A 69,778-nucleotide genomic window follows, 5' to 3' on the forward strand; every position below is an offset into this window, starting at 1 on the left:
GTACAAGGCAACCTAAGCAGTTGCCTACAACTGGCGTCATCTTTTCTACCTTCCAGAAAGTTATTTGCCCTGCAGTTATGGCATTGCATTAAACAGTAGGAAATCCAGTTTCCTCCTCATGGCTCACATGGGAAAGCTCAGGAACAAGAACTTCACAGGGAACAACTGCATCATTGAAAAATGTGTTCAAACAGAATTTCAGGATTCAAACCAAGTAGTCCCCTACAGCCTGTGAATAATCTGTGATCTTAAGGTCTCAAAACTCTGGCCCAGAAGTCTTTGTAATAACACGACTACCCAGGTCCACAACTCTCTTGCTTGCTATCTGTTCTTTCTGGAATGGGACAGGTGCTCCTGCCTGGTTCCTCTGTCTACTGCAATCCACACTCTCATCTCTTTAGGTCTTTACCCCAATACCATCACCTCAGCAAGATCTCCCCTGCTTGTAGTTGTGTTCCCACACACACCAATATTACACACACACACACCTACACAGATGATGCACTTTATCCTCTTTTCCTTGCTGCATAGAGTGAGAAAGATTACACCGGACACAAAGCATAGGATGTTTAGTGATGGCAGCTCCTACTACACTCCAGGAACCACCGTGTTGCATGGCCAAAGTCAGATGTTTTTAAGCTCTCATTGACACGCAGCACCCTGAGGTTTTCCAATTAATTTAGGTGGTATGCATTGCGAATCATTGAACAACCCTAATTGATCTACACCTAGGCCAATCAGCTAAGAAGCCTGTTTCTAGAAACAGATAGTGATGGTTAACCATGCTTCAAATCTAGTACTATGCCAGGGTGCTGGCCCCCTCATGCCCTCCTATGACATATCACATCTGCTTGCTGCCATGGAGTGCCATATGGCTACATCCCGACATATCCTGTCTTTCATTCGTTTAGTGTTTCCATCACTCCAAGGTCTCAGAAGGGCAGTTACTTCCTGCCAATCAGGACTACACCACTAGTGACTACCAACCAATGTTTTTTTTTTTTTTTTTTGTCGATTTGAATAAATGAATACCTAAGCAGCAATAGTTAAGTAAATAAATAGGAAAATGAATAAGGGAATAAGTGAACCCATTTATTGGTTATTACTACGTGTGCCATTTCCACAAGATTATAAATCACATTTGTTTTTAGCCGTAATTTACTGGAATCGTTGATGATAATCTGACAGAGAGGTTTTGTTTTTTTATTTTCTAGTTTAAAGACCGTGGAATTTCGGCAGTTTTATAATTTGTCAAGTAAGAATATAATTTGTAGAGGTACAAAGTTACTTGTGCTAAAATATACCCTTTCTGTTAGTTGCAAAGAGTAACACCTGATAGCAGAGGATGGTTTCGATCCATCGACCTCTGGGTTATGGGCCCAGCACGCTTCCGCTGCGCCACTCTGCTAGATGGCCCCTGTTCTAAATGTTATAGTCAATTCTCGTCTCTGTCGGGCGGGATTTCAACAGCGATGGCCTACACTATTAACAAACCGATTCACGAGGTTTTTCTGAGAATGTTTTTCTGGAGCACAAATGCAAGATTCAATATGAAGTCTCTCATGTGTGAGTGCTTAACTGAGTCTAACATAAACATCTGTGAAGTTATGCAAAGTAATAGAAACTCCCCTGAGGAAGTAAACCTCTCTCCCTTCTCGCCACACCAGAAAACGCTAATTCACAAGCAATTTAGGCATCCCATGCTCCTAGTGAGAAAAACTTGCACTTCCATGTCTGTTTTTTTTTTTTTTTTAACCTAGCTTTAGGGAGGGCGGGGAAACCCCGGCCTTGAAATCCTAAGGTACTGGGACTTTGGGTATCAGTTTAGCAACTTAAGAAGAAACTTAATGACAATACAGTTGTTGACAATACACTGACTCCTTTGGTGATTTAGAGAAGCTGGGACTATCGTCAGCTTTTGGCACTGGAGACTTGGCCAGGTGTGGTGCAGGTGAGTTTGGGTCATCCACTTCAATTGGAGCAGATGCCTGGCAAGGCAGGTGAGTTCGGGTCATCCACTTCAATTGGAGCGGATGCCTGGCAAGGCCTGCTAAACTTCTTGATGGTTGGAAAGAAGGATATAAAGGTGGCAGGAAAGCCTACAGCCCAGAAATGAGCGTGGGGAGGCCAGGGAAAGTGAGCGTGGGGCGGATAAGAAAAAAGAACAGGATGACCCCGACGTGATTTGAACACGCAACCTTCTGATCTGGAGTCAGACGCGCTACCGTTGCGCCACGAGGTCCCCCACACCTAACTTCTCTATTCACCTCCTAACCTGGCCTTCCTGGTTTTTTTTTTTCCCCCTGCATCAAAACACTGTCCCTTCCATCATTTTCTCTGCCTCCAAACTGCTTCTTGTTCGTATCTTCCTGCTGCTGTTTCATTTGCCTTGCTTACCTGGTTTACTCCCTTTGTTGAAAAAAATACATATAAGCATTTTTGGGGAGCGGTGGTGCGATAAGAAATAGAGACCTTCTGTTTAAGCCGGTCGCTGGAACGTGGGGGGAAGTCGCGAAGAGTGGCCAAGAGCGATCCCTTTGCACCCAGGGAGACCGGTTTTGAGATGGTTTCCAAAGCCAACCTTCATCTTAACCGGGACTTTAGATCCACGAGGGCTGGGGAATTGTCGCGCTTCCGCCTAAGACTGCACCTGCCAGCACCCTGCGTCCTCTTAACTGTCGGGACACAGGTCAGTTTTGTTAGGAGTGGCAGAAGCTAGGCAGATGTGATGAGGGCCCGGCTCCCTGGAGGAGGCACTGAGGTGTGGGACTTTAGTGAAAATCCCTGGTCACAGCCTAGGCACTCAGCAGAGCCGACACATCTGCCCAGCCACGGCTGCGGGCACAAACAAGCGACCTCCAGGACTGGTGACTTAGCGCGTAACAATCGGGTCGAATCAGCTGACCAATCCAAACAGTCCCTCTCCAGCTCCCCTGGTTACGGCCCCGAGGGATTCTTCTGCAGTCGCCCCTGGAGCGCAGCGAACTTTGCCTTGCCGTCCCTCCTTGGTGTCGGTGCGCTTTAGTTTTGTGGGGCCGAGACGACGAGGCTTGCCTTTAGCACCTGCAGCTTCTCCCGTGGGCTCGTCCGAGATCGCTGGAAGGCTGAGTCCAGGCGGGAGGCTTCTCCTCCCGGGAGCTCGACCTTCTCGGCCGGAGTCCTCCGTGGAGTGACCTGTTGATGAGGCGGCTGCTGGTCGGGTTTAAAGAATTGTGTGATCGGCAGAGTTACAAGGGGAAGGGGGAGGATTGAAGAAGGAGGGAGGGAAGGAACAAAGGAGAAAGAGAGTGGTTGTAAGATTAGGGTAGTGAATACAGTTTTAAGTAATGATAAGGATTAATTAGGGATCTTAACTTAGTGAGCAGATGAGGAAAAAGCCATGAATCATAAAAAGCTGTTTGAGTATTAGACAACAGTAGAGCTGTAGTAATTGGGTATTGATAATCTAGCTGCTAATTTTGTTTCTTTTTTTTTAAGATTTATTTATTTTTATTGGAAAGGCAGACATACAGAGAGGAGGAGAGACAGAGAGGAAGATCTTCTGTCCGATGATTCACTCCCCAAGTGAGCGCAACGGCCGATGCTGTGCCGATCTGAAGCCAGGATGCAGGAACTTCCTCCAGGTCTCCCACATGGGACAATTTTGCCCTCCAGGATAAGCTGGGCCTCTGACTCCTCAGAACTGATGCCCCCTGAGGCAGGGCCCCAGACCTTTCCCCTTCTCTGGCCAAGTCGATCTAGGATCCATCACCCCTGGAGCCACTTCAGCCTCTTGTCTTCCTCTACCTTGTGTCTTCATCACTCCCCAACACAGCACCCTTCCCACTGACCCACAGCACCTCCAGGATTCTTTTCTTTTGCAAGACCCAAGACAGAATAAACAGGATATGGAGAGTTTTCCAGATGATCCTGAGCAATATAATGCGGTTTTCAGAAGTTTCACCCAGGTGTTGGGGTTACCCTGAACGGTGTAATATCACTTCTTAATTAGACTCCAATAGGCAAAAAAAAAAAAAAAAAGGAGCAGCAGCTGAGTCTGGGAACAGACTTGATGGGTGTGAGCCCTGGGAGAGAAACTTTTCCCACTGGTCCACCTATAGTTCCCAGACAAAACCCTCAGTATGATCTTAATTGTCTCCAGGGAATGTGACAGAGAAAGTGTGGGGCCGGGTTGGCAAGAGTACAACCATCTTGCTGAAAGAATTTTAGTGACTAAGCTTCATTCCTCTGAAATTGCTGCTGCCCTCCCCTTTGCTGCATACTAAAGATAAGCTTGTGTGTTTTCCCATCTCATCACATTGCCCTGCATGCTAAAAATAAGCATGTCGCTTCCTGACTTAAGTTTGTAATCCCCCGCCAAGGCAGTATGGCCAATGAGAACATGATAAGACATGCTCACTCAACACTGAAAACCTTAAACACTGATGGAAAATGCGAGTCAGGGTTTTCATCCGTTCCCGTTGTGACAGGGATGGTTGGTAAGACCTCGTTTGAGCCCGAGTTTGCTTCGGTGCCAGCCTCGGCGAGATCTCTGGCAGATTAGTGACTTGGGCATAATAAACACATTAGACAGCCCATGTCCTGGAGGACTTACAGGAACGAGGATTGAGCCATTAAATTGAAGTCATCCATGGACCTGAAGTAGTCTATCTCAGGACTTTCATAATAGGAATAAAAAACTAGCTGAAGTGTCCCTTGATCGCTGTTTCAGAATGCTTGCCATGTGAGGTTCTTGTATAGGATGGTTATTTTTTTAATCCTTAGGTGAAGTCCCTCTTACTAACTATGTCAATTTACCACTGTTTCCTACTTTCAAGCAATGGCCAGGTACATGAACTTCTGCAGTATATATTCTAGAAGTAACTAAACTACCTCTTAATAGGATGAGTTGTGTCCCTGCCCCTCCCCCCATGTTGAAATACAAAGTGACTTTACTTAAACCCAGCTTTGAGGGTTGGGATTAGGGAGTGGGGGCTACAGGGAAGAGGGGAGGCTTTGATATTCCAACGCAGGGTTTGTCGGGTCAAGCTTAACCAAGGCAGACACAGAAGCACTGATGCCCACCCAGTGGGCAGGCAGCAGACCGGGCTGAAATTCCCACTGCCTGGGCACAGCAGAGGCCTTTTCCTCACCAGCAATCTGAGAAGGAGGGGAGTTTGCTTGATTCCTTTGAGGAAGATTTGCCTACTCAGGACAGGGCTCCCGCATGAAACAATGCTCAACTTATCTAAAAGAAACGTGTAGTCCTGTGCTCCGGAATCGGTGGCACACCGAAACCCCCTTCTCCTCCCACTGAAGACTGAGTTCTTTGCTTTCCCATGGGTCCTCGAGGCCTAGACTCAGGACCCAACAAGTGCGGCGAGCGCCGCGGCCATCAGGGGGCGGAGGAGCCTTCAGATTACCGCAGAGAGAGGACAGGGTGAGAGTCACCCAGGAGTGAAGGAGGGCGCAGGCGGAGCTATGGGAGGACCTCCGAGAGGGACGGAGGGGAAAGGGGCGGAGTCGGAGAGAGGCGAGGAGAGATAACTAAAAGCCAGGCAGGGAAGAGCTAATTGCTGAAAGGAAATAGCAACAGGACAGAAAGCAGCTGGGGACACTTGCAAGCGCTTGACACTATACCATGTGTCACTTCGTGTTCATAGTAACAATCCAGTTAAATAGTGACTGCTGTCCTCATTGTATTTTTCTGGTGAAATATTGCATTTGTACATGACACTGCAGAGTAACATGGGGTGAGCGTTTGGACTCACAGGCTTTGACCTACAGTTGACAGATTAGATGTGGACAATAAGAGATGTTTGAATGATGGTGTCACCAAATGTTGCACTCCTTCGAGCTCAGGCACAAGGCAGAGGGGCAAGAGAGAAGCTAAGGAACATAGTATGTCAGCAGGTGACAAATTCAGAGAGAGAAAAAAAGAGGGTTGTGACAGAGAAGACAGCAACGTGTGTGTTGGGGGAGGTGTTCAGATATATCTAAGTTGGCAAAAACTGCATGTTGGCAAAAATGGACAGCATGACGCTGAGAAATACATGTATATTGTGGCATGTGTAGATCAAGCTAATTAACATATGCATTACCTCCAAAACTTGTTCGTCTGTGATGAGAAAACTGAAAATGTACTCTGTGAGGGATCTTCAAGGACATGATAATGTTAGTAACTGTAGTCACGGCTTGTTCGTGTCAAGGGAGGTTTTTGGGCAGCGTCTTCGTCTGTAATATCAGGGCAAGAATTCCCACCAAAACTTCTGAACAGAAAGTGAGTTTGTACATGAAGAGTAAAGCTTTAGCATACGTGTTAACCACAGAGAGACACTGAAAGGGGACTTCATCACTGTAATGAAAACATTGGGAGCGGGCCCGGCGCGGTGGCACAAGTGGTTAAAGGTCCTCGCCTTGCACGCCCGGGATCCCATATGGGTGCCGCTTCTAATCCCAGCAGCCCCGCTTCCCTTCCAGCTCCCTGCCTGTGGCCTGGGAAAGCAGTCGGGGACGGCCCAAAGCTTTGGGAACCTGCACCCACGGAAGATCTTCCTCTCTGTCTCTCCTCTCTGTATATCCGCCTTTCCAATGAAAAATAATAAAAATAAATCTTTAAAAAAAAAAAAGAGTTGCTTTGAAAAAAAAAAAAAGAAAGAAAACATTGGGAGCGTTATATTGGAGGGATTGGATTAACTTTTTTTTCTCAGCTCCACAGCAATAAGCAGAAGAGAAAGGGCCACAAAGGGACAGATTTTGCTCCACAGGAGAATTTTCTCACAATGGCCTTTTGTCTATCCTGTGAGATAATGACTCGTTATTTAGAGACTTTTCAATCAAGTGTAGGACTGGCCCCGGCCCTGGTGGCCTCATCAAAACGAAGTCGCTCATGCTCAAGTTCTGTGCCACTTCTGAGGAATCAGGAGAGTGGGCAATGCCAGCCAAACAGGAAACAACCAAATAGCAGAAGGAAGTTCTGTCTGCTTTCAGCTTTAGGGAGGAAGCAGCTTTGAAGCAAGCCATCTGCTTTTCCTTCTCGGTTCTGCTCTGTGACATGAACCCCGTCTTCCATTCAGCACGCTGGAACACTCATCCCCTTCTACAGAATGAGATGTTGCCTGACTCCAAAACTATAAGTAAAAGCCAATCACCATCCTTAAGCCTGATTGTCTATAGCTTCGTACTTTTACAGAATGCTAAGCAGATGCTTGATTGTGGCTGGGGAAGGGTGTTGTGGGGAAGAAGTTGTACACTTGGAGAGCACCTGTGTTCAACAAGCTTTACGATTCCTGCCAAACTGCACAGGTTATAATCCACCTGAAACTGAACAATAGATCGGGCAGAAAGGTACTAGATTCTTTTTTGAACTCTTCCAGCCATCACTTTGTAGATAAGCATGGAATTTACATCCCAGTGAAATACATTTGTTTTATGACGCTAACAAATATCAGGTGGCCTCACATCCTTTTGCCTTACTCTCACTAAGTGGAAATGATTTCCATAGTGGTTTTATGGTGTCAAGACTGTGACTAGGCCCGGCATGGTACCTAGCGACGGGAGTCCTCACCTTGAATGCACCAGGGTCCCATGGAGGTGCCAGTTCTGGTCCTGGTGGCCCTGCTTCCCATCCAGCTCCCTGCTTGTGGCCTGGGAAGGCAGTCAAGGACGCCCCAAGCCCTTGCAACCCTACACCTGTGTGGGAGACCCAGAAGAGCTGCTGGCTCCTGGCTTTGGATCGACAAGGCGCCAGCCATTGTGGCCACCTGAGGGGTGAGTCATTGGACGGAAGATTTTCCTCTCTGTCTCTGTTCCTATCTGTATATTTGACTTTGCAGTGAAAATAGAAAAAATTAAAAAAAAAGACTGAATAACGGTTCACTATTTTCTCCACTAGCATACAGATTCAGCACAGCATAGTAGTTGCAGATTACAGAAAGTTGCAGATAACAGAGATCTGGCTCTAAATCCCAGCCATCAAAACTAGCCTTTTGGCCTAATGGGATAAACTGCCATCCTGTCCTTGGGCCCTTGCATACACATGGGAGACCCAGAAGAGACTCCTGGCTCTCAGCTTTGAATCAGCTCAGCTCTGGTACTTATGGCTATTTGGAGAGTGAAGCAGCAAATGGAAGATTTTCTGTGACTTTGCCTTCCAAATAATTATGTTGATAATCTTTACATAGTTGATTCGGGCACAAAGAGTCAAGGGCTACAGGAAAATGGGTGAGATCTTTGTTTCGATGGTATTGCTTTTTTTTTTTTTTTTCTGTATTTGGGTAAGGGGAGAGAAAAGGGAAGAAGCCCCACCCAGCCTCCCACCCAGCCTCCCACCCTCCCAGGGTCCCTGACATGGGGCATGCTCCGAGGGCACTGCTCAAGTGGTTTTAAAAGTCCAACAGTTCTGAATTGCTGCCAATGTCACCATTCCAAGCATGATGAAATTTCTCCAGGATCTACTGGCTGATAGAGTCTACCTTAGCAAATAAATAAATCTTTAAAAAGGTCATCTCCTCGTGACCTGGCCAGGTTACCTGACTTCTCCATGCCTCAGTTTCCTTGTTTGCAGAGGGAGCTTTTCATGTCACCTGCCAGAGGTTCAGCAGGCCTGTCAGGTACATGCATCCAGTGAAGACAGATGCTCTTAGAAGTCCAGCTTTCTCTCCCACACTGTATGTGAGGCCAACGTGTGGGATTTCAGAAGTTTACATTCATGGTATCCAATTTAAAAATAATTTTCTGATTTTTGAATGAAATGATACATATACAAGTTACTAGAATAATGCCTGTCAAAGAGTAAGCCAATAATTAATAAAATCAGTTCTCTTTCTCTGTTAACTGACTGTGCACATGCTAATAACCTGACTTTGAACTTTTTAATTCAAATAAGTATAAAAATGTTATCTGTGGTAGAGGCCTGCCCAATGTCGGAAAAAAACTTATGGAGAGAGTGAAAGATAGTCATTTTCTCTCCTTGGTGGTTGCAACCGTTTCTTTCGCTTTTTTTTTTTAAAGATTTATTTCTTTTTATTAGAAAGTCAGACACATAGAGAGGAGAGAGAGAGAGAGAGATCTTCCATCCATTGATTCGCTCCCCAAGTGGTCACAACGGCCGGAGCTAAGGCAGTCCAAAGCCAGGAGCCAGACTTTCTGATCTCCCACGTGGGTACAGAGTCCCAAAGCTTTGAGCCGTCCTCCACTGCTTTCCCAAGCCACAAACAGGGAGCTGGATGGGAAGCAGGGCCACCAGGATTGCACCTATATAGTATCCCACCGCATGCAAGGTGAGGACTTAATCTGCTAGGCTACTGCACCAGGCCCCTGGTTGTAACCATTTCAACCCTTGTTCGTCTGCACAAAACAAGGTACCATTTAGTATATGTGTGTATGTGAAAGAAATAGTAGATGACTTAATGGAGACTGGTTAAACCTTAGCAGCAATTATGCATGCATGCAGTTTTATATCAATTTCTATAGCCATCATATAGCATTAATATACTCAAAAAATTAATATACTCAAAAAGACATAAGAAGGGCCTGGCGGTGTGGCCTAGCAGGTAAAGTCCTCGCCTAGAACCGGTGCCAGGATCCCATATGGGTGCCGGTTCTAATCCTAGCAGCTCTACTTCCCATTCAGCTCCCTGCTTGTGGCCTGGGAAAGCAGTCAAGGATGGCCCAAAGCCTTGGGACCCTGCACCCATGTGGGATACCCGAAAGAAGTTCCTGGATCCTGGATTGGCATAGCATCGGCCGTTGCGCTCACTTGTGGCGTGAATCATCGGATGGAAGCTCTTCCTCTCTGTCTCTCCTCCTCTCTGTATATCTGACTTTCCAATGAAAATAAATAGATCTTTAAAAAAAAAAAAAGACATAAGAAATGCCTGTGTTTGTTCAGAGCTCAGTCTTTTGGATGCATCTCAAACTGAGTCTTTTGCTGGTGTGATAATAACAGTAAAGACTTCTTTCGGTTAAAGGCCTTGATGTCTCTCAGTTCATGAATCCCATAACACGTTGAGACAACTAAGGAATTTATGTATGACAAGAACTGGATCATTCACAGAAACTACAACGCCATCCGTTTTACTGGGCATGCTAGAGGCGCCAAGTTTATGCAATAAAAAAGTATTTATCAAAAGAAAAAAGCATTTATCAGAAACTCATCCTAAAATGCTTGTGAGTGCAGCATGTGGGGAAAAAAGCCAGGATGGGGAGGTGAAAGTTTTCATCTGGCAATGTCAAAATGTGGAAGTTAACCGGTCCTGCCGGCAGGGGTCTCTCTACTCTTGGGTTGATTGAAAATTTCCATAATAAAACATTTAAAAGTAGGCTGAAAAGAATAAGAAAAGCTTCTTAGTACATCGATTAGATCATCAAGAAAGTAAGCTCCCCAAGTGGTCATTAATAATCCCTTAGGGGAGAAAAACACATATTTATTGATTCATTTCTCAAATCTTTACCAAGTACCCTGGATGTGGTGGTACATCCAAAGTGGTACATTCAAGGGAGAGGAGTTGTCCAGAAGTGCCAGTGTCAGTGTGCCGCTGACAGCCGCTTTCACCTGCTGTAGAGTTCCAGCACTATAAATTCTCATGCATCCGTGGATTGCGGCCTTTTAACCCCATTTGCGTTCGCTTCCAAGGCCAGTTTGTGAAATTTGAGAAGTTCGGTTACGTGATATCCTGTTTCCTCTGGGTCTTTGGTTTCAGTGGCCCTGGCTGACTTTTTAACCTTGTGCCTTATCAAACAAGTTGTGCAAGGCAAGACCCTTATTTATTTCATATTTGCATACCTGAAAGAAATGGAATACTTACTGCTTGACAGAGCACAGATGCCAAAATCATTGGTTAAAGGGAGAGAGAGAAAGCAAGAGACACAGAGAAAGAGAGAGAGAGAAAATGAAAGAGCACAGCAAATTATTATTGTTTGCCTTTGACTTAAAAGCTTGTTTGCTCTACTCTTTTCCACAGCATTTTTTCCCCCCAACTAACAGACTTTGAAATGCAGCATTCCCTAAGAGCAGGCACGTGAGCAGGTATTTTCAGGTGGGAGTATCTTGCCTCTAAGATCATCCTTTATCCAAATCGTGCCTTGGAGTTAATCATGACTCTTAAGACTTTCTCTTGGGTCGGGAGATCAAGAGTCTCCCTCCTCCTGGTCCTTCCTACCTTTACCCTGGTGAATGATGAAATGCTCAGAGCTGCACACTGGTGAGCCTCAGACCTCACCCAGCAAGTCTTTCCTCTACCATGACAGGAGATGCTGATACAACTGTTCATTCTGCACTGGCGGTGTGTGTAAGGAGCAGCACTCAGAGGGACATATCTGATACGGCCTCACACTGAGCAGCTGGTACACCACACTGGCAATTTCCCATTGCCAACACTCCAATCTGCATGGTGGGCAGAGTAGGGGCTGGCAATTGTGGACACCTATGATTCCATCAGGATAGTATACACTTAAAGTTGTAAAGGTACAATCTGGTCATGGCTAGGTGAATGGCTTGGCATTCTTGCTAGACCGGTGCAAATTTCATAAGCTGTGAGGAAGAGGAAATGGTGCCAGGTCCAGGGTGGGATATTCGAATAACTCCTTACAGACATGTTGGCTCATTCCTGGGGGCTGAGGAGCTGAGAAAGTAGATGTTCAGAGCCTAAAGCCACTGGGAGAGAGGGAGGGAGGAGGGTAAGGAGGAGGTCCTGAGATGCTCACTGAGGCACCTGGAAAGGAAGCAGCATAACCCCTGGGGTCATCCCAGATTGGGAGGGTTTTTATCTAAAGGGGAAATGCAGAAAGGTCTGGAAAGTCACCTGGCCTGGCTGTTTGATAAAGGGAAAGGGCAGGTCAAAAGCCTCCTACTGAGTGACATAAAGATGATGTCAAAGTCTTCTGGTCTTCCATCAACTGGTTCATTCCCCAAGTGGCCACAATGACTGGAACTGAGCAAATCCGAAGTTAGAAGCCAGGAACTTCTGAGTCTACCTTGCAGCTGCAGAGTCCCAAGGCTTTGGGGCATCCTCAACTGCTTTAAACCACAAGCAAGGAGGTGGAAAGGAAAGGCAGTAGCTGGGATATGAACTAGTAACCATATGGGAATCCCCTGGTGCATGCAAGGTGAAGACTTAGCCACTAGGCTATCCTGTTCATTTTTATAAGTCATTACTTTAAATTTAGAGTCTGGGCACACAAAGACTGGGCTTGCTGCTGGATGGTTTGTGGGGAAGGCAGGAGAGATAGGTCAGACACAAGCAGGTGTAGGCTGGTTTCAAGGACTGGGGGCACAGAGAGAGGAATACAGCGCTGGCTTCCTGTTGTGGGGCACTGACACTGTTAGTTATTTTAAAAGGTTAGAGTTCTAGTTCATAGGATATTATGATATTGTTATGTGCAGCTAAATCCTGCAACCTGGTTTTTTACCGTGAGCTGAAAACACCAGAAGCAATGAGGTATCTTAGGTGGTTTATTCCAGCTGGGCAGGAAGGGGGCGGGGGTCCGGAGAAGTGGTGGAGATCAGGGCAAAAGGGCAAGGGAGGCCTGAAGGAGAAAAGAGAAAGCTGTGCCTGGGGGCCTTTTTGTCTTAAGTGTGTGTGTGGGGGGCTGGCCAGGGGGTGGAGGGATTGAGGTCAAGGCCCCAGGGGATTGGTGCCTGCAGGTGAATGCTTAGGGATGATTGGTGAGTGAGCAGAGTTGGGGAAGGGGCTGGAAGATTGTGGGTGGGATTCTCAGGTAGAATGCCAAGTTATATCTGATTGGTGGATGGCTAGACTGGCGTGAACTTCGTGAGCTGTGAGGAAGAGGAAAGGGTGCCAGGTCCAGGGTGGAATATTTGTATAACTCCTTACAGAAAGGAGGAAGAGACAGAGAGGAAGATCTTTCATCTGATGATTCACTGCCCAAGTGACCACAACGGCCGGAGCTGAGCCCATCCAAAGCCAGGAGCCAGGAACCTCCTCCAGGTCTCCCACACAGGTGCAGGGTCCCAAGGGCTTGGGCCATCCTTGACTGCTTTCCCAGGCCACAAGCAGGGAGCTTGATGGGAATCAGAGCTGCTGGGATAAGAACCGGCGCCAATATGGGATTCTGGCGCGTTCAAGGAAAGGACTTCAGCGGCTAGGCCACCATGTCGGGCTCCTGCAGGGTGGTTAATCCCACTGTTAGGGTGGCAGCTATTCTAGCTTCAGAAGTTTCAGGACATGGCAGCTTTTATACCAAAACCTAAGCAGCAAATATAAGGTGAGAGGAAGAGACAGAGGAGCTGAGACCAGACACAATCTGGAAGAACAGTGGCAGTGATGAAAGGGCAAGTGCTGTCCTGGCAAGGACCACCAGTTTGGAGATCAGTGGTGATGCTGAAGGGGCAAGCTCACCCAGAGATGACACTGTCACTCTGACCTCTCTGGTCCATGGCAGCACATTCCTTCCTCTTGGCCGAGTGTCCCTTTTCCCTTTATAAGTCACTGCCTTTACAAGGTTGGCCCTTGTTTTCCACTGACAGAATAATCCTATGGGCACGAAGCCTCTCAGATGCAATGCAGAGGCAGGGCCGCCAATTCTAGTTTCCAAATACCTGAGAACAAGACTCTTGCCCCATAGGAAGCCTCTAGGACTGGCACACAGTAAAGAATGAACAGGAGAAAGATCAAATTTCAGAAAACCCATTATGAGCTTGGGCACATTAGTTACAGCATCGTCAACTTGAACATCAGCAAAAGGAAAAGGAGAAGAGGAGCAGCTAGAATAAACCAGGGAGACTGAGTTTTAAGAAAGCCTGGATTCCAGAAAGGCAGAATTAATAAAATGAAAGGAAGGCAGTGTTGTAGCTTCCCTCTTCTGGCCTAGGAATGTTGTGAATGTTCATATGGCTAAAAGAAATCAATGATGGCTTCCTGGAGCAGGCAATATTTGAAGACAAAAACGAAAGAGGGAGCTAAGCACCAGCCTGTCACAGTCCAGGCAGGAAATGGTGATTGGGGTAGGAAATTCATTAAAGAGTTTAGTGAAGGGACCATTACTGAAAATCAAGGGAGCATTTAAGGGACATGAGCAGGGACATTCTATGGTATTGTGATATGCCCTGAGGCTACAGCAAGAGCCACTACTGGGGACTGGGGAACAGGAGAAAAGCATTTCTGAAGTGAAGGAGTCTTGTATTCAGTACAAAGTCCCCCCAGGGGCTATGGCTGCCACAATAGGGAGGTGGTTCTTTCACCTGCTTAGGGAGGAGATTGGAGATGGGGGTCAGTCCCCATGTGCAGGGCAGACTGGAAAAGATCAGGGAAGAGGGAAGAAGGTTATTTATTTATCTATTTAGATTTACTTATTTTTATTGGAATGTCAGATTTGCAGAGAGAAGGAGAGACAAATAGATCTTTTATACGCTGGTTCACTCCCCAAGTGGCCGCAACAGCTGAAGCTGAGCCAATCCAAAGCCAAGAACCAGGAGCTTCTTCATGGTCTCCTACATAGATGCAGGGTCCCAAGGCCTTGGGCTGTCTTTCACTGCTTTTCCTAGACCACAAGCGGGGAGCTGGATTGGAAGTGGAGCAGCTAGGACAAGAAAAAGTGGAATGCTGTGCTTGGAGGCAGAAGATTAGCCAATTAACTTTGTGCTGGGCCCTGAGAGGGGGGTTTATAAATGAAGAACAATCAGACCAAATACTTCCCTTTAAGCTTTTTCAGTCCAGAAGGAAAGCTGGATGTGGAGTAAGGGTTAGTAGAGCCACAGGTAGTAATTACTGGGTGTTCTATTCTAGACACTGCGTTTCCCACACATACCAGCCCTGGTTCCACCTTTAAAGCCTTCCGTTGAAGCCATCACTGCTGTTTGGCTCATTTGGTTGGGTGGGTGAACATCATGCCCAGATTCACATAGCCTGTCAAGCTGCCTGAGCCTAATGTGATCCCCATGCTGTAATCTTCCGGCTCATACTCCCAATTACACTGCAGCCCACTGGCAAGGGCAGCTACACACTTTGTCTGGAGTGTTGTACTTAAATGCTGCTACCACTGGAAAGGGTTCAGATTTTGAAATGAAACTTGCATGCACTTGTCTCAGCAAAGTTTATTAGTTTGTTAATTAATTATGCCTTACTTGCTATGTGTCTCTCCTGAGACTTCTCCAAGTTGTATTTGCAAGTCTTTACCCTTTTCTCAACCTCCATTAAAAAAACTGTAGGTTTCTCTGACTTCATTCCTCCCGAGCTTACTTTCTACCCATGAGCCCATGCTGATATTGCCCGCACTTACTTGTAAATCATTGTAAGACCACAGAAATGGAAAGTGTTCAGCAGATGTATTTGACATTATTGGGTGTTTGTGTATGTATGTGTGTCTGCTTCAATATAAAATGTGTTTTTTTTTTTTCTAGCTTGCTCTCCATTTGCATGATCCCCATCCCCCAGTCATGTCATCTACTCTTTCTCACTCCCTCACCAGGTATTGCTCAGTCTGGTAAGCACTGCAGCCTCACACCAAGTGGCCTAAACATCAGTGTTGTGGGTGAGGCTATGTGTGGTCCGATCTCTAGGCAAAGTCTTTCCCCATGAAATTACCACTCTTGCATCAGAAGTGCAGGGAGAAGAGGGACAGAGTCCAGAGTCCATGCCGTCATGACCTACTTCAGCACTGGAGATGGGGAGAAGTGGTGTGAGACTTGGCCTCTCAGCTGGTCTGATTCCCTATCCACACAGGGTTCAGGACAGCCCTACAGGCAGCAGTGTCTGGCTCAAGCTCATGCTCTTGCTTCCAACTGTGCTCTGGCTGGAGATGCAGGAAGTAAGGTGAGTGCTGAGTGTATTCTTGGCCAAGCACAGCATTTGAATCACCAAGAAAACAAAGATTGGGTCCATCAGAGGAGCACAGATGAGCTGAGCTGCCCAGGCTGGGCTCAGGGAGCTGCCTGCTGGGCAGGCTCAGCTGTGGGGAATAAGGACTGTTTAGAGGGCTCCTTGGAACCCTGACTCTACCTGGCAGCTGTGTGTGTGGCACACAGCAAACACATAGGACTCGGCTCAGAAACTGCACTGGGATCCTTTTGCTGAGCAGACCCAGAATAAAGGGAGGGACAGGAGAAGAACCATAATCTCAGAAATCAGAATTGCCACAGTGCTTAGAGGAACTCTAGAGCTCAGTGGTGCAGTCTAAGCTGGAATCCCATTAAGGGACCAGCTCCAGGTCGCTCATCTGAGTGTCAGATCTGAAATAGGTACCAGGTCTATGACTTCTAAGGACTCTATTGAGACATTGATTTTTTTTTTCTACAGCAGTCCCTAATAAATAGGAAAAAAGAACTGAAGACACATTTTTTTTTTTCATGGTAGCAAAGTGGATTCTGGGGATACTGGGGAAAGCTTTCAGATTCAAACACTTGGGATCTTCTCAGGCTGCTGTGTCAACTCCTCCTCTGTCTTCGCATATGTAGAAGCTGCTGGCCATAGTTAGGTGTGGTTCCCTGAGAGGCAGTGGGAAATCGTTACTGCATATATTGACTTGTGCAACCACAACTACAGAAAGAAAAAATATTGGGTATAATGAATCTACAGTTAGTTCATTGATGGTTGTCAGAAGGCAATGAGCTCATGGGAGCTACCTTAAAGCTGCCTTGACCTTCCAAGGCAGCAAGTGCAGGTGGGAAAAAGTGTTGTCATCAAAATATGCATCATATACATACGCCCAGTTTCCTGCTTCATACTATAATTTAGCCCAAAAAAAAAAAAAAGTTTTCCAAATTATAGAACTTGTTGAACTCCAATCATCGATGTTCAGAGAGGAAATGACTCGCTGATGGCCACCCAGCCATTAAACTTTTGTCCTGTAACAGGCCAGAAAGTAACCCTTTGTGTTATAGGTTTTCTGATGTTCAATGTAATTCATATTTATTATGAAAACTAGAGAGAAACATGTTTTTAGGCATGGGGAGGGGATGCCAGCAGCAGAGCAGTCCCAGGACCACCACTGAGAGAATTTTCTTGCATTCCTCTGGTCTTCCTACCCTGTCAAGTGTTTCCTGGGTCAGGCTGTCCTCTACCACCTGCCTCCCACATTCACAGCAGCATCTTGCATCTGTCCACTGCCCTGCTGCACTCGTCTGCTTCCTCAACTAGCACTCCAAATGGACTAGCCTTCATCCACCCCACAAATAGTATTGGAGAGGCTCCTATCTTTAGGGTTGCCTGATTTCATAAATGAAAACACAACATATTTCATTTGACAAATTGACCCTTCTTTGCTTTTGGTACTAGGGACTTAGTAGAGGATGAAATACAAGTGTCTCTCCCTTCATAGAACTTACTTTTCAGAGCAAGGTGACAGATCACACACAAAGAAAACCAAACTGGTTATGATCTGATAGGTGCTGTGAGCAAAAAGCAAACAGGTATTCAGGTCGCTTGGGGGTTGCTCAGGGGAGGGGTGTCCAGTGTCCTCCCTTCACTCCTGCCTGGCTCCACCTCTTGCCCTTGCTAATAGAGAGTAACCCTTGAAACAACTGGCTCTCCTGGCTGAGCTGTAGAGAACAATCAGCTCCCCAACCTTCTCTCCCCAAGGTGAAGCAGCAAGTGCTTGGAGATACAGCATCTGCTGGCGCAGTTGTCTGCGATCATCCTCATGGACAAGGATGGGACCAGTCAGCGCCTCAGAGGGAGGCGATACCCCATCGTGGCCTCTGAATGCTCCCCATTTGCACAAGGATGGAACCTCTCCGAAGCCATTGCTAGACAGAAGAAGGCAGGTGAGGACGCTGTTTGAAAGACTAGAGAGTCTACCTATGTGTTCTGCTTGCTCCTCTTAGCCCTTTCACAAATGATCTCGATGATTCCTGAAAAGTCCCTTTTTCTGGACTGTTTAAAGTGTTAGTTCAAGTTTCTGGAGGAAGAGGATATTCATATGTCTAATATTTTATCTAATAGCTTACTACTTTGTATGAAGTCCTGCTACCCACTGTGTGCTTAAGAAAGACTAATATTGTTGAAAAATATGACTGGGATGGTCAAGTGTTATGACTCAGTGGGTGAAGCAGCAACTTGGAATGCCTGTGTGTCCTGGATCTGGAGTGTCTAGAATGGAGCCCTGTCTCCAGTTCTGAGCCAGCTTCCTGCTAATGCTAACCCTGGGAGGCAGCAGGTGATGGCTCAAGAAGCCAGTTCTCTGCCACCCACCTGGGAGACTCAGAATAAGTTTTTGGTTCCTGACCAAAGCCAAGCTAATGTAGGCATCTGGAGAGTCAACCAGCAGCTAGTACATCTATCACTTTCTGTTACTCCTCCAAATTAATTTTTAAAAATAAGCTTTAAAAAGCATACATGGGTGTCCTTTTAGTGGAATACTGGTAACTCTGAAGAGACGGATGACAATTTATAGAACAATGGTAATAACTTGCACAGCTCCTGCTGCTTGGTGCAAATGACTTTTCACTGACAGAGAATACACATTTCTCTAAGTCAAATTCTCATTTGAAAGAGTTAACATTTTTACCAGTCTCCTCATTCATTAGTCAACGAAACAAAATCTCTGATATAAATTCTTATATTGTTACTCTTTTTGTAAATTACCCTTTTGTTTAAGATTCTATTTTTATTAGAAAGTCATATATGTAATATATATGTATGTCAGAGAGGAGGAAAGACAGATAGGAAGATCTTCTGTTTGCTGACTCACTCCCCAAGTGGCCACAAAGGCCAGAGCTTAGCCAATTCGAAGTCAGGAGAGCTAAAAGCCTCTTCCGGGTCTCCCATGTGGGTGCAGGGTCCAAGGCTTTGGGCCATCCTCTGCTGTTTTCCAAGACCACAAGCAGGGAGCTGGATGGGAAACGGGGCTGCCAGGATTAGGTTTCCACTCCCAAGATGCCAGTGTCTGGAAAATTATGAAATCCTTATGACGTATATGGCAAAGGCTCCACACTGTCTGATCGAGGGAGGACTTTATTTATTTATTTATTTATTATTTATCTATTAATTTATTTATAATTTTCCCTGCCACGTCCCCAAATCCCCTTACCCCCACCAAATTCCCCTATCATTACTATAGAATAGCTCTCCATAAACAGTCACGTGTTCATCATTGTGGGCACGGACAATGGCAGAGTCCAGCCTCCCATCGTCAAGATACAGCTAATAGTTTCATTAGTACTCCATTTTTGATCTGGAAGTTCAGAAGCACACTGCACTGCATCCTCACATCTGGACATGATAGTCTCCATTACACAGTCACCTCACATTCCTCTTAAATGAAAAGCCACAATACAAAGTCAGAGGGAGGACTTTCAAGGAAGAACACACTCAGCAAATGAAGATGGCCTGCTGGGGATAATGACCAATCAAACAAAAAACCCAAAGTGCAGATTTCAGGACAAGGTGCCAGGGACTTGCTCATTGAAACCCATTCCATTCCTTTAGGAAGATGACAGGGACTGGCTGCTCCCTGTCTCTTTAATGCCCACAACAATAATAGCTGTCCAATATTTGGCAGAAATTTACTTGGGAAATTACATTGGCATTAGGCCATTACATTTCTATACACTTATAGCTGCTCTGGCTGTAGAGATCAACTTTAGTTTATTGGCTTGCCTTTTTCTGTGCAAATCATGCATCGCTGACTTTGCAAAATATCTCTACAAAGGATTACTGTCCACACAGCCCTTGCATTCTTACTGTTTCCAACTCAGTGCTATTTATTAGACTTACTGAATGGGCCAAATGCTAAGTAAAACTCAGAAGAAAACAAACACATAAAAGTTATTGTATGGGAGCAGCTCAGTAGCATAGTGGTTAAAGTCCTTGCCTTGCACGTGCTGAGATCCAATACGGTCACCAGTTCTAATCCCAGTGGCCCTGCTTCCCATCCAGCTCCCTGCTTGTGGCCTGGGAAAGCAGTTGAGAACAGGCCAAATCCTCAGGACCCTGCACCCATGTGGGAGACCCAGAAGAGTTCCTGGTTCCTGGCTTCAGATTGGTTCAGGTTCAGCCGTTGCGCTCACTTGGAGAATGAACCAACCCACGGAAGATCTTCCTCTCTGTCTCTCCTCTCTGTATATCCGCCTTTCCAATAAAAATAAATAAATCTTTAAAAAAAAAAGTTATTGTATGTTGCCATCCCACAGCAATGGACTTGGTACACGGAACCTATAATAACACGCATGGACTACTGACTGATGGTTGTCACCTGTGCCACTGCTGCCGCATACCCTGAGCCTAGCGGAGGGACTAGGGTTACAAAAAAGAGAACACACAGTGGGTCATTCTTGTAAAGAGACTGCCATTTATTCAAAGTTGGCCTGCCTCTTTTATAGTCTGCCTAATTCCTCCCAGTACTTTCCCAATGCTCAAGCAACTTCTAAGCTCCCCTGGCGGCATCTTAGAAAAAGGGGAAGCAAGAAAGAGGGAACTCACGGTCAAGCCAGGGGCTAAATGTATCAGGCCAAGATTGCCCATCCTGTAACACCTTGAGAAACAAGCTAAGCTGTGGAGTTAACCCTTGGGAGACTGGGGCCTACAGACGGTCAATAGCCCAAGTTTATTAGCGGCATCAGACTATACACTGAGGGTCATATGGGATAAAGAAGTAAGCTTATCAACAAAACCCATCAACTGTTTCTATACTTTTGTTTGGAACTCCTTTTGTTTTGTATATTCTACCAGCTGTTCTCATTCACATGCTGTCCACTCAACTGTTCTCATCCAAATGATATCCAATCAGTTATACAAAAGGTATCCAGTTGGTTGTTATACAAATATTATCCCATCAATTGTAATCCTGTGCTCGCTGACCTTCCATGGTCATAATGTCCTTCTACAATTGTAGATGATTAAGTTCTCATCTTGCATTTCTTGTTGATCTGGAAGAGCCAAAAATGAAGATAATGCTACTGCATTCTCCATTTTATAAAGCAGAAAATCGAGACAGACATTATATGGTTTAGCTGAAGCCGTATGTAAAATAAGCAGAGGAAAGGGGATGGTCCTTGGAATGCTTCTTTATTACTTTGTAAAGGCTGATGGAATTTTATTTTTCGAGGGAGAGGAACAGAAGCAACCAGATACATAGAGAGCTGCCATCTGCAAGCTCACTCATCAAACGCCAACAACAGGCTGAAGCCAGGACCCAGGAACTCAATCCAGATCTCATTCGTGGGTCTTCACCATGACCTCTCAGGGTTTTTGTGTTTGTTTGTTTGTTTGTTTGGCAGGAAACTGGAGTCAGGAGTGAAGTTTGGAACTGAACCTGGGCATTTCCAAGTGGGTGGTGGTGAAGAGGCCTCCATTCAGTACCAGAGACTCCTAATTCACACTGTAGTCCCCTTCCCACCCAGATGTCACTCAACAACAGAGCAACTTGAGGTTCTCAGGTTCAAGGGACACTCTGCAGGAACCTCTTCTTCAGACTTGAGAAAAGGGGAGCACTTTCCTTTGATACCCCAAGGTGACTTTATCCATCCCCCTTCTCTTTTTCATTTTGACTCTGGGTCCCAGAGGCTTTTTTTTTCCCCGTCTTAATGACTGACAAATTTGTTGCTTGCTTAATCATTCAGTATGGGGCCAAGCTTGGAATCACCGTCCTTGTGGAGCCCTCTGCCACAGGGCCAGACCAGTGACACATCTACTGTTCGACTCCAACACCCACAGCCCATGATGCTTTACTGCTTCTCTCCACAGGAGTGATGCTTAGCTGCTCTTACCCTGGTCCTCCCTTCCTAAACGACTGTCCAAGGACATCCATTCATACCTCATTCCTGGTGCTGTTGACACTTCTCTTGGCGGGTGCAGTTGGCGTCATCTGGAAACTTTACCGTGACAAAGAGCAGGAACGCTGGAACAAAGGTACACCCCTCAGAAAGCCAAGACAGTGAGGTCCAAAGACTATGGTGACAGGATTGCATGGAGGGAGAGAAGTGTGGAAACATCAGGAGGGTCTTCTTACTCAGGTTGTTAGTGTGGTCTTCTTCACTCAGACCCGTCAATCTGACCCCAAAACTTTAGCCCTGACCATAACCTTGAGATCCCAGCACTGAGATCTCTTACAGGACTCATGTGCGCAGACCTGGGAAGGGGAAGTCGCACAGAACCTTTCACTAGGTAGATTGGCTGGTCAGTTGTGGACTTCTGATAAGTTACTTATCCTTTTACAGAGAAACTCCAAGGAGAGCTCCGTAAGTTCTATGCTTCCCTCTCTACTGGGTAAGACCTGGTGACAAGCCAGCTAACTCACAAGGTTTCTTTGTTCTACTTCAGGCTGGAGAAAAGCTCAAAAACTGGATGGTAAGTAAGAACTGCTTTTAATCCAGGGCTTTACCTCCCTGATTTAGCAGATTCCATTATCTTGATTCGTGTCCTCGATGCTCTGCTCTTACACCACTTGAAGACTTACTCCAAATGTCCCCATTTCCTCAGGCCAACTTTTTCAGAGATTTTCCCCTTCAGTCTTTAGCTAACCCCTTGATTCTATAGCAGGCACCTGCTGATAGCTTCTACACAGGTAGACCAGAGAGTTGTGAGCACAGGAATCATATCTAGATCTTTGGGAGCGGAAAGCAGCATTTACTGAGGTTCTGTGCTGGCTCCTCTCCAACTAACACAAAGCAGGTCTCTTGCATGCCCCCCAGATGAAGAGACAGAGACCGTTAGAGATTAACCAACCAGCTTTGGGTTCCATGACTGATGAGTCATGGGTAACAGCTAGAGCCAGGGGAACACTGTGGGCCAGCAGGCAGTGTGTCACGGTATCCAAGACATATAAGCAGCTGCTCCAAATAAGATATAAAGAAAGTGCACTCCAGAGAGCCCCTGATGACCAGCAAGAGGTGATATGATAACCAAGAGATATAGATGTCCCCTAATGAGGCTAATGAGATAAAAAAAAAAAAAGGCCAGATTTCTGGGCAGTTGGTCACCCTTACTGCATGTAGGACCCTGCAGCAGGTCTTGATGAGATGCAAGAGAAGATGGCTCTAACTCCTGTGTCACCACAAGCATAAGGAGACCCTGGTTACACGAAGAGGGTGCTGAACCCAGCACCAGGTCCTGATTGATGGAAGCATCCCCTGACCTGGTGGGTGCTGGAGCTTGTCAGCTTCCAAGGCATAGAGGCATCTGGCTTTGGCACTGGGGACACAAGAGAGTCCATTTCCTCTGGCCCCGATGCTTGTCACCATCTTTGAAAGGGGCACAAGGAGGGGAAGCCAGGGAACTCCCAGAGGAAAGTGAAGAAGGAACAAAGGAGGGCAGAAAGAGGCAGCACCAGCCCAAAGGATTAGGGTTTTCAGAGCTGGGGAGCACTCATGCCTCTTCTTTCTGTTGCAGACTGGAGAAAGGCCCGGTCCTATGCTGGTGAGTGGCGTCCAGAGGTCTGAGGCCAGAAGCTCCTCGGGAAGGGGCCTTAGTGGTTTTCCTCTACCATGCCACTGCAGCTGGTGGCCTGGCTGTGTTCCTGGAGTTCCCACTGAGCACCTGGGCCTTTATGCTTCCAAGCAGTGCAGATTCTTGCTCCTGCCTAGGGCCCTTCCCACCCACTTACTCTCAGGTCTTTCTGCTCCTGCATGTTTTAAGCAGCAGGAGCACTATAGGTCCTAAGTCTTCAATTTACATAAGCCAGCCTTACAGAGGTCACGGGCATCTTGGTGGCAGACCTGGTACTTCAGCTGACCAGAGCATCTGTCCCCTCAGAGCACAGGTGCCACCTCAAGGGAAGATCGCCATGGGGAACCCTTGAAGGCATCGATGCATTAAGTCTTTTAGATTGCCTTCTCAAACAGCCAACATTGCAAGCAGCCTTCATCATGTACAAGGCACAGTCTGAGTGCTGTGCCTCTATTACCCCTTCAGGAACTCCAGCAACAGCTTCAGAACTAGGTACCACTATGATCTCCACTTAATCTGCAAAGATGGGCAAAAATCATGCTGTGAGAAAACAAAACAAAACAAAAAACACCTGGCGTCAAGTCGCATACCTAGGAAGAGATGATGCTGAGATATAAATTTAAGGAGTTTGTCCCAAACAGTCTATTTTTTAATCTGTTTGTTTTTAAAGATCTACTTATTTACTTGAAAAACAAAAGTCCAGTGCAGAAGGGTGCCCATGGATCTGCCTGGAAGAGGTTAGACTTTCCCTGGGGACCCAGAGAGGCTGAGAAATGTCACACAGCTGTGTTTCCAGCTTGAGAGGGAGCCAAGCTGGGGAGAACAGTTCAGTCTCTCTCACGTGAGTCCACTGAGCCTCTCAGCACCTGTATCAGGCTCAGAAATGATGTGGGCCTGCCTCCTTGAGTCTACTCTGGTAGGGGGGAGAGAAACAGCAAGCTGACAGTGCAGTGACACAGGAGTGCCTGATGGAGATGCTAAGGGAAGCCAGAAGACAGGTGGAGGAGAGATTCTGCAGTGGCTCATCTGCCAGCTCCGGGCATTGGACCTCCCAATCCCAGCACCCTGGAGTGTCTGCTTCTCATGAAAGTGCCAACTCTTTCCAGTGGCTGTCTGAGACTTGTCCTGGGGAAAGGCTGTCATTCCAGTTTTGTGAGCAAGGACAGAGCAGCTTCTTTCCCCCTTTTCCTGGTCCTTGTGGGTTCTGAGATGTCAGGCCTGACCTGGGATGAGCTCTTCTCTCTCCCTTCTTTCTCAGCTAAGGTGACTCTGGATCTGGACACAGCCTTTGCAGAACTCTTTCTGTCTGAAGATCGCCGAAGGGTGCAGCGCAGAAATTTGGGGCAGGAGCTCCCACAGAAGCCCGGGAGGTTTTTGTGTGAGCCCTGTGTGCTGGGCTACGAGGCCTTCTCTTCGGGGAGGCATTACTGGGAGGTAGAAGTGGGGGACAGGATTTTCTGGGAGCTTGGGGTGTGTGAAGATAATGTGGAAAGGATATGGGGCATCAGAGAGTCACCCCAACAAGGTGTCTGGGCCTTAGAATTCTGTGACACTAAGTATCATGCTCTCACCTCCCCACGGACACCCCTGCCCCTCAGTGAGCCCCTTAGTCGGTTGGGGATCTTCTTGAACTACGACGCAGGGGATGTCTCCTTCTACAACGCAACTGATGGGTCCCACCTCTACTCCTTCCCTCCAACCTCCTTCTCGAGGCCCCTCTTCCCTTTCTTCTGCCTGTGGTTTTATGATCCAACTCCTCTGACCATCTGCCACTGAGGCTGCAGGTACAGAAAGTTTCAGCTGCCCCTGCAGAAAGACCTGTTCCTGGGGTGGAACAATGACCTTGTGGACCAGAGCCCTTGGGCTTCCCTTCCTGGCTTCCATGAAGGTTGAGCCCTTGCGACTTTGCTTTCGGAGCTGCAGCCCTTTTTGTGCCAGTTCAAGAGGCTTGGTGAAGGCTAGGGTTCATGTGAGGAACTCCCTGGCCAACCAATAGAGCCGCAGAAGAACAGCACAACACCCCAGGCTCACATCAGGAAGGTCTGCTGGATGGAGCTGAAAAACTGAGAGGAACCTCAAAGGGAAACAAAGACAGAAATACTGATGGGAAGATTGGAGGGCTGGAGAAGGCTGTCTGACTTTTCATCTCTTCACATCATCAAGAAGAAAAGCAAAGCAATGCTCACCACAATTGTCTGCAATGTCTGTGTGATTGAACAGCAGCAGGAGGCTGCATCTGGGTGGGGCTTTGGCATTTCAGTCTGTTTTTACCCACCTGCACCCCAGGAGCTGTTTAAGTGCATGAAGAGTCCCTTCACCAGGGGAGCACACTCATCTGGGACTCAGCTGTCAAGCTATGTTCCATCATCTGATGCCAGATAATACCGTCTCTAAGAATCTATTACATGTGCTACCAAACAATTTCAATACAGTTTGCATTATTTTCATCCAATTTGTAGGTTTGTTTATTCTTCTTTTTTCAGTTCTTGCTGAAAATGTTTCACTTCAGCAGTTAAGGGAGTTCGGAGTAGCATTTAAGGTGCCACTTGGGGGCTTGGCAGGATAGCTCATTGGCTAAATCCTCACCTTCCAACTGCCAGGATTCCATATGGGTACCAATTCTTGTCCATTTCCCATTCTTCCATACCTGCAAGGTGAAAATATCTCTAATCCTGAGCATTAATGGAATCAGAATTACTTTACTACTTGATAATTACTACTTGAGAATTTACTACTGCTCCATTTTCCATCAAGCTCCTGTGATGACAGCATCTTTTAAATCTAACTAATGCTATCAAAATAATATTAATCTTTGAACTTTCCCAAAAATTTGTTTTACAATCCACTCTGAATATCCACTCTGAATCCACACTTCCTATACTAAAATATTTGTATGGCTATACCCAAAAAATAAACAAACATGACCTGACATATGTTAGTTAAAGGCTAAAATTACCCTAGAGGTCAAAATTATAAAGTATCCAAATAATATAGCATTAATTTAATACAATTATGACTGCAATAGTCACTTTGTCATTTATAATGATTGCTTGAGTATTGTGCATCAACAAGCAACGATCTGCAATAAATCTGAGAGACAGGTGCTGAATGAAAGCACAAAAATTAAGTTTCAGGAAAATGTCACCAACCAGCACAACAAAGAAGGAAGTAGAGATGGATGCTTAAAGACTGAGACAAAGGATTTGTCTCAGCAATTTCATCGTGCTTGGAATTGCGAGACTGGCAGCAGTTCAAAACTGTTGAATTATCAAAATCACTTGAGCAGGACCCTCAGAGCATGCCCCACATCAGGAACCTGGGATGGGTGAGAGGCTGGGTGGGGCTTCTTCCTTTATTTCCCCATTGGCCCCAGATGTAGAAAAAAAAAAGCAATAATGTGGAAACAATAGTCTTACCCACTTTCCTGTAGCCCGTGACCCTTTGTGCTCTATCAACTATGTAAAGATGTAAAGATTGTCAAAAAGAAAAAAGAAAAAAAAAAAAAAGACTGAGACAAAGGAATAGTTCAATGAAGCAGAGACCAGGAAATCCCAGTCTTTGCTATGCCAAGAGCCTCAAGTAGCCCAAGCATCGTCCATTTATTGATCAGCAGCAAATTTAGGTCACACAACTTAGGTCAATGGTTATTCACATTCTATATGAAGAAACTTGAAACACATAGGAAATTAGTTAAGAACAATCTGAAATGTACATGATGATTGGCAGTTTTGTTTTCTACACCATATATACATTCATCCAAGACAGCAGATACCAGACAGTTTAGCTCCCATGTCAAGACCCTCCTGATTCATTAACCTGTGACCTCCTATATCAAGAGTTCCCATACATACAAACCACAGATCTTTGTGTGTGTGTCCACAACATGATTGCGAGAGTCCAATGGAGCATGGTGTTCTTACATTCATTAATGGCTTCACTGGGCAACTCCTGATAAGCAGAGACAAGTACGGACAGTGATCACCTTCAAGAGAGATTCAGAACTGCCTCAGCCCAACAGTGGCTTGATTTAAAAAGACCCCTAGGGCTCAGCACAAAGGCTCCATGGCTAAGTCTTTGCCTTGCAAGCGCTGGGGTCCGATATGGACTCCAGTTTGTGTTCCTGCTTCTCATCCAGCTCCCTGCTTATAGCCTGGGAAAGCAGTAGAGGAGGGCCCAAAGTCTTGAGACCCTGCACCTGCATGGGAGACTCAGAAGAAACTCTTGCCGCCTAGCTTTGGATTGGCTCAGCTCTGGCCATTGCAGCCATTTAAGGAAATCAGCCGATGAAAGATCTTTCTTTTTTTTTTATTGTTGCTTACATTGTATTATGTAGTACAGCTCCATAGGCGCTGGGGATTCCCCCCACCCCTCCTGATCTTTCTATCTGTCTTTCCTTCTCTCTGTAATCTACTTTTCTGATAAAAAATAAATAAACTTTTGGAAACAGGGCCCTTGACCTTGATATGCCTGACAAGCCTACCGTGAAGCATGGTGTGCCTTCACCTAGGGATATTTCTTCTGGGAAACCTCCAAAAAGAAACAATGCAGTAGTTCAGTGCTTAACTCTGGGTCAGACTCCGGGCAGCTTTGGCCTAGGGGGAGCTTAATGCAAAAAACTTTGACACATGAGCGCTGGGCTGTCATAGAGCTGTTCATAGAAGCTGTTGCCACAGACCAGGGTCTCATCTACATCTTTGCCCTGCCAGCTCCCACCTGTGCATCACCTTTGGGAGCAGTTTTAATTACATAATTCAGACTACCTCTGGGAAAGGAATATGTTCATCACTAGTCATTGGTGGATGTTAAATCCATATTCCTTTTAACTGGTAAATGCTAAACAAAAACCAATATTCATTGTCATTTGTGTCACAGCTCACCATTTATCCCCATCATGGCATGTGTCAAGTTCTATTTGTTGAATGAATAATCCTCACATTGCTTCTCGGCCTTTTGACCAAGATCAAGTGTAGTATGGATAATCCTCACTCTTAATCTGTGCTTTTCCTGCACTTTAAATCAATCTACCACAGCAGAAGGGTCCACGTACCCACTCTACTCCCCATTTTCACAATTCATTACATTGTGACATTTACACAATATTCTTATGGGTTAATTTTCTATAATTCCATAATGAATGAACACAAATGAAGAGGCTTAAAACAACACAGGGCAGACACCATTGCACAGTGAGTTGAACTATTGCCCACAATGCCCACATCACATTTCAGAGTGTCAGTTTGAGTCCAGAACAACTACCTGTTAATGTGCCTGGAAGACAGTGTAAAACAATTCAAGTACTTGGGCCCCAGCGACCCATGAGGGAGACCTAGATGGATTTCCTCATCAGGGAGGTGACACATAGAAATATACTTTTGTTGCTTTAAAGGTTAGGGTTTATTGCAATTCAGAAAGAATCAGCTGTGGGGAGCCGGGCAGTTGGGTCAGATGGCATGGGTGTGTGATGAGCACTGCTCCTTGGTTAGCAAGGCTACGTGGAGTTTCTGGCTGCGAGGCAAGGCCCGGCAGAATGTCTCTGGATACCTCATTGCTGCCTCACCCCATTGTATGGACACTCGATCACCTCTCTGATGTTTCATAGAATTCTCCTGAGGGTACTGTTGTTGTTTTTCTGCTAATGTGAAGTGGTCCCTGTAACTGGTATGACACCTCAAATTGATCAATCATGTTATGATAAAAACATCTTTAGTGATGTAAGGCTGTGACACACAGTTAAAATATACTATAGTACAATTGAGCCCACAATATCTCCAAACATCCTGTTATGCGCCAACTTTTGTCCTGAAGTTTGCCCTAGTATGAGTAAGGTTTTCCTTAAGAAATGTCTTAATAATATCTTGGAATAGATGGCAATCATGGAGATACAAAGAGTTTGTTTACCATGCACCTCAAACTGTTACAACGCATGATATGACACATTTTAGTTTTTTACCACAGAAAGCAAAAGTATATGGGGCATCTTTTATAAGGCAATAGAAGTGAACCCCCTCAAAATGGCTTAAAATCTTTATCTTATATTGGCACCTATATTTAGGGAAAGAAAGCAAGTTTCTTGTAAAAGCCCTCTGTTTGTAGATCAGCTGAATTGCCTTGATCCCTTTCACTGCCCTTTAGCAAAGAACAAAAAACAATTGAATCAGCACTAGGTGAAGGTGACGGTAATTAATGCATGATTTGATTATAAGATTTAGCAAAGAATCTATGTTATATGCTTTTATCAAATCCTTTAATTTATGATCTTTTAATTCTGTACTCTTACTATTTTAAGCAATATTAATAAGTTTGTGCTTAGTAAAAATTGATTTTGAGTATAAATAAACTACTTGTCACTATGTAACTGCATGCGCTGCCAACCATGGAGTTCCTGCATCAGCCAGGTGACTGCAGGTTTCAATAAGAAATGATTGTTGAAAATATTTTCCATAGGATTGTTTTTTGTATTCTCTTAACCATGAAGTAAAAATGAAACAATTAGATATTGTGCAAAAGCTTGTGATGATTTGTGTATAAATAAAGAAGGCAACTTTTCTGAGTTGTCCATTATGAGCATCATGCCTTAGTGGTCCACATCTTATCTCTTTTTCCTATTGTCTCGCCGATCCATGCATCCTTTGCAAGCTCTCAGTCAGCCGCAGCTGGACTCCAGCAACCAGCAACATGTGTGGTCCTTGTTCTTCCAGGATTGGTACATTCACAGGGCCTGTGGAAAACTGTTGACATGTCCTCTTTCTGCATTTATCTTTCCCAAGACAGAACATGGTTGGGTCAGCTTATTACTATTTAAACCATCCTACTTCCACAGCACCTGGTTTTCTACCTCATCATTTCCTGCTCAGAAGACACGTGCTCCCCTCTGGATCAGGTCAGCTGTGGCAGGGCCCAAGCCTGGCTTCCCTGGATGCTTCCAGGTCTTGGAAGCCCTGAGACTTCTTTCTGTCGCCTTTGGGCCCTTCTTCTGTTCGTTCTCAAGAGCACCACTGGCCTGGGCAGAATGATCCAACACCTATTACACTTTCCTTATCATTAGTCGCTCAAAGTAACTATAAATCAGACTCATCATATAAAGGGTATGGTGGTTGGATGAAAAAAAAGAAAAAAAAAGTTATGAGCCTTTTTCCCAACAGGAAAACCAGTACTCTGGTTTTTATTCTTACATTTCTTTCTCTTTCTGCAAAGCAAAGAAGGAAACTTCCATGATAATTAATTCCAGGTGCTCCCTTTGACCCTCATCCTTATCTAAGAATGCCCAATCTAGGGTGGCTTTGATCCCACAGCCTCCTTTGTCTTGGGTTCTGACATGATGAGTTCAGGAGCCGAGTCATGTTGCTGGATGAATGGCCTGAGCCTGCTCACTTAGGTAGAGAACAACTGAGTGCGGAGCTTAGGGCTGGGCCCTCTGAGGACAGAAGCCACACAGTGCTGCTGTCACTGCTGAGGAAGACACTCCAGGCACCAGAAAGATCCTGTTGCTAGTTAGCAGAACAGGAAGGAACACAGAAGCAGCCCCAGCCTTGGGAGTCAGACGAATCTGAAAACAACTTCTGTAGGCTGGAGCATCCAGAGTTGGCCTTGGGGTAGGTAGACATGAAGGCTGGGCAGGATTTCCAAAGGAAGGAAGGAAGGCAATGGTGTGGGAAAGGGAGTGCTGGCTCTTGGGGTTGTGGAAGCAGCACAAAGCAGCTGCAGAGCCATTGGAAAGCTCTGAACAGATCCAGAAGATTATTAGAGGCCTCCTCCAAGAAGGCACCTTGGGAACTACTGAGAACTGTATTTCCGGAAAGTTGTTTGGGAAGAAATTTGTGCAATAATAGGGTTGAGGTCTGTGGGGAGCCTTTTGGGGGAAGAAGTGTGTTTGGGGAGGGGGAATTGAACATAACCAGACCATGTACTGAAATCCAGCTAGAAAGTATTCACTGCTGTGTGCCTGTGCCCACCACAACACCACCTCCCTGTGGAGCAGTGTCTCTGAGTCGGCCTCCTTGGTAGCTCTTCCCCTGGGATTTTTGAATGAATGATAAGGTCTTTCAGGTATTCATAATGGCTTTGCTAGCGCTGGCTCCCTTCCATAGCCACCAGACCCCACATCTTCAAATCTAGCAACTTGAGCAAAGAGATCTCTGAGTTAGGAAGGGGGTGCTGTGCCTAATCCCCACCTGATCTCCTACCTAAAAACACATCTCTTGGGAATCCCAAGGTTTTGAAAATTTAAAAAGAAAAAAATGAATGAAAAAAGAAGAGAAAAAATCTTGCTTCTGAGCAAAGAAAAAAGAACTTCAGCCGTTCAAGATTGCATTTCACTGCTTAATGGTTGTTATCCCTAGTATTCTACCTGGTAACTGATGACAGAGCAAGTTCAGGCACGGCATTGCTGGCAGATCACAGGCTAAACTGTGAGCCATTCCATGGTGATCTTGGGACTTCAGGAACTTTGAGGGATCCAGTCAGCAGTCCCGGCCTGCAGCTCTGGACTCCTCTTTTGGGACAGTTTGCTTTCTATCCGTGACTGCACCAGAAGACCTTCTAAGGATCTGCCTTTGTGGGTCAGAAGAGAAAAGAAGGTTCAGAGGTGTATTTTACAAGGTAGAAAGGGAGGTGATGCATTTTATTCCCAAAAGACAAGGACAGCAGGTGGGGGACTGAACCTGCCCCAAAGGAAAATTGGGCTCCCAGGGGGTGGAGTCCACCTGTGGGAAGTGTGCCCTTTCAGTCCCTTTACCTGGATTACCTAGCCTGACCCACAGGGAGGAAGGGGGTGGAAGGAAAAATATCAAGTGACCGTGAAGAAACCAGACTCTCAGTAGAAAACTGCCACCTCTCTGTGCTGTTGCCGTCTTCCACAGGAGGCTTAACACATCCACTCACGAAAACATATCTGCCCCGCGGAACCACGGAAGCTGCTGCCCAGATGGAAGCTGAGGCACTGATGAGACCAACGGGGTGACAGGAAAGTCTGACCTAGGTGACAACTGTGGCGCCATGTCTCTTCAATGGTTTCTTCTCTGTGCCTCTAAGCCTAGGGTCCCTCACTGCCCTGGGTGACTTGTCCTGAGCACTTATGGAGCCAGCCACTTCTCTGTCAGCCTCCCTTTTCTTCTCCATTCTCAGCCTGCTGGCCCTCGTGTCAGGTAAGGTCATGTTCCACTTGCTCCCATCAGCTCCTCAGAAAGTAGCTTTGACTCTTTGGTTGGGACCTCTGCATGCTAAACATGCTTGCTAGTTTTCATCCTCGCTCTGAGTGCACCCCTGGTTCGCACCCTTACACTGAATGTGGCTGCTGATTCATTCCAGCGCTGCTCAACAACAAAGCAGGGAGAGCAATGTGAGGGTCTGCTGCACACACAGTTGCAGATTTCTAAGGAGCAACTTTTTAAAAAGTAAAAAGAAACAGACAAAATGAAATTTAGTAATATTTATCCCAAATAACCAAATAATCTTTAAACACTTACTACTTGCAAGATGTTACTAATGAAATATTTAACATTTATTATTCTAAATGTTCCAGAGTTTGTATATGTTTTGCAGTTACTGCTCATTTCCAATGGAGCTAACTAGTAAATACCCTATTAGATAGCTCCCGTTTGAGTGGGGGTTACGTTCTGGTCTGGATATGGCTGCAATATCCCTTGGCACAAGTGGGAACTGGAGCTGGGAGTACCGAGCCAGACTAGACACCAGAACCATCTGGTGTTCTGGAGAACCTGGGAGATGTAGGATGGACTGAGGTGGGTCTCTGCCCCTACTGAGCCATGTGTGAGCAGTGTCTGGGTATGGACAAGCCTTGGCTGGGCTGAAACATCCAACACCAAGAACTGGAATGGAAGGAAGGCCAGCAATAAGGGCTGGTCCATGGGACCACCTGTATGTGCAAGATCTGGGATAGGGAGAGGTTCTGGAAGAGGAGCCTGGGAGGCTCCTCTGTCAGGACACAGTCCCTGCAGGTGAGTGCAAGAACCACGAGAGGGAGCAACCCAGACCAGATCAGAGGAAAATACCCACCTGCATACATATGGCATAGGTGGGGGCAGACCAGGCTGAACTCGTTCACATCACTCGCTTGTGAATCCGAGAACAAGAATAGAGTGTGGGTCAGGCCAGGTTTGGTCGCGACAAAAACCAGTGCACATTATGGAATGCCAAGGTGCAGTGAACCATACCAGATGTGGTTGCAGCACCCAAACAGTACACGTGAGAACCGGGGTTGGGGAAGAGGCAAAGCCAGCAGGGGGAATATGGGCTACCCTGCTGGACTTTCCACTGGAGAACCTGAGTTGGGATGGGGCAGACTGGACTAGGAAGGGCTACAACACCTGTGGGCCTCATGTGAGCTAGATCAGCGAAGGGCCCGGTTGGGCTGACTGTGCTAACTGGTGCAAGCAAAAATTAGAGTGGGTGAGGGTTGGTTGGGCTTTGCTGCAGCATCAGCTGGCAGAGGATGGAACTGGGAACTAAATCTGTCAAGTTAAACTCCAGAACCACCTAGACAGTGCATAATCTGGGAGTGGGAGTGGCCTAGGAGGGAAATAGTGGGCACCTCCCTCTTGGGTTACCACTCCCACTGGAGAGTATGACAATCAGGACAGGGGCTGGGGTGGCTAGACAGAAAGGCACCTGCCAGTATGTGAGAGGGATGGATAGTAGGGTTGGTTGGGCTGAACTAGGCTTCAATGCCCATTGACATGTGTGAGAGCTAAATGGGATATGGGACAGACTGAACAAGTCTGTGGTATATACTGGCATGCATGGGAACCACGGTACAAGCAGGCCATGGGGAGTCGCCACAACTAGGCTGTAGCTCCCACTGGTTTGTATGAAGGCCGAGTATGAAGTGGACAGGATCAGGCTGGACTACAACTGACCCATCGGTTCACGTGGAAGACAGGGCTGAAAACAGAACTGACCCAGCAATTGCAATGACCAGCATGTGCATAAGCTGATTTGGCTGATGCACTGTGTCAGACCCTGTACTAGCAGGCACACACAAGAATCAGGATCACCTCAGATGAAGTTTCTGTAGAGATCCCTCCAACTGAACTGATCTCATGCTCCGGCCAGCAGAGCCAGTAACGTGGACACAGAGAGAGTCTGGGGATGAAGCACCAACAGGAGACCAGTCTCTCCAAAGCTTCCCTTTATTACTCCTTTTATATCTTTCACCAAACCCTTTAGCCAAACAATAGGATGCCAATCAGTCCCATTAGTCCAGGTGCTTTTAGCTGCAAGCCCATTTCTTATAACTCCTCAGCTTAACAAGTGCTAATTAACTCTTTAGCCCACAACAATCTTGGAACTCCAACCATGAAGAGACTATGTCAGCCAGTGGATTCTGAATAGATTTCACCACGATTGGAACGGCGAGATTGTCAACAATTCAGAACTACTGAACTATCAAAACTGCTTGAGCAGGACCCTCGGAGTGTGCCTCACTTCGGGGACCTGGGATGGGAGGGAGTTGGGTGGGGCTTTTCCCTTTGTTTCTCCCCTGACCACAGATACAGGGGAAACAAAATGATGATATTAGTGTGAAAACAATGGTATTATCCACTTTCCTGTAGCCTTTGACCCTTTGTACCCAAATCAACTAAGTAACATTATTTAAAACAAAAACAAAAAACGATAATTCCAGTTTATCCCACATGCAACTGCTAATGTAGATTGGGAATAGTGAGGAAAGCCCTTCTGGATACAGAGTATAAAGAATGCTCAGGGTGATTCCCCAAAGTTTCCTTTCCAAAGCATTAGTGGCCTCAATAGATGGCATTCCCAACAGTGCTGCCCACCAGCCATAGCCCTCAGCCCCCAGAGTTCTCAGTCCTGTGGCCTTAGAATCTCATGTTCTCTGGAAAACTACTTGCTTTCCCACTCTAGCTATTTGACAGTTGGAGTCTCTGTCTGATCATGCCTTTTTACTTGACAGCCCAGTTTACTGTCGTGGGGCCAACGGATCCAATCCTGGCCATGGTAGGAGAAAATACCACGTTAAGCTGTCACCTGTCTCCTGAGAAAAGTGCGGAGCACATGGAAGTGCGGTGGATCCGGACTCAGTTCTCCCCTGCAGTGTTCGTATATAAGGGTGGACAACAGAGGCCAGAGGAGCAGATGGAAGAATACCAAGAAAGAACCAGCCTTGTGAACGACAACATTGGCAAAGGCCATGTGGCACTGGTCATCTACAACATCACTGCCCATGAGGATGGCACCTATCGCTGCTACTTCCAAGAAGGCAGGTCCTACGATGAGGCAAGCTTGCGCCTCATGGTGGCAGGTGTGTCTCCCTCTTCATTTTGTTTCGTTGCCTCTTCACAATGCAACTTTGGGGTACAGTTGTTCTCCTAACCCCAGGTCACCTCAGATCAGCAGATCTTTGCCTGGGATTCCCCTGAAACAAGGAGAGGGCTTCCTGTTATCCAGGGATTTACCCTGTTATGCGGTGTTAGCAGGAATGTTCCATTCCTGCAGATTGTTTTTAGGTCTCCTTGATCATTGCAACCAAGCACTTTGAAGGTAAGGGGAGCTGTCTCAAAACATGATTATACACAAAGGCAGAGTATATACTACCTCTAGTGATCCTCCCAAAAAAAGGCTTCAGCCTGGAGACATGGGACGAGGCTTCAGAATAGAAGTGATATTTTAAACTGATATTTCTACATATGTATTAATAATGGTTTTAAGGGACTGGTGGCTTGTCATAGTAGGTTAAGGTGCTACCTATGATACTAGCATCCCATATAAACACTGGTTGAAGACCCAGCTGCTCTGCTTTCAATGTAGCTCCCAGCTAATGTGCATGGGGAAACAGTGGCAGAACCTGGGCCCTGGGGTGCAGTTCTAAGATCCTGGATTCTGCCTAGCCTTCATCCTGGCCCAGCCCCAGCTGTTGTGTCACTGGGGGAGCGGGTAGGTAGATCAACAGATGGAAGATCTCTCTTTCTCTCTGAAATTCTGTAATCAAAGTCTTTAATACATAATCATAATAATCACTTGAAGGAATGCTCTCACTCCTAGGGGTAAGTGTACTATGTTTTTAGAGGAAGGATTTGAAGAATACAAGGACCTGCAAAAGTGCAATGGCACTTCAGTCCCTCAGCACAGTGGAAGTGAGTTTAGGGAGAATGTGAGTTCCCAAGGGGTTTCAGATTATGAAGGGTAAGACACTCCATCTTTTGCTCCTGACAGAATCTTATGGCTGATGAGATCAAATGCCAGGGGAAGAGGACTTCTTGCCTTTGTTTCCTGGGAACTCTGCATGTTGACCCTTTGTGGTGTGTGTGTGACAGGAGCCCTTTGTTCTCCGCTGTCAGTAGTACCCAGGCCTGGCCTGCCTTACTCTGAATTCCTTGTTGGAGAATTATTGGTTTGTTTGTTCGTTCTGTGGGTGGGTGACTGATTTTCGTCCTGAAGTCCATAGTCTCATGTTTGGCTTGACTGAGCCTGTGGAATGTGTGGCAGAACTTTTTTCCCTGCAAGTTTACAAAATTATTTTCATCCTAATTGTACTTTAAGATTTCTATAGAAATCTTAAAATGTAAAACTAGATCTCTCTCATTCTCTCTCTGGGCAAAACTCAAATTAACCAGAAAGTGTCAGACCTAAGTGAGTGTTTTAATTTGCAGTCATTAGCACAGTCTGTTGAGTACACTTGACAAAGCCTCAACTGCTCCAAAGAGGTTTGAATGATCACATGTGTCCAAAGAGTCTCCCAGGACCAGGCACATACAACTCCTTCATGTCTATACTTTTTTTATAAGGTTTATTTGTTTTAATTGGAAAGGCAGATTTACAGATGGAAGGACATGAACCAGAGTTCATTTGAAATGCTAGTGCCTATAGGTAGGGGATTAGCTAATTGAGCCATTGCACCAGCCCCCAGTAAACACCCTTTTAAGGATCAAATATAAGAAGAGTCTGGTTTCTTAGGATAATTGGTGATGTTCTTCAGAGACACATTGTTACTGAGCACACCCAGTTCTTTCTAGTACAATAATATTCTCAGAAGTTATAACTAACTGATCATCTGACTGAGCTTCTTCCTGAGAGATAAACATCTGTGGATTGGGGGATGTACTGGCTAGTCCTCTGCCTACTAGTGTTGGTTCATGCCTCAATGCTTCACTTCCGATCCAACTCTCTGGTTGTGACCTGAGAGAACAGCAGAGAATAGCTCAAACCCTTGGGCCCCTACACCCACGTGGGAGACCTGAAGAAAGCTTCTGACTCCCAGCTTTGGATCAGCTCAGCTCTGGCCATTGTGGGCATTTGGGGATTGAACCAGCAGATAGATCTCTCTTAGTCTCTCCCTCACTCTCAGTGAGATCTGCCTTTAAATTAAAAATAAATAAATAAATAATTTTTAAAAAATCTGTGGAACAGGATAATGGTTGACTTTGCCAGCTGACTTTTGTCCAATAAATTATTAGTTCTTTTCAGGTTATGGGGTGGATATTGTGATGTAAAGCCCTGAACGAGACAAAAATGATTGTGTCTTGAGATCAAAATATATCTTTCTATTCTAGCAATTGGCTGTCATGCATGCCACCATGCACTCTTTTTTGGAGGGGAGGAGGAGGTGAGGTTGCCCACATTTCAGGTGGAGCCATTGCTCACTATGACAACAAGGCCCCACCTTATTTGCTTCTTTTTTTTTTTTAACATCTATTTATTTTTATTGGAAAGTCAGATACAGAGAGGAGGAGGGACAGAGAGGAAGATCTTCCATCCTCTTTTTCACTCCCCAAGTGACCACAATGGCTGGAGCTGAGCCAATCTGAAGCCAGGAGCCAGGAACTTCTTCTAGGTCTTTCACATGGGTGCAGGGTCCCAGAGCTCTGAGCCGTCTTTGACTGCTTTCCCGGGCCACAAGCAGGGAGCTGGATGGGAAGTGGGATCACTGGGATTAGAGCTGGAGCCCACATGGGATCCCAGCGTGTGCAAAGCGAGGACGTTAGCCACGAAGATTATTTAGCTGGGTCCTGTCCATGTACTCTTGAACTTTAACATATTGGGGTCTGGGGCCCAGTGGCCTAGCGGCTAAAGTCTTCACCTTGAACGTGCCGGGATCTCATATGTGTGCTGGTTCTAATCCCAGCAGCTCCACTTCCCATCCAGCTCCCTGCTTGTGGCCTGGGAAAGGAGTCAAGGATGGCCCAAAGCCTTGGGACCCTGCACCTGTGTGGGATACCTGGAAGAAGTTCCTGGATCCTGGCTTCAGATCAGCATAGCTTTGGCTGTTGCACTCACTTGGGTAGTGAATCATCGGACGGAAGATCTTCCTCTCTGTCTCTCCTCCTCTCTGTATATCTGCCTTTCCAATTAAAAAAATAAATCTTAAAAAAAAAAAAAAAGAAATTGGGGTCTGCCTTGAAGTCATCCCCAAAATTGACAGTGAAATCTTAAGCTGTGTGTCTCTGGTTTAGACTGGAAACACCACACTGAAAATGAGCAAAACAATGTCCTTGGCAGAATAAATGGAAACGAAGAATTTGCAGTAGACACATGCAGAGGACCTCTTGGTAGAGCACACAGAAAGTGTGCAATGTGATGCTTTCTTCTTAGTTTACTTGGCGACTTGGTCTCTTGGTCTATATCAAGATCAAGTTTCTTTCTCCTTTCCTTTCATCCTTCCTATTTGGTGCTGGCCATCTCCTCTTCCCCTTTCCCTCATTCCTTGCATCCTTTGCAGAAGGGAGGCTGTGGGAAGATGTGGGACATGAGGTTTCATATGCCTGCATGTTGGCCACTTACTCTCTCTCCATTCCCTGGGATCTCTCCCCTCCCTTTACCCCCACCCCACCCCATCCCACACCCTCACAATAGCAGCTGGTCTAAGAATCTTTGGCTGAGACCCCACTGCCTTCGGTGTGAGCCCTGTTTTTTCTCCCCAGGCCTGGGCTCTCAGCCCAGCATCGAAATGAAGGGCCATGAGGATGGAGGCGTCTTGCTAGAGTGCACATCCGAAGGGTGGTTCCCAGAGCCCCATGCACTGTGGAGAGGCCCTTACGGTGAGGTCCTGCCCGCCCTGACTGACTCGTACACTGTAGAGGCAGACGGCCTCTTCACAGTGACCACTGCTGTGTTGGTCAAAGACAGCTCTGTGAGGAACATGACCTGCTCCATTAACAACACCCTGTTGGGCCAGGAGAAGGAAACTGTGATTTTCATTCCAGGTGAGTTCTTTGCCCCCTGAAACTAAGCACAGAGACAGCGTCGTAAGTGAACAGATCAGAGCCTAGGCTGGGCATGCTTTATGTGGATAGTGGGGTCATGTGGACAGGAGTGCAGGTGAAAGGGGTGACAGAGACAGGAGTCGGGGAGTTGGGAGGGACCTGGGCCCTGAGTAATCTGAGGGCCTTTCTCCTTGTCACAAGGAGAAAATCAAATTGTCTGGAAGCTCATGAATGGAAGCTACTTCTCTAAGAACAAATATGATCATTTATTTCCCTTGTGCTGCAACTGTTTTAACATTTTTATTTATTCATTTACTTTATTTGGAAGGCAGAGAGACAGAGATAGTGCAGACATGCAAAAAAAAATACATTCCCTCTACTGGTTTACTCCCCAAATGCCTGTAACAGTTTGAGCTAGGCCAGGCTGAAGCCAGGAATCTGGAACTCAAGCCAGGTCTCCCATGCAGTGGCATCAGTATAAGTCCTTGAGCCATCACTTGCTGCCAACCAAGGTGAACTCAGACAGGGAGCTGGAATTGGGAGTAGGGCTGAGACTCAAACCCAGGCACTCTGAAATGACTACAGTATCCCTAGCAACATCTTAATGACTGTGTTAAAGGCCAACCACTGAAGCCATTCTTAAGCAGTAAAGAACAAAATCTAGGGCATGGAGAATGGTGGGGGTGGGTGGCAATCTATGGCTGGTGATGCTGTCTGCCTGTGGGATTTCCTGAGACAGACCCAAGGAAATTCTCTATCTACAGACATCTGTAAATTTCTTCATCAACTAACCCAATAAGCAGCTCCTATGTTCAAGACACTATTTCAATAACAACAAATCACTGAACAAAATCTATTAAGACCCATGGCCTCATGGAATGCACATTCTAAGGGACAGAAAGCAAAGAAATCATCAAATCATATAAATAAATAATTGAATTGTTATGTAAGTTATATTGTTATATGAATGCTATTGGGAAGTTAAGCAAGGTTGAGATGGGACATGTCTGGTGTGCAGAGAATTGTGGTTATTAACAGGATAGCCAGGAAAAATTGCCCTGGAAAGATAGAAATTGAGCCATCCAGCCAGTCAGCCATGCAGATAACTGAGCAACCCAGGAATCAGGAACAGGGATATACCAAGGGCCTGAGATCAGGGTGTACTCAGCAGCTTTGAGGAACCCCAAGGGGTGCTGCTGGTGCTGGATTGCAGAGTGCCATGGGCAAAGACGAACTCACAGAAGCAATGGGATCACATTGCATGCAGTAACCCAAGCCCCAAATACACTTGGACTGTCAGTCTGAGTAAGCTAGGAAACAGTGGAAAGTCTGGGGAACATAATTCACGTGATCTTACCCAAGCACCCTGTAGGAAATAGGCTGCAGAGTGAGCAGGAAAGCATCACAACATGGAACCCAAGGGAAGTGGCTAAGACCAGTCAGGGTGGTTGATTAGCTCTTCCTGCCTTGATCATTGCCATGGTGATTCCTAGTGTCATTGCTTTTCTGTCTGCTGACCCATCCCTCCTCTCTAGCAGTCATAGAGAGGAGGAGAACTCTTTCCCACGTGGGACTTCGTGGGGAAGATAATAAGAGAACAAGAACTTGGGAAGATCTGCCAGTGGGCTTCTAACAGGTACTCTCAGCCTAGCCACCTGTGTCCCACCAAATGGACTTTTCTGACTCCCATTTCAGAGTCCTTTACGCCAGGCATATCTCCTTGGCTGGGGACCCTGGCTGTCATCCTTCCTGTCCTCACCCTGCTCGTGGCTGGGAGCATCTGTCTTGTCAGGAAGCTCCACAGGGAAAAGGAGATTCTCTCAGTGGAAAAGGAGATTGAACATGAAGAGAAAGAAATTGCAAGTAAGGGTCTGGGAAAATCGTGTGTGGAAAGAAATAACACGGCAGAGGAGTGGTGGAAAGCAGAGCAATTCACTGCCCTCCCAAGCACATGGGTCCAACAGGCAGAAGCCAGGACTGAGAAAGGGAAATACACAGACAGCAGCCAGGGATTGGAGCTCCCCTGTCTTAACCATTAGTCACTTAGACTTTGCTCTTCTATAAACAGTGAACTCATTCCCCCTGGCTAAACCCAGTACCTGACTATCAAACAAAACTAGGCCTACAGAAGTACTAAGCAGCCACTTGATGGTGTATCATTTCTGGTTTCTGACCCTTTCCATGGTGCTGGGAGGGAGATGTTATGTTCTGAGAAAAGGTCAGTCCTGCTTCCTTTGATACAAATCCAAAATCTCAGAGTTCTCCTGTGAGAGACATGATTTTATTTCTTTTCCAGGGCAGCTTCAAGAAGAATTGCGTAAGTCTAGCTTTTCCTGAACTACTCCATGCACAGTTTTTGTTCTACCGAATTGGTCATTGTCTCATGAGTTTCACCTGTCTGTCCCTTGCAGTATGGCGAAGAACCCTCCTAAATGCCGGTGAGTGATCTTGATGTGCCCATGACCCTGAACTTTCTCCCTGCCAGTCAGGTAATGGGTTGTTAGGAGAGATGGAAAAAGGGATCCAAGGCTTAGTGGGGTGAGGTGAGGAGAGCAAGGGTTAGGGCACTGACTCACAAATGTCAGCTCCTGGCTCTTCTTCCCAAGGAATTTTGGCAGCTGTGGACCAGTCCTACAACCAACACCAGGCTCCTTTCTTTCCTGGCATGATTTGACTCATGATAGCTAGAGGTACATCTTGCTTAGCAGACCTCCCAAAGACTTACATACATTTCAATTGGTGTTGTTCTTGGGTGCTGAATCAATCCACAAAAAGACAATTCAGTTTTATCTAATTGAAACCTGGGCAATAGCATAGGCTCTGCACATCTGAAGACTCAAATGAGGAAAGACATAACGCCAAGCCTGAGGCATAACTATATGGGCACTTAACAAAGTTTATACAATGAAAATATAAACTTATTTTTGTGCAAAAGTTTTTGAAATCCATGCATACAAGGTCTTCAAAAGTTTATGGAGATGCATATTATGAAAAAACTATGCATGGATTTCAAATTTTTTTTTTTGTTCCCAATTCAACTCAGCTTTTTATTCCATTTCCATGGACTTTTTGAAGTACCCTCACAGGTGGCCATAAACACCTTCCTTTCCCAAGACAGCATATATACTCTGCCTATCACCCAAGGGGAAGGAAGCCCAAGCCAAGGGGAACCCAGAATACCACAGTCTTCCCCTTAGGGATATTCTGCCTAAGAGTACAAATAATCCAGCATCCAACATGGCCACTTCTGATCCAGATCCTTGCTAATACATCTGGGAAAGCAGTGGAAAACCACCCAAGTGCTTGGGCCTTTGCACTTTTGTGGGAGACCTGGAAGAAGCTCCTGGCTCCAGCATGGCCCAACATGGGGCTTTACAGTCATCTGGGGAATCAAGCAACAGAAGGATGACCTCTCTCTCTCACCTCCCTCTCTTTGTAACTCTACTTTACAAATAAATAAAATGAATATATATTTTAAAGATTTTTTTTTTTATTATTGGAAAGGCAGATATACAGAGCAGAGTCTTCCATCCACTGGTTCACTCCCCAAGCAGCCACAAAGGCTGGAGCTGAGCCGACCTGAAGCCAGCAGCTTCTTCCGGGTCTCACACGTGGCTGCAGGGTCCCAAGGCTTTGAGTAGCCATCCTCCACTGCTTTCCCAGGACATAAGAACTGCTGGAATTAGAACCGCCACCCATATGGAATCCCGGCACATTCAAGGCAAGGAGTTAGCCACTAGGCTATCATGCCAGGCCTGAATCTTTAAAAAAAGAAAGAAAGAAAGAAAGAAAGAAAGAAGAAAGAAAGAAAGAAAGAAAGAAAGAAAGAAAGAAAGAAAGAAAGAAAGAAAGAAAGAAAGAAAGAAAGAAAGAAAGAAAGAAAGAAAGAAAGAAAGAAAGGGAGGAAGAAAGAAAGAAAGAAAGAAAGAAAGAAAGAAAGAAAGAAAGAAAGAAAGAAAGAAAGAAAGAAAGAAAGAAAGAGAGAAAAAAAATCCAGGCTTCCCCAGTTACTGTGCTCATGGTCCTTTCCTCCTTAGGTGAAATCTCAAAATTTCTACTCAATGAACTTTGCAGAGGATGATAACCTTTCACTATCAGAAATAGCCAGTTGAATAAAAAGAGGAAGTCATTTTAGCCTAAGGATCTGCAGATCTGGGATCTGAAGCATTTTTGTACTGTGAGAGGCTGGCTGTTGTGTAGATTGCAAGACCAAGTTGTGAAAGGAACTCTGGTTGGGAGTTGTTGGCTGCTAGGGAGATTTATCCTTATCTTTACCAACGGAATTGCATCCTTGTCAGATGCTTAAGTCAGTTGCCACCAGGTTGGGAAAGCACAGGGACCAATGAAGAGATGTGCACCATCCAAAATCCTGTAGTGGATTCCTCCTGACTTAGAGTGGGAGATAAAACCTCCTCACAGATCTAAGCCAAGTAGAACAGAATGGTCCTGCCTTTTTTAAAAAAAAAAATTTATTTATTGATAAGGTAGAGTGGCAGAGAGGGAGAGACAGAGATTTTGCACCTGTAGGTTCATTACCCAAATACAACTGGGGCTGGGAGAGGCTAAAGACAGGAGCATGAAGTTTTGTATGGACTTTCCACATGGGTAGCAGGAACCAAGCACTTGTATCATCATCCATTACCTTCCTAGGTACATTAGCAGGAAGCTGAATGGGAAATGGAGTAGCCAGGATGCCAACCAGCACTCTGACAAGGATGGGCCTATCCCAAGCAGTGGCCCAACCCCAAGAGAGTTTCTGGCTAGGATCTCAGAGATCATCTACCTTTGAAAGAAAAGGGGCAATTGGAAGAATGCTGGAAGAAACTGGGAACCATTCATTTGGACTCATTTGCAAAGCTTTCTGGCTTTTCTAGAACCCCATTTCTCTGTTACTGCTCCTGTCACTGGAGAGATGGAAGTGCAGTTCAGCTCAATGCTTGGCTCCTTATGAATTGCCTGGCATGAAGCTGCCTTTCTTAAAAAAAGGCCCCTGTTTGGTGCGATTCCTCAACAGTGATCTGGGACTTCTCAGGAGGTTCAGGGACTCCCTCCTCCCATCCCCAGAGGTTCTTGTTTGAGATCCAAGACCTAAGCCTGAGACTTTCTCTGCAGCTGATGTGGTTCTGGATGCAGACACTGCTCATCCCGAGCTCTTCCTGTCGGAGGACGCAAGAAGCGTGAGGCGTGGCCCCTGCCGGCAGAGCGTGCCCGACAACCCTGAGCGCTTCAGCTGCCGGCCGTGCGTCCTGGGCCAAGAACGCTTCGCCACGGGGCGGCACTACTGGGAGGTGGAGGTGGAAAACGTAATGGTGTGGGCAGTGGGGGTTTGCAGAGACAGCGTGGACAGGAAGGGTGAAGCTCTACTGCTGCCTCAGAATGGCTTCTGGACCCTGGAGATGTTTGGCAACCAGTACCGGGCCCTGTGTTCCCCTGAGAAGATCCTGCCACTCCGAGAGCGCCTCCGCCGGGTGGCCGTCTTCCTGGACTACGAGGCTGGGGATGTGTCTTTCTACAACATGAGGGACAGATCACACATCTATACATGCCCCCCGCCGGCCTTCTCAGGGCCCCTGAGGCCCTTCTTCAGGCTGGGCTCTGATGACAGCCCTCTCGTCATTTGCCCAGCCTTCACAGGGGCTCGGGGAATCACTGTGCCTGAGGGAGGCCTAATCCTGCACAGACCAGAATCCCACCAGCCCCCACAGGACCGATTTCCTCGTCTCAGAACCATCTCTAGAGAAGGCCTGCCATGAGTCCTGCACCCATGGCAGAGAGCAGACACGTTCCTTCTGGTCACAGGACATCTTTGGCCATCTTCTGTGTGTCCACATTCCACCCAACCCCACTGTTCCTCCTCACAAGGTTGTGGCTTTTACCAATTCTTTAGCTCATATCTGCAGACAGGATCCAGTCTTGGGAAAACACACTTCATAGCCATGAATTCAAAAGTGTTGAAAATGGGATGGTCAGAAAGTCTGCATTAATGTCAGAGTGGGCACCATTGAGCCACCCAGGACACCAGAAGCTGAAGACTTGAGGCCAAAACAATTGGAGGCACCAGGATTAAGAGTAAGAAACTACATGGCCTCCTGGAGAGGAAGACATGTAAATGGAGGTCAGAGATGAAAAGTGGAACCAGAGGCCTAAAGTTTAAAATGGGTAGGGAAGGCAGGGTCATGAATGTAGTCAAGATGCACTATAACAACTGTGGGTCCTTAGAGCTGATGGCCCATTTCCACCCAACCAAAATATCCCAAATGCATGTCCCAGGCCCAGATCTGGGGTGAAGAAAAAAAGACAGGCATGCAGCTGAATCTGTTTGTTCATGTCCCTGCAATGAACAGGAAGTCAATACTTAGTTCTATTTTTTTCTTTTTTTAATATGAAGGCAGATTTGCAGAAAGGAAAGACAGAAAGATTTTCCATCCACTGATTCATTGCTTGAAAGGCCACAATAGCCTGTGCTGAGTTGATCCAAAGTCAGAAGCCAGGAGTTTCTTTCAGGTCTCCCATGCAGGTGTAGAGTCCTAAAATGTGGGCCATCCTCTACTGCCTTCCTAGGCCACAAGCAAGGAACAGGATGGGAAGTTGAGCAGCCAAACCATAAACAAGAGCCCATATGGGATCCTGGCATTTGAAGGGGGAGAATTAACCAACTGAGCCATTGCACTGGCTCAAGGCCACTGTTCTTATAGCCTCCTTCTTGGCAAAGATAGAAACTAATTCAGAAGTTTGGAGCATTCAAGGAAGTTTTGGATGAGCTATGACTTGCTGCTCAGCCTGAACCCCACTAATCATCCTTCTTACAGGGTTGTGTTTTCCAATATCCCTCTTAAGTTCTTTCCTAGACTTCACAAGAGTAAGGCATCCTGACTGCTCTGACTCAGAGTTCATGTCTTCTTCGTTTGCTAAATTACTGGAGATTTCTATGCTCACCTACTTAAGACTCTTCCATTCTCCAGCTGTCAATATATAGCTTATTAAAACTAAAGAGCTATATATTATTGCTACTCTATATAAAAGCCTGTGGAATATTGCTAAAATAACTGTTGAATTGTTGTAAATCATAACTAGTTTAAAACCTTTGCCATCAGTAATATGGTTTTTATGTGTTGTAATAAAGTGTTGTTTATCTTCTAGGCTAAATAGCTTCTGAGTCTCAGGGTTTGCAACAATTGATAAAGTATTAGAAAACTGCTTTAGCATTTTCAAAATTCAAGTCAGTTTAAATAATTATGGGTTAAAATTCCACATGTTCCTTCAAAGAATTTTTCCTTAATTCAGAACTGTCAATGCTATATGAGATGTAATTTAAAGGAAACTTTGAACTTAGTTCGCATTTAACTGTCTTATGTGGTGGATTTATAACTTGATGTTACATACTCATCCTTTCAGTTGTTTTTGTGCCTTCTAACTGATTTGGGTTAACAACATTATGCAACTTAAAGAAGTTTCATGGGTGCCATTTCCTTTCTTGAGTTTAATTGCTTCAAAATTTTGAACCTTAAAGGAGTTCACTTAAACTGATGTAAATCCTATAGTCTTAACTAAAATACTCAGGTCTGACTTTTCCTTTTAAAAAAGCTTTAATCTGGGCCCAACGTGATAGTGTAGCGGTTAAAATCCTCTCCTTGAATGCGCCAGGATCCCATATGGTTGCCAGTTCTAATCCAGGTGGCTCCACTTCCCATCCAGCTCCCTGCTTGTAACCTGCGAAAGCAGTTGAGGATGGTCCAAAGCTCTGGGACCCTGCACCCATGTGGGAGACCTGTAGGAAACTCCAGGCTCCTGGCTTTGGATTGGATCAGCTCCAGCCACTGGGGCCGGAAGATCTTCCTCTCTGTCTCTCCTCCTCTCTATCTGCCTTTCCAGTGGAAATAAATATATATATATATTTTAAAAAACTTTAACCTGAAAGTTCTTTCACATCTAAGCTCTAGAGCTCATGTTTTTATTATAGAGATTTACAGCTGGATCCATGAAACACTAAATTGGGAGAGATTTTAACTTTCTTGTTGTGATCTAGTTCAGGGTCACAGGTTGGAAGCCATACCTTCTGTACCCACCTGGTCCTTTCTGCCCACCTGTGAGTCAGGTGACACTCATCTATCATCACCTGGAACTTGAGGGTGGGGTGGTAAAGCATTATGTGTACCACTCCCATCACAAGCCCCCATAAAGTTCCATGATAGGGAGGGGCTCTCTCTTGGTCATGTGCTTCCATTGTTCTTGCACTCTGACTCTTGGCCTCCCCAGTACCTGTTTGCTCTCTGGCTTCCTACAGACAGATTCTGAGAAGAGGTAGCCCCTGAACATGGTCCCTTGTACATCCATATTTCTTACCCCCTAGTTGCTGTTTAGGTGACTCAGTGAAGATGCAAATGCTAAGATGCTTTGTATTTTTTATTTGTGTACTTTTAAGAGTTCCAACAGAGGTAAGGCTGAACTATAATGGAATATAGACAGAGAAGCCAGGAAAAGGTGAACGTTTGTGGCTCTCTGTTCAGGTTGCTCACTGCATAGCTCTTTAGGATAATTTATTTTGCTGGGGAAGCTGGAACATAGGTCTTCAGTCTAATAAATGCGTTTCACGATAAAGACAATTTGTTCTTCTCAGGGTTTCAATTCAGACTGCATTGCCATGGTGACTTTTCATTTGCTAATTTCTAGTGGGCACTGCCATCACCACGCTTGGTTAATAAAGACTCCTTAATACATCCAAGACTTGACTAGCGTGATCTCTCTCACACCCTGCAACAGTCTTATGCTTTGTCATCTAGAATCCAACAAAGCGTTTAAGTTCAAGCTGCAGGCAGTATTTCAGGCACCCTGATGACTTCTACATTCTACTTGGGACCTCTATATCAACCCACTGAAGGATACCCTGCTGCTGTTGCCTCCTTATCCCTAAAGCAGTTAGGGTCCATTCTTCTGGAGGAGGAAATGTAAGGAGTCTGATGAGCTAGTAGGTAGCTAGGATCTGTGTCCCTAGTGAAATTTCTCTTTGAAGATATTAAAGAGTTGGGCCCAGCGCAATAGCGTAATGGTTAAAGTCCTCAGCTTGCACGCTCTAGGATCACATATGGGCGCCGGTTCTATGGGAAAGCAATGGAGGATGGCCCAAAGCCTTGGGATTCTGCACCCACATGGGAGACCCAGAAGAGCTCCTGGCTTCGAATCAGCTCAGCTCCAGCCATTGTGGTCACTTGGGGAGTGAACCATCGGACAGAAGATCTTCCTCTCTGTCTCTCCTTCTCTGTATATCTGCCTTTCCAATTAAAAAAATAAATCTTTAAAAAAAAAAAGAAAGAAAGAAAATATAAAGTGTTAAGCCCAGCGTGGCAACCTAGTCACTAAAGTCCTCACCTCGTACACACTGGGATCCCATATGGGCGCCAGTTCTAATCTCAGCCCTGCTTCCCATCCAACTCCCTGATTGTGGCTTTAGGATGACCGAAAGCCTTGGGACCCTGCACCCATGTGGGAGACCTAGAAGAAGCTCCTGGCTCCTGGATTTGGATTGGCATAGCTCTGGCCATTACAGTGACTTGGGGAGTGAATCAATGGACGGAAGCTCTTCCTCTCTGTCTTTATATATGTAAAGTATTGCTTTTCTGTTTTACCCTTCCACGGGCACATTCCTCCTAGCTCCTTGTTCTGCCATAAAGAATGAGAAGACAGGGATGCCAGTCATCCCCTCTAAGCAGCTTTTTAATCTGAATAAGGAGCTAGATGGGAATACTGCCCATTTGAATGAGTTTCCCTCTCCATCATTTCATTGATTCATTTGTCACCCCTCCCTGAGATGGTGCTTAAACATGTCAACCCTCATGTGTGTTAGGCTTTTCCTCTCTTGGACCACCCCCTGTCACTAGGGCAGGAGACCTCTGTTCCTCTCTGAAGTAAATCTTGCTTTGCACACTGAAATTGTTGGCATGAAAATTCTTCTTTCATGTGAGACATAAGTTGAGTTTGCTGTCATCTTTCCCATTGAATTCTCTACAACAGTAAGATTATTTACATTACAGGAATTGCCAAGATTTGAAAAAGAAAGCAGCCTTTTTTTTTCTGAATACAGATTTATATTTCTTTGTTCCTATAATTTAGTAAATCTATCTTGTTTTTTTTTTTTTATATTTCTGTCTGGCAACATTTACCTTCTTTAAGGCAAACCTCCATATTTACTGCTAAATGCCTTTAGTTGTAATGACTTAGTTTGTCTACTAAAATTGCTTCTGTTGTATTGATGGATTTGTGTGTGTTTTAGAAATAAGCTTGCATGAATATTTTTATTTGTTTGAGCTTTGCCTGATTGTTTTTGGTGCATGATTTTGAAGAATATAAGTTGTTCTGGAAAAAACAACACCATCATTAGCATAAAGAGTCAAGCCTGGAAAGAAACATGAGTTTGAAAGTAAATTCCAATTATTTGACCATTTCGCTATATTTCACAAGTGCTTTCTCTTAATAACTCTTTTTTCCTCTCCTCCCTTCTTCTCTCCTTCCCTCCCTTGTCCTCCGCCCTGTCAAAACCTCTCTGAAGAAGTCAGTTAGCATACAGTTGGAGCCCTTGGTTTTGCCACGGGAGGGCCAAGCACAGAAGTGTCAGGGAGAGGCAGGGCAGACTCACCCAACCTTAGGAACCCTCTGGAGGAACTCAGCTTCCTGAGTCGCTCCCCAACATTCCCCAGTTGAGGGAGGAGGTGTTTTCACTCCTGCACTCAAATGTCTTCCCTGCACACTGACAGTTACACACCTCAGACACCTCATTTGGGCAAGTTTTGCTTTTGGAAAAGAAGCAAGACAAACACAGAGAGGAAAAATGAACTTGATTCCTGGTAAGTTACGCCTTTTTTCAAGCAACAACTGTCAGGGGTTTCATGATAAGTGGGGGCTTAAACCACAGACATGAATGTATTAGGTGTTTTGTGGTCAATTCCAGTCAAGAATAGATCTAGAAATATAATACCAGACTTTTCATAATTGAAAGAGAAAATAAAGGCTACAGAGCTCCAAATATCCTTAAAGCTTTAAGAGAACTCAGGTTCTGACTAGGAAAGAAATATTCCTGAGGGTGGCCAAGCATTCAGAGCAATGCAGTGTGTTTTCTACTTAAACACTGCCGTACAACACCTACCATTAAACTAGGATATCCCGTGATTGTAATTGACAGAGAATAAAATTCCATAATTATGTCAGAGCACAGACATATGTATAAGCAATACAAACCATGATATGAAGATCCATGCCCCACTCCAGTGTAATTCTTGCTGCTTTCCAAATCACAGTTTCAGCTCACTCTGTTCCTCTCACTTCCTAATAAAAAGTACTAAAATGCTGATAAAAGAATTGTTCCCCTTTCCTGAAAGCATTGTTTCAGAGTAACTACTGGCTTCCTTGAATCTCCCCACAAGTCCCATACCAGAAGCCTAAATCCTGTAACTGATTCCCTCCACACCTGTCACCAAAAGGTCCCCTAGTATAGTCAGTTCCTCTTGTGGGTACAGGCCGCCCATTGTAACAAATACCAACAACTCCACCTGGATGGCCTGCACTGGGTTTGGGCTGGTGGCTACAGGCTGACCATGAATGATCAGAACCTCACACCCCTTCAAGTTTGGCCCTAGATTTAGCTTCCTGGATACAGCAAAAATCTTTTAGTAGCTAAAGCCAAAGGAAACTTTTCTTAGATTTCCAAGAAAATTTGAAACAAAGAGCATGTTCATAATACATTTGAGGCTTCAGTAATCAGTGAGTCACAGAGAAAAACAGGTTAGCATTGTGTTCTTCAGGCACAAGTCCATCTTCCTCCCCACATCTTCATCTCAGATGATAACTGATTTACTTTTGCTCATTTTCTAAAGAAACTCATAAAAGCACTTGAAACATTCTGAGTGTTAGCCCCCATGGGCTCACAATGAATCTTTTCAAAAACTCTCTGTTCCGCAGATGGAAAAAGCATACTGTGTGTGTCCAATAGCTTCCCTTCTCTGAGATTCTGAGCTGCCACCAGAGGACCCAAAAGCCTCAGGATATAGGAAAATGAAAAATGCCAACAGCACGTTAGTGATGAGGATGGAGAGAAGAGAGATGGTGGCAACTATCTCAATATTCTCCTCGGACACGCTAGGTCTCTTGGAAGTTGGCCACAGTATTAATTGACCCATTTCTCTTTTCCTAAGTCACCATGCCTGATACATAAGGAAGAGTCAGAGGAGAGGGGCGATGGGGCAGGGCAGACAAGGGACTGTAGGCTTTGCAGCCAGAAGTGGAGATCATAAAGCAGGCTGGAAGAAGACTTTCTGGAAATGTTTAACAATTTCTAGTGTAGTGTTCCTTTTCTTTGGAGAAGAGAGTCGTTCTCTGAATCTCTCATATCCATCAACTCCCAGGCTCTCCCTTCCCTCCAACCCCATCCTTTGCCCCTGCACACATTCCCTAGTGCATTGATGGCTTCCTAAAGCTCAGCCCAATATTGTTCACCCATAAAAACCCTTGAATTGTTGAGGAACTATCCAGCGTGATAGTCTAGCGGCTGAAGTCCTTGCTTTGAACGCGCTGGGATCCCATATGGGCACCGGTTCTAATCCCAGCCCTGCTTCCCATCCAGCTCCCTGATTGTGGCCTAGGATAGCAGTAGAGGACAGCCCAAAGCCTTGGGACCCTGTACCCACATGGGAGACCCAGAAGATGCTCCTGGTTCCTGGCTTCAGATTGGCTCAGCTCTGACCATTCCAGCCACTTGGGAAGTACACCATCAGATGGAAGATCTTTCTCTCTGTATATCTTACTATCCAATAAAAAATAAATAAATCTTGAAAAAAAAAAAACCAATTTCAGTTGTCTCACTCCTAGGCAACAGTTCTGAGTCAAAGGGTTTTCATTTTCACACAGTCACTTAGAGAGCCCCCGGCAAGACAGACTAGGCCCAGGTATAAACACTAGACCAGGTATAAACACAGCCTTTGCTGCTTTTTTCATGGCTCACTTCCTCACTTCGGCACATTGTCTGAGATCACTTCCCAGATAAATTACTCTTATTGAAATATTCTAATCTTGGGGGAAGTCAAACCAAACAATATTTGACAAGGGAAACTTGAAAGACAGTTGTGAGATGAAGAAAGCAAGTTGAAATCCGGCCAGTAGTAAGGGTATAAGCCGCTCCTAAACACGTCTCTGTACCCTGCATTTTCACACTGCCTGTGTTCCAGAGGGAGAATACAGCCTGCTCTGGGTGGATCACCCCACAAGGCAACAGAGAGAGAGAGAAAAGGGCCAAGAGGAAGAGCAATGTTAGGTAGCTCACAGCCTGCACCACTATGAATTTTGGGCACAGTGGTCCACACAGTGTTAACGTTCTCTTAATCCTATTTTCTCCCTTGCTCAATCCAGCCTCACTTTATTGGCTTGAGAAGGTTGCCTGTGCACCCCTCTTCCTTATTCCTAGAACTCTCAATTTTTTTACAAGCACTTCCAAGAATGTAGCTCAGAAAAGTCACTACTCAGCCAAGTCTCAGCCTCTTGCTCCCTGGGGCATGTTAAACTTGCTCCATCCCCTCTTCCACAGGGAACCTGAGCCCCTTCTCTTTAACATCTTCTCTGTTCCTCACAAATGCAGACTCTGTGGGGCGACATCTAGTTTCCCCACACCAGGGGAATTGTGTCAATATCACAATGACAGAATGTCATCAAATCCTATCTGATGATTACTGGCTTGTTAATTGTTTTGTCTCCAAGAAAGAGTAACTGACCCCAAGTTCACTAGCAAGCCACAGAAGAGCACACTATCTACGATGCCAATCCTTTTTCTTGGCCCAGCTTGGCCACAGACTGGATAAGCACAAGACTCTGAGTCAGGGCCACTTCTCAGAGGCATCTCAAAGCTTGTGCACACCTGACAACAACCTCCTCACTGGAAGTTTCCAAATAGGGGCAAAGTAAGGAGTTCTGTACTTACCCTGAGCACAAATATCCTGACCTTGCTTTTGGCCTACTGGAATAGAATGTGATTTTTGTCAGTAAGATCCAAGTGCTCTTTTGGGAGGACCAGGGAGATCTAATAATACCTTTGATTGGATCTGATTTCTTCGACTCTGGAAATTATACTTAGAAGCTGTGAGATAGGTGGAAAATTCACAATGAGAATAAAGAAAACTCTACTACAAGGACCACCAAAAGAAATGGGTCACTTAATTTTCATTCCCCCTAAAATAACACAAGAGGTTGTACATGAAAATAGTTATGATCATATGTGTTCCCTGTCTCTGTAAAGCTGCAGTAACTAAAGCTGTAACATATTACCATGAATGTAAAAGAGCTAAGTTACAGCTTTTATCATAACAGGGCATCACAAAGTCTTAGAAAATGGATATATTAAGAAGCAGTAACATATACACATTATTATATTGAGAAATATGTAGATTAACACTTTTTAAAAACCGCCCTAGCTGCTTATGGGAAACAATGAGGGACAATGCAAGTGAGGATGCAGCTCTGTCCTTTTTGTTTTTTTAAAAAATGGCAGAAGGAGGCCTGGCGGCATGGCCTAGTGGCTAAAGTCCTCGCCTTGAATGCACCCGGATCTCATATGTGTGCCGGTTCTAATCCTGGTAGCTCCACTTCTCATCCAGCTCCCTGCTTGTGGCCTGGGAAAGCAGTCGAGGACAGCCCAAAGCCTTGGGACCCTGCACCCGTGTGGGATACCCAGAAGAAGTTCCTGGATCCTGGCTTTGGATCTGCATAGCATCAGCCGTTGCGCTCACTTGGGGAGTGAATCATCGGACGGAAGATCTTCCTCTCTGTCTCTCCTCTTCTCTGTATATCTGACTTTCCAATAAATAAATAAATCTTTTTTTTAAAAAATGGCAGAAGGGCCCGGCGCGGTGGCGCAAGTGGTTAAAGGTCCTCGCCTTGCACGCCCGGGATCCCATATGGGCGCCGGTTCTAATCCCGGCAGCCCCACTTCCCTTCCAGCTCCCTGCCTGTGGCCTGGGAAAGCAGTCGAGGACGGCCCAAGGCTTTGGGAACCTGCACCCGCGTGGGAGACCCGGAAGAGGCTCCTGGCTTGGGATCGGCATAGTATCGGCCCGTTGCGCTCACTTGGGGAGTGAATCATCGGATGGAAGATCTTCCTCTCTGTCTCTCCTCTCTGTATATCCGCCTTTCCAATGAAAAAAAATAATAAAAATAAATCTTTAAAAAAAAAAAAAAATGGCAGAAGGCAGAATTTTTTGTAAAGCGGCATTCAAAAAGGACAGGAGCAAAACACTGACGGTCAAGTGTGATAACAATGAGAGTAATCACTGGATTTGTCACGAAGGCAACACTGAGAAGATACTTTGTGTGATGAAGCAGGACAGGACAGTAAAATCTTGACACTTTGTCACCAGCAGGTCACATTCCTCAAAAAAAACTGATGTGGTGTCTAAGAGAACCAAGGAGCCATCACAGACAGAGATGTCCTGGAAGCTCTGTTCTGATTGTGGCTTGTAAAATGTACACATCTTGCCTTTTGCTCTCTGAAACTGGTGACTTGGGTTTTGTTCAAAGGACCTACATGGAACCTGGCACAGTAACCTAATGGCTAAAGTCCTTGCCTTGTGTGTGCTGGGATCCTCTATGGACCTGGCACATATCCAAGCTGCCCTACTTTGTTCCAGCTCCCTGCTTGTGGCCTGGGAAAGCATTCCAAAATGGCCCAAAGTCCTGGAACCTTGCACCCACATGGGAGACACGGAAGAAGCTCCTGGCTCCTGGTTTTGGACCAGCTCAGTTACAGCTGTTGCAGTGAATAAGCATATGCAAGATCTTTCTCTCTGTAAATCTTACTTTTCAATAAAAATAAATAAACTTAAAAAGAAAGACCCAGATATAAACCAATCACAATTGTAGCTGTTCTACAATTGTTTTGGTTCTCAATGCTTTTGCTCTTCTTATCCCAGCCTTTTCTTTACAGTTGGCTCCCTTGGGTGCAAGTATAAGCCTTCTTTTACCCCTAGTCACCTCTGTGAATACAAAGCCTGCATCAGAAGTCTAACCAGAGAAGACCAATGAAAGAAGTAAAATGAGGAAGAGGAAACAGATTCTAAGAGGCATTTCACAAAGTTAAGCCTAACAGGAGCGGAGATCAGGGCAGAAAAGTCAAGAACCAATGGACATGATTTAAGATGAAAATTCTATTTCCATCTGCTTGCTGAAGTCAAGACGAGAGTATAAAACCCAAGAGTGCAGTTTAAGAAAGGAAGATAAATTGGGAAACAAAGGATGACAATAAATGCGCCTGCTTCCCAAGCCAGGCACAGCTTAGGTGTGTGCCAGAAGAGAAGTGCCAGGAAGCTATCTGTGCCCCAGGATGAACCTGTTTTCTGGAGAGTTCATTCCACTTAGAGGAGGCAAAGGCTGACCAGAGGCATGTCATATTCCACATGCAAGAAGTAAAATGTTCCAATTTACTTTAAATTTATCGGTAAGAACCTAAGATTTCAAAGCTGTTTCTCTCCCAAGCTGACTGTGCTGGGGAGCTCCCTCTCGCAGCTCCTATGGGTGTCAGGATCTCAGGAAGGTGTGGCAAACGAGCAAAGCGGAAGCACTGAGAGTGAGGCTGCATCTCATCGCTTCTGGAAGAGGTTGCAGGAGGAGCAGCTCTCCAGTGGGCTTTTGAGGGAAGCACAGATGTTTGTCATGCCTGGGACAGAGTGTTCTGCAAGAGGGGGAGACAAGCTGCGTGATGTGGAAGTTGTGGGTTGAGGCAGCCACACTTATGAATTCTTCCTGGAATGTGGTTAGGGAGGCAGAAATGGAGCAGGAGAGGTAGGAGGTGAAAAAGGAATCAGGATTCTACCAGAGCGTATTTCTCACTAAATTAAGCCAGGCTAATGCATTATCTTGACCAGATTCAGCTGCTTGAACTTGGTGCTGGGGTTATTAAGGAGACATGGTTGGATTTTGAATCAAATCAGCAACATTTGCAATGGAGAAAAATCATTCTTCTGGAAGTCTGAGATGATCAACTGGGGGAAATCATCTTTTGTCTTAACTGTAATTCCAATTACACAGCAAACAAAAGCCTAGGAAATACTTCTGTCACACAAATAGTACAGTGTGAACATCTCTGATGTTTAAAAATTTCATGTAGACAGGTAAGAAATAGCATCAGTGCCAGTCTTGGAAACAATGGGGAAAAATGGACACTTGATCTCAGAAGCTGTTTCTAGAAAACATTGAGAAGCTAATTAACAAATGAAAATAGGGCCCAGCACAATAGCATAGTGACTAAAGTCCTTGCCTTGCACATGTCGGGATCCTATTCTGGTCACCAGTTCTAACCCAGTGGCCCTGCTTTCCATCCAGCTCCCTGATTGTGCCTGGGAAAGCAGTCGAGGACAGCCCCAAGCCTTGGGACCCTGCACCCACGTGGGAGACCCGGAAGAGTTCCTGGCTTCTGGCTTCAGATTGGCTCAGCCCCAGCCATGGCGGTCACTTGGGGAGTGAATCATTGGATGGAAGATCTTCCTCTCGGACTCTCCTCTCTGTATATCTGACTTTGCAATAAAAATAAACCTTTTAAAAAAACTAAATGAAAATAACCATATAAAAGCATAATATTTGGTCAATTTCATCCATCCCAATGAAAAGATGATGAAACAACAAGCCTTAGCGCGGCCTTGGGCTGGTGAGAAGGACGGGTCACTCCAGGAAGGGACTCTGGCAGGAGCTCACACCCTTTGGCTCCCACGACTCTATTTCAGGAAGTATATCAGGCAGTTTATCAGGAAGTTTTTAAAATTGTGAAGAAAGTCTTGTATATAATGTACCTTATCTATTCCACAACAGATTTGGGTAACTATAGCTTATCATAATCTATTATATATTTTATGAACAAATAAGCGAGAGGGTCTGGAAGGGTCCAAACATAAAGGAATGATGAGATGTATATGTGACTGACTCTGATATGCGCAGATCATGCTGTGTCCTTGTGTTGACATGCCACACTATCTCCCATAAATATGTATGATTATTAACTGTTTATCAAAAATTATTTTAAAATTAAGAATTATATTATCTATGCTAGAAATAAAAAACAGTCTTGGCATTTATATGCCTATTAATAATACTTTTGAATAATCAAAAAACACGTTGATTGTTTTTGTTACATGACATACCATAAATTTGAAAGGAACTATATTGAACAGTGATCTATCATTAGTTGTTACATGAAAGGTGACTTCCACTTTATAAAAATATTAAAATAGGGTCCGGCGGTGTGGCCTAGCGGCTAAAGTCCTCGCCTTGAACGTGCCAGGATCCCATATGGTCACTGGTTCTGTTCCCAGCAGCCCTGCTTCCCATCCAGCTCCCTGCTTGTGGCCTGGGAAGGCAATAGAGCATGGCCCAAAGCTTTGGGACCCTGCACCCACGTGGGAGACCTGGAGGAAGAGGTTCCTGGTTCCCGGCTTCAGATCGGTGTGCAGCACCAGCCAATTGCAGTTACTTGGGGAGTGAATCATTGGATGGAAGATCTTCCTCTCTTTCTTTCCTCCTCTCTGTATATCTGACTTTGTAATAAAAATAAATAAGTATTAAATATATATTAAAATATTTTTTCATAACTTATTATCATCCCCCAAGTAAGAACTAGTAGGCCTCCCAAGCTGCCTTGAGGTTGATGGTTTTAGGACTACAATTGGACTTTATGTCCTGGCCCACTCACCAGCCAACCTTCACCACTGCTTCCAGCCGAGCTGCACCAGAGTCAGTAGCTTCAGGAGGCACCTGACAAAGGGGAAACTGCCTTGGCACCTGCCTTTTCATTTTTCAATTCACAAAAAACAAAAATAGCTTAACAACTGACCTTCTTTAGAGCCTCTGCTATCTTCCAAGCTCTTTCTCTGCTTAATCTCAATTCACCTTCCTGTTGTGTCCAGATTTTGAGATCCCCAGAAAATCATCAGGAGTCTGAAGTCAATGCAAACGCATAAAGGCAGTTTATTCAGACCAACCGAGGCTCCCAGCTATTGGGCTGGGGCGGCAGCAGCGGAAGCTACAGCAGAAGGGGCAAAAAAAAAAAAAAAAAAAAAAAAGGGAAAAGAGACCAAAGTTCGACAGCTCAGTTTTTATACATTTCAGGCCAATTCCATATAATTATACAGTCATGATTGGTCAGTTTATCTGATAACTTAAAAAGAGCGAGTTAGCAGACTTTTTTATTGATGGGTTTGAGGCAAGCAACTTTCAAAAAGTACAAACTGATGGGCTGCAAGGCAGGGCCTTTTCTAACAGCAGGGGCCTCCTTCCTGAGCAGTGCTCTGCCTATGTGACCAGTCAGGTATCCTGTAGGACTGTCAGACCTGGAGTTCACACAGACCCCAGCCAAGCAAGTAAGGCAGAAATTATAAAAGCAGGAAACACAGGTTCTTCACTCCCAACAACACTCTAAGGGGAGGGAAATATTTATATTAACCCCCCTTTTTAAAATATTTATTTATTTATTTTAATTGGAAAGTCAGATTTTACAGAAAGAAGGATCTTACATCTGCTGGTTCACTCCCCAAGTGGCCGCAATGGCCAGAGCTGAGCTGATCCAACAGTGGCCACAATGGCCAGGAGGAACCAGGATCTTCTTTTGGTTGTAGGGTCACAAGGCTTTGGATTGTCCCCGACTGTTTTCCCAGGTCATAAGCAGGGAACTAGAAGGGAAGTGGAGTAGCCAGGATACAAACTGATGTCCATATGGGATCTTGGCACATGCAAGGACTTTAGCCACTAGGTTACTGCACTGGATCCTTCCCCCACACTCACCCCCTTTTTTTTTTGAGAGAGAGAAAAACAACTGAGGAAAAGAGATAAATTAACTGGCTGGAGGCCTCACAACTCATTTGAGAATTTCAGTGATCCCCTCTTCCTTTTCTTCTATAACCCTCTTTCTCTCGATCCCTTTTAATTTAGCCCCACTTGTCAAAAGCGTCAGCTTTCATTTTCTTTGGAAAACTTCTTTCCAAGGTAAATCACCAGGCCACCTGGGGGCAGGTCTTCTGAGAACACTTCCCCTTCCTGCTGCTGGGTTTTAACTTTTGCCCACAGGGCCACACCACCTTTTCATCTGGTAGCAGCCACTCTTGGAGCCTTTTCCTCCAAGACCAGCCAGCTGGTGCGCGCCCTTGGGAGGGTGGGTAGCCAGCAGAGCAGGGTGGGCCCCTCCTTGCCTTCCTCCTGACCTCCAAGCTTTCTGATTACTCTTCAGCTACCCTTTCTTGCTTATCTTCTGCCATTTTTGTTTCTTTATTTTGTCTCATTTCCTTGTTTCCCATCTTTGTTTCCATGGCCTTCATCTTCTTTTATTGCTAAAAGCAAATGTTAAATTATTGTATTTAGAATAGGCGGTTATTTTTTCAGCATAGTGGTTCTAAGATTTATTCATTTTCACGCCACCCAGTAATGGTAAAACGCCTCTCTTCTCGGACTTCTTTTTGGGGGTTTCAGGGCCTAGCTTGTTGATTAACTTTAGGGAATGGGTTGGTGCTGATGTCATCATGGGCTGAAAAATCTCCACTGGGGAGCAGGCGGACGAGGATGTAAGACTGGAGGAATTGTGAGAAGGAGTGCGGAGAATAGGGGTCCCTGCAGAACCCACAGTGACCCCTACGCATGCCTCCCCTAGGCTGGAGCTCCTGAGGGACTGTGTGCTGCTGGCCCAGAGTGCAGGGAGATGGCCGTTTCCCCCAGCACCCTCCCCAGGTGTCTGCTCACCCTCATCCTCCTGCTGCTGCCCATCCTGGATGCAGGTGAGTCTCCTCTCAGGACTGCAGAGCTGGGCGTCTCCCTGCATGTAAGTGGTCCTCTTCTGTTCTCCCCATGCATGAGTATTCAGAATCTCTCATGTGGTCACTGGCATGAGAGTTAGTACAGGGACTTGGCAGCAAGCACAGGGGCTGTGTCATCCGCATGTCCTGCCTGAATCTACTCAGGGTTGCTTTTGTTTGTTTAATCATCTTTGGCAGCTCCCACGAAAGCCTTCAGCCCTCTGGAGCCCATCCTAGCCGTGGTGGGTGGCGACGCAGAGTTGCCCTGCCACCTGTCCGTGAACATGAGCGCCGAGCAGGTGGAGCTGCGGTGGTTCCGACATACCTTCTCGCCTGCCGTGCTGGTGTACCAGGCCGGACGTGACCTGGAGGACGAGCAGATGCCCGAGTACCGCGGGAGGGCCACGTTGGTGCCGGAGGAGCTCGCCGAGGGGATCGCGGCTTTGAGGATCCGAGGCGTCAGGGCCTCCGACGACGGCGAGTACCGGTGTGTCTTCAGAGAGGACTCCAGCTACCAGGAGGCCGCCGTGCGCCTGAGCGTGACCGGTGAGTGCACAGAGGGCTTCGACCTCCTCTGGAGCCTTCCATGTTCTGTTTCCCTTTGTTACAGTTACCTTGGAAACCATCAGATGGAGGGGTTGGCAGGCCTGGACTAGACCAGTGGACAGGAGGTTAAGGGCAGGGCATAGCCTATGCTATAGAGCTTTACTTCAATGATCTCCCACCATCTCCCGCAATCCCAGATGGAGCACTCCCCTGAGGAAATAGTTAAACAATTATAAGATGTGGCTGGGTAGCATTCTTCCAAAAGAATACAGCTTTAGTTTACTTAAAAAAAGTCCCTGAACGGAGTGTCTAAGTTATGTCTGTTTCACCATCACTGAGGCTGATGGCAAGCACCCCTCAATCTTTGAAGCTCCTGTAGGGATTATGTAGCTAATAGTCTGCACCCATCTAGAAAAAAAAAAAAATCCTTATTTGTTTCGCTTTTTTTTCCTTCAAGCCAAAATTCAGGTTGAAATGGTAAAGAAAGTGGTTAGCATTTAGCGAGGAAAATATGCCCCAGGACCTGCCTTTCTCACGTGAGAGTGGCTGGCTTTAAATCCTCTTTTTTTTTTTTTTTAAAAGATTTTATTTTTATTATTTTTTTTATTGGAAAGGCGGATGTACAGAGAGGAGAGACAGAGAGGAAGATCTTCCGTCCGATGATTCACTCCCCAAGTGAGCGCAACGGGTCGATACTATGCCGATCCGAAACCAGGAGCCTCTTCCGGGTCTCCCACGCGGGTGCAGGGTCCCAAAGCTTTGGGCCGTCCTCGACTGCCTTCCCGGGCCACAGGCAGGGAGCTGGAAGGGAAGCGGGGCTGCCGGGATTAGAAGTGGCGCCCATATGGGATCCCGGGCGTGCAAGGCGAGGACCTTTAACCACTTGCGCCACCGCGCCGGGCCCTTAAATCCTCTTTTAAGCAGCTTTTTCTACCTCAAAACTGGAGAAACATTTATCCAGCAAGGCTTGGGAACAATGAAGCAAAATTTTATAAGTGGAATATATGAGAAATTGCCTTGGTCAATTGTATACTTGTGTTACTTCTGTGACTTTGAATAAGCTAAAAATGCATAATATGTAAGTAGATTCCTTGTACGTATTCAGAGACAAAGTTTGAAAAAATAATTGCATATTTGGATCTCCACAACAGTGCCCCCTGTGGCAGGATCGTTTATAACTCATATTTTCATGAAAAATCTATCAAACACATAAAAACCTAGAGGTTTTTAAGACTTATTTATTTTTATTGGAAAGTCAGATACAGAGAGGAGGAGAGACAGAGAGGAAGATCTTCTGTCTGATGATTCACTCCCCAAGTGACCACAACGGCTGGAGATCTGCTGATCTGAAGCCTGGAGCCAGGAGCTTCTTCCAGATCTCCCAAGCAGATACATGGTCCCAAGGCTTTGGGTTGTCCTCTACTGCTTTCCCAGGCCACAATAGGGAGCTGAATGGGAAGCAGTGTTGCCAGAATTAGAACCAGCGCCTATATGGGATCCCAGCGCATTCAAGGCGAGGATTTTAGCCACTAGGCTATCATGCTGGGCCCAAAGCCTAGAGATTTGATGACATCAAGCTGCTGTTGCCTTTTATAAATGGCAGGTGCCTTTGAAATCTGATGAAAATGATAGCTCTTTTCATGTAGAGAGTATTATAGTCACCTGTACAAACTTGAAATATGAATGTAGACCAGTGTCTGCATACATGTGGTTTTCTAAGGTTGAACAGACAGAAAAAAACAGCAGTGCTGCTGCTCTGTGTTAGGGTTTACGGGACAAGGGAACATCGGTTGAAACCCTTAACAAAATCCTTGAGCCAGCATCACGTTCAAAGGGAAACTGAATTGTTGACTAGTCTCAGGGCACAGAACAAAACAGAATGAAGATGCCTATTGTTTCTTGCCTCTCAATGATACTCCTTCTCTGTCCATGTTCGAATACTCAGTTTTCGTTCTCCTTCTCCCCCCGCAGAGACTTTTCATAACCACAAAGCTCTCTCCCAGTTCTGAAGCCCTGGCCTCCTTCACTAACCTGCCTGTAAGCCATTGGTCTTCCTGTTCCTGCTGGCTAAGTAATCACCCCCATGTCTGCTCATTTCTGCCTTAATTTCAAAGGCTAGACTGCAGTAAGGAATGACTCTCTGCAAAGATAGCTGAAATTCCTTGCACTGATGCTCCATTACCTTAAGTGGTTTGTTATGGACATGAATCCCACCCATTCCCAATCGACTTGCACCATCTCTCTTCTTTCTCAAACCCTGTAGCTCTATGGGCGTACACTAGAGTATTAAGGACAGAATCTCTCCCATCAGCTCTAGGCTCTGATCCTCATATCCATATGGAAATTCAAGACAGTGGAGAGATCCGCCTGGAGTGTACCTCAGCGGGCTGGTACCCAGAGCCCCAGATGGAGTGGAGAACATCCCAGGGAGAGAAACTTGCATCTGCATCAGAGTCCATGAATGCTGATGAAGAAGGCCTGTTCACAGTGGCTGCCTCGATGGTCATCAGAGACATCTCCCTGAGGAACATATCCTGTTGCATCCGGAACTCCCTTCTGGACCAGGAGAAAGAAGCAGGGATTGCTGTACCAGGTCAGTGCACGCACTGCTGCTTCCCGTGCTACACTGCCTGGGACAACTGTCCAGAAAGAACCCCATCGCACAGCTGCCTACTTTTCCCTCCTCGGTCCTTTTCCTGCTGACTGGAGAGAATCTTACCAAATTCATTAGAAAAGTAAAGATTCTGAAGGCATAAATTCAACATATTTACCATCAAAACCTCAGGTTTTCCTTTTTAGGAGAGTCAGAGATACAGAAGTTTCTCTTCATTTTTTAAAATTTATTTTTATTAGAATAGCAGATTTGCAGAGAGGAGGTATAAATTGAAAGGTCTTCCATGGGCCTGGCACGGTGGCCTAGTGGCTAAAGTCCTCGCCTTGAACACACTGTTCAAGGGATCCCATATGGGAGCCAGTTCTAATCCCAGTGGCCCCGCTTCCTATCCAGCTCCTTGTGGCCTGGGAAAGCAGCCAAGGATGGCCCAAAGCCTTGGGACTCTGCACTTATGTAGGGGATCCTGGGAAGATTCTGGCTCCTGGCTTCGGACAGGCTCAGGTCTGGCCATTGCAGCTACTTGGGGAGTGAGTCATTGGACAGAAGATCTTCCTCTCTGTCTCTCTTCCTCTCTGTATATCTGACTTTGCAATAAAAATAAATGTTTTTTTTAAAAAAAAGTGAAAAATCTTCCATCTGTTGATTTACTCCCCAAATGGCCTCAATGGCTATAGCTGAGCCTTTCTGAACCCAGGAGCCAGGAGTTTCTACATGGTCTCCCACATTTGTGCAGGGTCCCAAAGCTTTGGGCCATCCTCCACTGCTTTCCCAACCATAAGCAGCAAGCTGGATGGGAAGTGGAGCAGCTGTGACATGAACTGGTTTCCATATGGGATCCCTGTGCATGAAAGGCAAGGATTTACTGAACTGTTATTGTACTGTGCCCCAGAAGTTTTACCCCTTGGAATATTTCTAGTCCAGAGCCTTTGCTCTTTAAATAAACAAAGTTCCTTTATTTAGTTTCACTATTTCCATTCCTCCCCCAGTCCCATCCTCACTCCATGCTGGAGCACTGTCTTGATTCCGAGCCCTCAAGGAAGCAAATCCTCACATTGTTCAGGCAGGAAGCTTTCCTTGTTCTTTGGTCAATGAATCCTATTTTGTCACACACAGAAGTCTCTTTTCCTCGTTACCTTTTGGCTCCCATTCTGCATTGGCAAAGACAAATTTCTATAGTGACATGAATTGGCCCATTATAGTCTTTATTTTACGCGTACAATCCCCAAGGGACTGCATCCCCCCCTCACCCCCGCTCACTCCTGTTCAGAGTTAAATGTTTCTGCACACAGTAACTTTGGAGTGACTGCTTTTGCCATGGGAGAGGTGGCACGGCTGGACTGGCTTTGAGTTTCTCAGTAAAGTTCCTCTCTGTGCATTTTGTTTTAGCTCGCTTCTTCCCAAGGCTGCCTCTCTGGGTGGTGGCTGTTGCTGTTGTTCTGATAATCCTAGGACTTCTCACTCTCATGTCCATGTTTTTCATCTGGAGATTATACAAAGAAAGAGCCCAAGAGAGAAAGAAGGCATTCGGCTCTAAAGGTAAGTCATGGACTCCACAAGGGCTACCTGCCAGGAGTGCTTGTGAGGGGAGCTGACGCCAAGTGCTGCAGAATGGCCTCTAACAGAAAGATATTTGACTATAGAACTCGGTAACTTGAGTAGGCTTCTGATGGCCCTGAAATCACAGACACCCAACGTGAAAGAACAAAAGTGTGGGTCACAGAGTCAAACAAGCTCTAATTGAGAAGTCAGATTTGGGGCCTGGTTTCCATCTCCTCCCAGGTGCTGTCCCCACCTCTAACTCCAATTCCCAGTCATGATCATGCTATCAAAGATCTGATCCAACTCCAGGGGGAACTTCCTGTATATTTCCTAGGAAACAGAACAAAACCCAATTCTTATTTTGGATTTCTTGATAACCGTGAATTATGCAATCATGAAGTAAACCATCTCTGCTTTGCATGTGTCTTCCACACCAGCTTTGTTCTTGCCCTCACATTCACAAGAAAAAGCCACTGAATGATTTTTTGTTTGTTTTCCAGAGAAACTCCTGGAGGAACTCAGTAAGTTCTGTCTTCTTGTTGCTATTTCTGTCACAAGGTTTTCTGTCTTACTGCATAACCTGTCAGTGACAATCTCTCTTTCATTGCAGAATGGAAAAAGGCCACACTGCATGCAGGTCAGTGGCTGTGAATTCTCAAGGGCTCTGGGTTTCTGTGTCCAACTGTATGCCATATGGATATGAGAACACTAGCAGATATGAAAACACTTCAGTGAGCAGACAGTGGAGGGGGCACCAAGGGCCTTGGCACTTTCCTAGAGGCACACAGAGGATCCTTGCAGGTGGCCCAGAGACAGGCGCTCCTAAGAGAGCCCCCTCAGGGACAGTTGGCCCTTATATCCCCCACAGCTGCCCATTAGGGATGGGCCAGGGAAATGGAGACCTCTGAGCAGCAGCCCCTGGCCTCGGGAGACCCTCAACTCCAAGAACATACTTCATCTCCGTGGAAGAAGGGACTGGCCCCGTCACCTTCACTTATAGTCACACCAGCTTTCTTTCTCCCCAGTGGATGTGACTCTGGATCCAGACACAGCCCACCCGCACCTCTTCCTGTATGAAGATTCAAAATCTGTACGGTTGGAAGACTCACGTCAGAAACTACCCGAAAAGGCAGAGCGATTTGATTCCTGGCCCTGTGTGCTGGGCCGTGAAGCCTTCACCTCGGGCAGGCACTACTGGGAGGTAGAGGTGGGGGACAGGACCGACTGGGCCATTGGCGTGTGCAGGGAGAACGTGGTCAAGAAAGGATTTGACCCCATGACGCCTGAGAATGGCTTCTGGGCTGTAGAACTGTATGGAAATGGGTACTGGGCCCTCACCCCGCTCCGGACTCCTCTCCCATTGGGAGGCCCCCCTCGCAAAGTTGGAATTTTCCTGGACTATGATGCAGGTGACATTTCCTTCTACAACATGGCTGATGGCTCCCACATCTATACTTTCCCCAACGTCTCCCTCTCTGGTCCCGTCCGGCCCTTCTTTTGCCTGTGGTCCTGTGGTAAAAAGCCCCTGACCATCTGCTCCACTGCTGGTGGGCCTGAGGAGGTCCCAGTGATCACTGAGGCCCAGGGGCTCTCTAAAGATATCCCATTGTCCCCCATGGGGGAGGACACTGCCTCGGGGGACACAGACACTCTCCATTCTAAACTAATCCCTGCCCAAGCCAGCCAAGGGGCACCTTAAGGAATGGTCCAACTTAGCTCAGTTTCTTTGCTCAAACCTTCTTCTCCATCACCCTGAGTCTACCTGTGTCAACCACGCCTTGCTTTTCTTGTTGGGCAGCAATGAATTTGTCTTGGGATGGTTATGCTGGCTTTTGTTGATGCTGCTGCTACATGGAGTAGGGAGAAGGACCAACTTGCTTCTGTACCAATTTTCCTAACACGGATGGGTGACTCTTAAACTATTATTAGTATCTTCCTGTCACGTATGGTTAGAAACCACAGGGAAGGGTTTTGGGATAAATTCAAAGGATAGATACCTTTAGATTCAAGGTGGGGTTAGGTTGACATGGGGTTATGGCAGAAATGTTTTGGTATCCAGAATAAGGGTATATGAATGGATGCATTTTGGGCAAATCCAAAGGATTCTGGGGAAGGATGGTTTCAGGTTGAAATTCCTTAAAAGAGCCCTAAGGGAATATCAGAACAGAGCCAAGAGATGTGAGCCCAGGCCACCAATGTTCCCCTAGCATACCCCTGAAGTTTGTAGACCTAGCTCTTAATTTCTCTAAACCACATCCTGTGAAAGTGAGGAAGCTGACCCCGCTTATATGGCAGCTGAGCCGGGGGTAGAAGAGCAGACATGAACAGGTCAGTGGGCCCTGCAGAAAGTGTGATGGAGGAGACAGCTCCAAGTTATCTGCACGGTTGCACCTCAACCTCTGTGCCTCTCTCTGTCCCTAATGTTTTGCCGGGTCTGCAGATCAAGCTAACCTTACTTGGTTGATTCCATGAGTTTCAAATTCTCTTATTCTCTGTGCTCTAGCATAAGCCCTCTACTTAACAGATTTCTGCAGGAAGCATCCTATCAAGCCACTGACTCAGCCTCAGGCCCCTCCATCCTCTTCCAATTATGTAAACCCTCACACACCATCATTTGTCTTCCTCCCTGAACGGCCACCACCAGCTCCCTGCCCAGCTCTGCCATGTGCTGCACCTCCCCAGGGATCCCGGCACTGTGTCTCCATGCTCAGCACAGCTGGGTTCATTCCATCTGTTTATATTTGCCCTGAGTACTTTCCTGTATCTTAGTGGTTTGTCTCACTCCTGGACTGCAAGTTCACCCAGGTTCACACTTTCCACTGTGTGTCTTTTCAACTTCCAGGATAGCAGTTCCCATGGTCTGCACCTAATAAATGTGTCTGACTGCTGAAAGCAGCCTCTAAGCCTTGCTTTCTTTAAACACAACAAGCAGACCCGAACCCAAACGGGAAAGAACCTGCATGGAAATGTAACTGGCCAAAAAAGGTGTCCTTCTGCATGCTGCCTGAGGGCAGCAGGGAGGCACAGAATCAAGCCACCGAGGAAAAGGCCACACTGCCTGTGGTCGCCTACCCTACGCCCCTGTTTGTGTAAGGAGTCACCTCATCGCTACCATGATACACATAAATGGTCAATGGTCTAAGTACATGAAGCCAGCTCTTTAGATTAACAAGGAAGAAGAAGCATTGAGGAAAACTTTAATGGTAATCCTTGATAACCGGCGGCTGTGTTTCGAGCTTGCTCTTCCCGGACACGGTGGTTGAGTACCATGCTTTCTCTCTGCCCCCCCCGAAGGCCAGTCTGAATACCCACAGGTCAGCCCGCCCTGCTGTCCACAGGGACAGAATGCGACTCGCGGAAGGGTCACTACATTCTGCTTTTCATGAGTTAGCTACAAACCTACTCTTGTAAATTTTCGGTTTACACACACCTCAAGGAAAATCCTGACAGAAACTCAAGCATACTTTCTGAAGATGGCAATTCTGGGCCCCAGGCGTGTCTGTGGCCGCCATGCTCCCTGTACTCTAAGCCACAGATGGCCGTAATGCACTCCACTACCTACCTGCAGGAAAGAGGAAGGGGCCGGAAAGGGCGCGCGGGCACCGAGAGCGAGGAGCGAGGTGTTGATGCTCTTCAAACAGCGCGCGGCAGCTGCTGCGCCCTCGGTTTAGGTCCAAACAAGGTCAGGGATGTTCAGCCGGGCTTGCCATTGGTGGGCAGAGTCCCGTCTATCCGGTGACGTTTTTGGTTCCTGAGGCGCTTCCTTGTTCCGGGTGGAAATGTGAGTGACGTGGTGGATCTGAGTAATCCCAGGGCCGCCCGGGGCTGCAGGAGTCGCTGCGGTTCCGGCCGCCGGCGCTCCCCCAGTCTCTGCGGGCGCTCGCAGGCGCGTTTGCCTGGTCCTCCGCTGTCGCCGAGTGGCGGCTTAGCCTCAACCTAAGAATCCACTTAGGTCGGAAGAAAACAAGCGGCTGGCGTGGATACACTGACTGAAATAGGTTCCAAGCGGCACCACCACCCAGTTAGTCAGGATGGCCGAGCGGTCTAAGGCGCTGCGTTCAGGTCGCAGTCTCCCCTGGAGGCGTGGGTTCGAATCCCACTCCTGACAAGTCGCTTTTTCCTCCCAGGTTAAAAACACCACATTCAATCTATTTTTTTTTTCCCGGTTCGAAGCAACAGCTATACTTCTAAAACATTATTGATATCCACCCAGAGTCCCGGTGTGTGCATGCTCCAAGGGTTCTGCCCAAGTAGTTTGGATAGTTCCAAAATGCTGTCGATTTCGCTGATCCACGAATTTGGCAGCCCTCCCAATCCGTTGGCTGACATAGTCAACCTGAAGTCTCCCTTCAAACAGATCCTTGCTCTCATTGTTTGGCTGGGGTACTCGTCCAACTTGCTCTGTTCTTCTGCTATGGTGAATATCCGGTGGCGGTTCCACATCACTGGGTACTGGGACAGTTGGGAAGCTGGGTGTGGCTTCTCCCTTTATCTCTCCCCTTACACAGAAACAAGAATAACAAACTTGGAAATAATGATTTTACCCATTTATTCCTAACCCTCAAGCCTTTCTATTTTGATTAACTATGTAATAATTGTAAAAAAATTTTTTTAAATAAATAAATAAAAACATTAACGAACAACAACAAAAATGATTTTACGTTTAGAATAGCTCTAGTGTTCTCACAAAATAACTTGAAGGATGGTGATTGTTTAACTTATCTCCTCTCTCTATTTTTCTGTACTTTAATCTCCCCCTTTGGAAGGCAGTTAAATGAATGC

At 46.0% G+C, this 69,778-nt stretch overlaps 3 protein-coding genes, 1 long non-coding RNA gene and 3 other non-coding genes across 8 annotated transcripts; 4 read left to right on the forward strand and 3 right to left on the reverse strand.

The window, feature by feature from the left end:
• Window positions 1-1,336: 1,336 nt before the first annotated feature.
• On the reverse strand, window positions 1,337-1,408 carry TRNAM-CAU. Its single transcript has one exon. It is a non-coding gene; the product is annotated as a tRNA-Met (tRNA).
• Window positions 1,409-2,170: 762 nt separating this feature from the next.
• Window positions 2,171-2,242, reverse strand: TRNAW-CCA. The gene has a single exon. It is a non-coding gene; the product is annotated as a tRNA-Trp (tRNA).
• A 15,243-nt stretch (window positions 2,243-17,485) lies between these two features.
• Window positions 17,486-25,773, forward strand: LOC121147809 (butyrophilin subfamily 1 member A1-like). Of its 2 annotated transcripts, XM_040967719.1 has the most exons (6): window positions 17,486-17,701; window positions 21,621-21,785; window positions 22,094-22,114; window positions 22,197-22,223; window positions 23,265-23,291; window positions 24,580-25,773. In XM_040967719.1, exons 1-6 carry the CDS (start codon window positions 17,578-17,580, stop codon window positions 25,095-25,097), a joined length of 882 nt encoding a protein of 293 aa, XP_040823653.1. In that variant the 5' UTR covers window positions 17,486-17,577; the 3' UTR covers window positions 25,098-25,773. The 2 variants fall into 2 exon arrangements, with proteins under 2 accessions (XP_040823653.1, XP_040823655.1); XM_040967721.1 differs by lacking the exon at window positions 22,094-22,114.
• Window positions 25,774-32,394: 6,621 nt separating this feature from the next.
• LOC121147755 (butyrophilin subfamily 2 member A2-like) lies at window positions 32,395-45,252 on the forward strand. Its single transcript, XM_040967659.1, has 7 exons — window positions 32,395-32,464; window positions 35,254-35,601; window positions 39,218-39,499; window positions 41,195-41,362; window positions 41,796-41,816; window positions 41,911-41,937; window positions 44,612-45,252. Exons 1-7 carry the CDS (start codon window positions 32,395-32,397, stop codon window positions 45,250-45,252), a joined length of 1,557 nt encoding a protein of 518 aa, XP_040823593.1.
• Window positions 45,253-60,172: 14,920 nt separating this feature from the next.
• On the forward strand, window positions 60,173-67,881 carry LOC121147705 (butyrophilin subfamily 1 member A1-like). The gene is made up of 7 exons (XM_040967612.1): window positions 60,173-60,279; window positions 60,496-60,843; window positions 63,155-63,436; window positions 64,844-64,993; window positions 65,497-65,517; window positions 65,607-65,633; window positions 66,022-67,881. The coding sequence occupies exons 1-7, from the start codon at window positions 60,204-60,206 to the stop codon at window positions 66,693-66,695; spliced, it is 1,578 nt and encodes a 525-aa protein (XP_040823546.1). The 5' UTR covers window positions 60,173-60,203; the 3' UTR covers window positions 66,696-67,881.
• LOC121147706 lies at window positions 62,253-68,624 on the reverse strand. Its single transcript, XR_005882467.1, has 3 exons — window positions 68,559-68,624; window positions 63,222-63,399; window positions 62,253-62,291 (listed from the first exon to the last, which is right to left on the reverse strand). It is a non-coding gene; the product is annotated as an uncharacterized LOC121147706 (long non-coding RNA).
• A 397-nt stretch (window positions 68,625-69,021) lies between these two features.
• TRNAL-CAG lies at window positions 69,022-69,104 on the forward strand. Its single transcript has one exon. It is a non-coding gene; the product is annotated as a tRNA-Leu (tRNA).
• Window positions 69,105-69,778: the final 674 nt, after the last annotated feature.

Source organism: Ochotona curzoniae, unplaced genomic scaffold, assembly GCF_017591425.1.
Source record: "Ochotona curzoniae isolate NIBS_2020 unplaced genomic scaffold, NIBS_Ocur_1.0 scaffold_461, whole genome shotgun sequence".
NCBI classification, from domain to species: domain Eukaryota; kingdom Metazoa; phylum Chordata; class Mammalia; order Lagomorpha; family Ochotonidae; genus Ochotona; species Ochotona curzoniae.

What these genes read in the sequence shown, in the direction of transcription:
- LOC121147755 (XM_040967659.1), top strand. Translation starts at nt 32,395, where the DNA reads ATGGAGCCAGCCACTTCTCTGTCAGCCTCCCTTTTCTTCTCCATTCTC. An exon ending in CCTGCTGGCCCTCGTGTCAG is followed by an intron (nt 32,465 to 35,253) that starts GTAAGGTCATGT and finishes TTTACTTGACAG; the next exon opens with CCCAGTTTACTGTCGTGGGG. An exon ending in GCAGCTTCAAGAAGAATTGC is followed by an intron (nt 41,817 to 41,910) that starts GTAAGTCTAGCT and finishes TGTCCCTTGCAG; the next exon opens with TATGGCGAAGAACCCTCCTA.
- LOC121147705 (XM_040967612.1), top strand. Translation starts at nt 60,204, where the DNA reads ATGGCCGTTTCCCCCAGCACCCTCCCCAGGTGTCTGCTCACCCTCATC. An exon ending in CGTGCGCCTGAGCGTGACCG is followed by an intron (nt 60,844 to 63,154) that starts GTGAGTGCACAG and finishes CTCTCCCATCAG; the next exon opens with CTCTAGGCTCTGATCCTCAT. An exon ending in AGCAGGGATTGCTGTACCAG is followed by an intron (nt 63,437 to 64,843) that starts GTCAGTGCACGC and finishes ATTTTGTTTTAG; the next exon opens with CTCGCTTCTTCCCAAGGCTG.
- LOC121147809 (XM_040967719.1), top strand. Translation starts at nt 17,578, where the DNA reads ATGGACAAGGATGGGACCAGTCAGCGCCTCAGAGGGAGGCGATACCCC. An exon ending in GAAACTCCAAGGAGAGCTCC is followed by an intron (nt 22,115 to 22,196) that starts GTAAGTTCTATG and finishes GTTCTACTTCAG; the next exon opens with GCTGGAGAAAAGCTCAAAAA. An exon ending in AAAAGCTCAAAAACTGGATG is followed by an intron (nt 22,224 to 23,264) that starts GTAAGTAAGAAC and finishes TTTCTGTTGCAG; the next exon opens with ACTGGAGAAAGGCCCGGTCC.